The sequence below is a fragment of the Prosopis cineraria genome, unplaced genomic scaffold (assembly GCF_029017545.1).
Source record: "Prosopis cineraria cultivar Desert tree isolate PC_DT_omini unplaced genomic scaffold, ASM2901754v1 PC6, whole genome shotgun sequence".
NCBI lineage: Eukaryota > Viridiplantae > Streptophyta > Magnoliopsida > Fabales > Fabaceae > Prosopis > Prosopis cineraria.
In genome coordinates, this window is record NW_026555337.1 from 22,481,229 (window position 1) to 22,553,317 (window position 72,089).

The following is a 72,089-nucleotide window of genomic DNA, read 5'->3' on the forward strand; positions in this document are numbered from 1 at the left end:
TTATCCTTCTCCTTCTCCTCCTTCTCCTTCTCCTTCTCCTTCTTCTTAATCTCTTGTTTTTTTTATTTTTTATTCATTCTTTTTTTTTCTCTCAATACCATATGATATTTCTTATATTAAGTATGTTTAAGGATAGTATATCCTACTAAAATAGCTTAGGCTATTTAGTTTGATACTTCTTAAGCTTATATATTTATGATCTATCTTTTAATCTTTAGATGTGAAACTTCTTTTATATTCTAATGAGGGTGCCTGGCTAACTTATAAACCATACTCCACTAATATGACCTCCCGATATGGGACTCATAACAAAATATCTTCATCTTTGCAACTTATCATATTTTTTTAACTAAAAACTGAAATTCATTCAAGAGATTGAAAAGAAACACAGTACAAGACCCTAAGACTAGAAAAGAAGAGAGCAATCAACCATCATTCACCTCCTATCCTAAAGTAAGGTGGGGGATGATTAAAGATGTAAAGAGGGCTCTCTGTGAAATGAGCTTCCTTACCAAGGTAGTGAGCATGACTAATAATATTTCTAAAGAGAAAGTTTAAAGACAAAGACCACTCCCTAAGAAGAAAATTACAAGCATTTTGAATAATTTCATGATAGGGATGATTTTCATGGTGACCTATAGTGATGAGGTTGATGGCTTCCACACTGTCTAAGTAGACCTTGGTATTTTAGAAAGCATTAGACCAACATAGTTCTAGTCCTTCAGAAATAGCCAAGACTTTGGTAATGGTAGATGGGCAGCTTCCAAGTTTACAACAAAAAACCATTACCCACTCCCCCTTATCAGTAGTAATGCATCCTGCACAAGTAGCTAAACCATTGAGTTTAGAAGACCTATCAACATCGAGTCTAACAAAGCCTTGTGAGGCCTTATGCTAGGTATAACCACAAATATTGTCAAACTGAGAAGATTTTAGTTTACCTATATACTTCTAATAAGCCATGGCTTTGAGGAAACTTTTGTTGGAATCCGGTTGAATGAGTTCGGCTTGATCATTGAACAGATTTTTGCATCTTACTGTCCAGAGTTCCCAGCATGTATAAGTAAAGACTGTTACCCATGGGAATTTCATTATATTGTTGTTTCCTGGGGAGTTCTTTGAGTTCCACTTGATCTATTCAAGGTATTCATGTTATGAAAACTAGGCCATAACTTTGTTTTCACAATCTATCTCCATGCGTCCTAGGCTAACCTATAGTCATGAATGATATGTATTGCATCCTTCTCTTTTCCACACCTAAAAGGACAGGAATTTGTATCAGCAATACTCCTTTCCTCCCTTAAGCTTGCTCTGTGAAATTTATTTTTTTCCTAATAACTAGATGAAAGCTTTGATCTTTTCTGGGATGTTCTACTTCCATATTTTGTCCTTCCCTGGTGATGTACTTGTAGAAAGAAAATCATAGGCAAAATAGATATTAAAAGAGCCATCAATGGATGGCTTCGAGACATATTTGTCTCTCCCTCTCATCTCACAGGGTGGTCTAGTGTTAGTGATTCAATTCACAATAGAGTAATGAAGCCAGTTCCTCATTTAGTGCGATCCCAAGAGCCATTTGCATGGATGAATTGCTCAATATTAATCTCAAGGTCTAAGGGTTTGTTGTTATTTTGAATGAAGTTCACCAAGGGCATATTCATAGCAGACCAATTATCACACCAGAAATTAGATAACCTTCTAGGAATATAGTGCTTGTCAATACCATCGAGGAAGGTGTCCCAAACTTTATGGATACTTCTCCATGTCACAGAGGATTGTCTTCTCCAACAAACCAAAGGTACGGTGTTGGAGTCACATTTGAATTTAGATTTTAGGAGTTGAACTTGTAGTGCATCATTATCACACACCAAGTTCCAACAAAGTTTTAACATAAAAGCTTTGATTTTGGCTAGATAGATTTTTAACCTCCAATCCACCTTCTTCATGGTGTCTCTTCACCATATCCCATGAGACCAAATGAACTTTTTTTCTCATTTTCCGAACTACCCCAGAGAAAAGATTTGCTAGCTTTCTCAACTTCAGTCAATAACTTATTTGGCAAAAGCATAGTATGCATGTGATAATTAGGTAAGGCTGTAAGAACAGACTTGATGAGAGGAGATCTACCAGCTAAAGTAAGCATTTTACCCTTCCATCCTGACAGCTTCAATTGAACTTTACCCAATATGGGTTTGAAATGGTTGTATGAGGCTCTTGAATGTAGTAGGGTAATCCCAAGATATTTACCCAGATCACCCGATGGCCCTATGCCCATAATCTTGCTTAGATCCATAATATATACTCTGGATATGAGTGCAAAAAAAAAAAAAAAGGAAGGACATTATGATATTTTTGCTGGAACATATTATCTTTCAAGGACCATGATTTCCTGCAAACTTTATTTCTATATCAATTGGGATGATTCATGACCAAATATTTAAACTTTTTAGTCCTTATGGCCAATTTTCCAAGAGACTACACAGAAGAACAAAGACGAATGAGAATAATCAACACAATAAACCAGAGTTTTTGTATTATCATCATGATCACGATTCAATTAAATCCATAAATCTTTTCTTCTACTTTGCTCCTCTTCCATTCTGATTACTTTGCATATATTTAATTAAGAATGTCTTTTGATGTAGTTACATTATCTTTATATTAAAACCAGAGGTACAAGAATTACACTTAGAGACGGACCCACATTCTCCTTTCGGTGCGGCCAATTAACTTTATCGTCATTTTATTAAGTTGTTTTATTGCTGTAAATGATTTTATCATAGCAATAAAATACAATCATAAATATAAATTATTTAAAATTGACAAGGACTATTTTATTCTTGAGAAAGACCCCATATTATATATACATTATATTGTGCGGCTTCCTCTGCGTCATGGGATGTATGAATTGACTTGGACTTGGAAACATTTGAACGTGAGTAGAAAGATGAGATCAGATCCTTTTTCTTCAGTTGCATCCATGAGCCATAAAATATTGAGGAAATTTCCTCAATTGTAAAACCTCAACACTTTCATTTTTGTTACCATAAAATCCTATAAAATGAATAAATTGGTAAGTAGTATTTTTTTTATTATGATGGTCTTCTTTGATAATTTTTTTTGTGAATATTAGAAGAATTTTTGGAATTTCAAAATAATATTCAATAATTTATTTTTTCATTTTACCCCAATTTAATCCAACAATTTAACTCGTTTATTTAATATAACTAAAACTTTTAAATGAGGGCAAAATTTAATAAAATATGTCATATTTTTACAAATTTATTATATTTTTTTGATCTATGTATAAGAACTTTAAAAAGACCAATATAAATATAGGAAATATAACTACTAAATTAAGTACAACAAAAAAAAATGAAAGCTATTAAATTAAAATATGTTTTATCTAAATTTGCAGAAAAATTCTAGTGGGGGCTGGATTGAGTGAAACTAGTAATTCCGTTAATTGTTTCTAAAATCAATGAAAGTTTTTTTAATATAACCTCATCGTATAGGCAATTAAGCAGCTATAAATCTGAACATTTATACTTTAGAGGATTTAATTGATATTTATTTATAATTTTCTGAGTCATTTTCTACAATTTTTGAGATTTTTTTGTTATTCTTTTCAGTCAACCAACAGTCAAAGTTAATACTTGTTAATACTGGATGCAGCATTGCACTGTTTTCAAATTTTAAAGAGCAGTATTGCCCTACAAAAGAAGATTACAATACTATACGCTTTTATGCAAATAGTTAAAGGGGAAAAATATTTTTTGCCACCCTATTTTCTATGTCATTTGATTCAAAATAGAGGTGTTCAGTTAATCCATATCAATCATGTCCTATGCTTTCTCTACTCATTATTGTAATCAAGGAGAGAAAAATAAGTCATGAAAGGGGACAATTCATCTTTTTACCATTGTTCATGTTTTTATTAGTCAAGTGTGAGCTCAAATATTTATGCTACGGAAAAATGACACTGTCAAGGAAATTATGTGGCCTGAAAAAGAGAAAATTACCCATCATTTGGTTTATATTAAAACCCTCTAATTACAAAAGTTTAAGTGAATTTGGTCCTTTTAATTTGTAATAGGAAATATTAAATTTTTTTTATTTATAGGAGCTATAGCCTAAGATTACTAATAATAGCAGAATCCAACTCACGCAAGCTCCCATTTACAAGAGAGCTTATGATAGTGTTTGCAAGTTTTGTTTTTTTTTTTTAATGATGGAATGGAATGGAGTGAGATGGCTAGAAGTTTGATACCATTGTTTGGAAGTAATTTTTAAAATTAGGGAGTAGAATGGCTCAAGGTGGCCTTCCAAACTATCTTTAGCCATCTTAAACCCATTTTTTCTAACCCCTCAAATGATAGAATGGCCTAATATAAATAATATTATTATAAAATAATCCCCCATTCTTCTCACCCTTCTCACTCTTTCACTCCCTCTCACCTTAAAACTGAAAAACATAATTATATCCAATTTAAATATATTAATTTTACAGTTATTCTTAAATAATGATTAAATAAAATTATTTATTCCCTTGATAAAACTCCTAAACAATGGAATGTTCCATTGTGTTCCACTCCATCCCACTCCATCCCATGTCACTCCATCAATGACCATTCATTTCAATTCCAACATATACTTTCAAGCATACCATACATGTCACTAGGCTACTAGGCCATCAGTAGGAAATATTAAAAGTTAACTAGATCAATTGTTGAGAGTTTTAGCAATTGGTAACCATGTTTCTGTTGTTTGATATTAATTTATAACCTACCTTCTCTACTTTTTTACATGCAATATTGTATATTTATCATTGATGTATTTTTTGAGGAACACTCAACACCTAAAGGTGAGTAATTAAAATGTAAAATAATCACATACATCTATGAGATAGTCAAACTACCTTCTCCCACATCATGTTAACAGTGAGCAACATGGACAACCACATAGTAGTTGATTAAAGTGGTTGGTTAAAATAATATTTTTATATTTTCTGTATGGGTAAGAAATAGTATTAGTTTATTAAAGTTTATTTTTAATTTAAGCGATTTAATCAATATTAATTTTCATAAGATTCTTTTCTGTAAAGTTTTGTTCATTTTCTTGTAAATTTAGGGTGATATTGCTCCATTTTCAATACATGAAGGGTAATATTGCCCCACCCTTAATTTCAAGGTGCCCAACACTCTTAAAAAAAGTTTAGAGCGAATTAACACTTTTAACCCTACATCTATTTTAAAGTTAATGATGAATTATAAAATGGTCTAGCCCAATGGCCTAGACCCCTATCAGAGTGCCCAGTAGCCTTGTCTTATACTTAGTGTGAGTATCCAAATGACAGAATATTGTAGATCCTTTTTTTTTAGGATTGAATATGCCATATATTCTCTAACAATTTTTATTATAAATTTTATTTTTCAATTAGATAAAAAAAAGGGTTGAGTTAAAAAATTAGCCCAAGTTAAATTAAGAATGATCAATGATTTATTTTTAGGTACAATAAAATATCAACAAAAAATAATTTATATATTTTTACTTATAATTTCACCCTTGATACTAGCTTTGCTGTTTATAAGATCCAACAAAGGTCTTGAATTTATGGGAATTTTGGTCATGTACTGTTGATATTAAGTTCATCAAATACCACCAAATGGATATGGCATATATGGTAGTAATCTAGGCCACTTAAGGATTATTTTAGAATTTGATTCTTTGATGTGTGTATAGAAAATTTTACTTAGAAGAGGAAAACCCCTTAAATGACACTCAAATTTCTCAAATAATTAGTCTCATGACTGTCAACTGCACAGATAACTTGGGAAACTTAAAAACTAGTTCATCAAACACCATTGTATATTATCTTTGGCAACCATTTGGTTGATGTTTAGGCATAAGAGCTTAAAGAATTAAGTTCAGGTCATAAAAATTTACTTGAAATTTTGACCATTAATTTTATCATAGTAGTAAAGTAGAATTATAAATATGATTTAATTAAAAATGACAAGGAATATTTTATTTTTGAGGAAGACCCTATATTATATTTTGTGCAGCCCCTTCCTCTACGCCAGATGATATATCAATTGACTTAGACTTGAAAATGCATGAACATGAATAGAAAGATGAGATGAGACTTTTTTTGGTTTTGTATTTTGATTAAACAAAGGAGCAAAAAGCCCAAAACAGAACTAAACAAGAATCGTCAGGCAAACTAAGCCCTTCTCATCCCTATACTAACATTCAGAAAGACCCACAGGGGATCATATCATCATACAGTAATCCAATCTCATTGGTTTGAAGGAAACCCCACTCACCATTTGTATCCAGAATCCCACCAATAGGCCTTGTAAAAGGATCCACCTCCCCTAACAGAAGAAGTTTTTCAAAGATGATACTTTTTTTTTAAATTGCATCAATGAATGAGCTGTAAAATACAGAGGAAATTCCCTCAATTATTGAACCTCAACAGTTTACTTTTTAATATAATAAAATCCTATAAAAAATAAATTAAATAAGTACTACTTAGTAATTTAAGAATGAGTAGTACTTATTCTGGTTTATTGTGATGGTCTTTCTTTGATAAAATTTTTCATGAATATTATAAGTCGTTTTGTAATTTTAAAAAAAATTAATAATATTTTTTATTTTACCCTCGTTTAATTCAAAAATTTAATTATTTTAATACAATTAAGAATTTCATCTTCTGTAACTCTTTTTTTTTTGGGCCAAACTTCATCTTTTGTAACTCTAACGCAACTAAATGAGGGGCAAAATTAAAGAAAATTAAAAGACCAATGTGATAAAAAAGAGAAAGTATGACAAGTAAATTAAGTACTAGCAAAAATATGAAAGCTATTTAAATAAAATATTTTTTATTTAAATTAGCACAAAAATTTCTGATACAACCTCATAGTACAAGCAATTAAGTAGCATGCAAATCACAAAATTTATGTTTAAGTTAGAGAATTTAATCAATATTAATTTTTTATAGGATATTTATTTATAATTTTTTGTGTCCTTGTATATAACATTTTGCACTATTTTCAAATATTAAAGGAAGACATCACCTAGAAAAAAAGTTTACAATACGAGACGCTTCTATGGAAATAGTTGAGGAATAAAAATGTCTTTAACAATTATATTTTTTATGTCATTTCATTCAAAAACAGTGGGAATCAGTAAATTCATATCGATGCCTTCTTGTCTTTTCTCCCCTATTGTAGTCATGGAGAGAAAACTAAGTCCTGGTTGGTGACAATTCATCTTTTTACTCTAGTTTATGTTTTTCTTAGTCAAGTGTAAACTCGAATATTTACGTTATGAAAAAATACTAACAACTTGCTGATTTTTAGTGGGGCCAAAAAAGAAATTGAGTCTCATCATTTTTATTCAAACTCATTTATTTCAAAGTCAATTCATCTTAAAAATTCATATCACTCCTTCTGTCCTATTTATAAAGTTTTTGGGACATTTTTCATGTATTTTAAGGAAAGTTGTTATGTTGCTAGATTTGTTTAAAAAAAAATCTGAACATTTCAATTAGTTAAGTGAAGATAATGACTTAATGAGTTTTCTTATTGTTTATGCAAATGATTTCTCTATTTGAAGGGCAAAATTGGAAGATTATTTCATCTTTTTGTTTGATACCTTATTTTTGTTTTTGTAGAACATTTTATGGATAGGATCAGGGTTAGGTCTAGTAGCAGCAGCTAATCTCTCATAACATGGCACACCAAAGTTCGAGTTCCCATTGCAAAAGTTGCTCACATTAGTGATTGATTGTACATAAAATAATATTGTCTCTAATAGAAAGATACCTATGAGTACTCAAAAAGGTTTTGATCCCGAATTAATTAATTAATTAATTAATTAAAGTGGTTAAATAAAAAACCAGCTACACGTTGAGCATCTAATAATGCTAAGGATGCTTCATGGAAAGTGCATAATGTGATTCAATTGTTATTCTTGGTGTTTTTTCAGCCTATATAATGAAAAAAACATTAAGGTTTGTAAATGCAGTAGGTTGTGAGTGATCGTGAAATTTTACCTCCAAGTTCCTTACAAATATAACTGGAGGAATATAATGAAATTTTAGATAATGTTATAGTAGTCTTATTCTTTTATGTGGCTACAAAACTTCAAAGTCTAAGTCAATCCATATTCATAGAGAAAATGGCACAGTAATAAAAGTAGAGGAATAAAAATAATTTACATACATACATATATTAAGCTAAGTCATTTCATTTTGAATTTGAACATTAAGTTTGTGTAAGGAAAATGACATAATAATAGAACTATTGCTTTTCTCAACCCATTACTAAAGCCAACAAGAAAAAGAAGTCATAGAAGGTGACAATTCATCTTTTTAGTCGGTGTTCACATTTTTCTTTGGTCAAACCTGCTAAAGTACTCATCTTTTAAAAAAAAAAACACTAAAGGGGATTTTTTTTTGGGCCGTGAAATATACTCTATGTTAAAAATTGAATAGTTAGTGTATATTATTTTTGTGGAGTTCAACTATTTAAAAATGTGATTTTATAAATGCAGGTAGGTGTTATGCACAAAAATAATCATCATCACCACCACCACCACCATCATCATCATTAATAATAATAATAATAATAAATAAATAAATAAATATTCCAATTGCCATGCATGTGTTGATGTATTTAACAGTTAAAACTACAAACACTTTATTCTATTCATATAATCTAACTAAGCTATCCTAAGATAAATTATATTCATTTCTCCAAAAAAAAAAAGAGAAAGAAAGAAAAAAAAAAGAGACAATGAATTTCTTGATGTTGGATCTTCACATCTTTCTACTTGTGTCTATAGTTATTGAAGTCAGGCAATGTCAACATAGTAAGAAAATTATTAATCAATTCATAAATTCCTTTCACATTTCTTGAATGATGATGAACAACTTATAAATCCATGTCATAAAGAGAACGGTACAACAGTTAATAATAGAGCCTTTATTAAAATTAGAGTGTTCATATTATATTTTTAAGAATTCACATTTATGGTTGTATTTTATTACTAGATAAAAAATAAAAATGATTGCACATTTGAATTAATAAAAATAAATTAAAAGTTATTATTTGTGCATCTATACTGTCGCTTTCTTAGAATAAAAGTTTACAATAATAGGCATGTTAAACCTATAAAACTCATTGATAAGAAATTGCTTATTCATTTACAGCTCATCAATGTTAAGCCACTAATGGTGACAATCTATCTTTTTAGTCTATGCCCTCTTTTCCTTTGCTAAAACATACTCAAGTACATCTTGGAAAAAATGACACTATAATTGGAATTTTGTTGTTGGCTGTGTAGTGGGCTCTATGTTAGCAATTGATTAGTCGATGTATATTATTTTTGTCGAGTTCAAATATTTAAAATACTTATAAATGGAGAAGTAGGTGTTACGTAAACAAATAACCATAATTAAAATAATAATAATAAAAATAATAATAATAATAAAATAATTTTGCAATTTCCATGCATGCGAGCATGTGTTTAACCATGAAAATTGCAAACACTTTATTCCTCTTTTTTTTGTGGATAGTATAAGGAGTAGGCTCCGCTGATAGTAAATATTATCCATCATAAGGTATTGAAAGCAAAAGATAGACCTTTCCCAAGTAAGTTACTACATACACAAGGGTTGAGAATCAAACCCCCAGTCATTTGCTTAAGTAATAGCATGATCTGCCACTCATGCTAACCTTAGTTAGCTACAAAAACTTTATTCTATCATGATCATCTATGATATCCTAAGATAAAATATATGAATTTCTGAAAAAAGAAAGGCAGAAAGAAAAAGAGACAATGAATTTCTCGCCCATCTTTCTACTTGTGTCATAATTTGTGTCAATCACACGTATTAAATGATGATGATGAACAGCTTATAAACTCATAACGTACAGAGAATGGTACAATAGTTAACAATAAATTCTTTGTTAAAATTGGAATGTTCATATTATATTTTTGAGAATTCACATTTATGATTGTATTTTATTACTAGAGAAAACATAAATATGATTATAAAAAATAAAGCATAAATATGATTACACGTAATAATTAATGAAAAATAAATTAAAATGATTATTGATACATCTATAATACCGGCGGCATCTTAAGCCTATAAAAATCATTAATGAGAAATGCTTTGTCCTTTTACAACTCATTAATGTGACCAAAGGGAAAAATATCCGTGATGTACGTTAATACAGTGACATTAATAGATTTGAACTGTCCATATAATTTACATTAAAGAACTCACATGGTTGTATTTTATTGTAAAATGTGTGTGTGTTATTTTACATGTAAATTAACCAAAACTAAATCAAAAGTTATTTCAAACTAATACATATGTTCACTTTTTTTTTGGCCAAATTACTGACTTATTTGTTCACACCGAATGTAGTTATATAAATTTAGTATGCTTGGCATTTTTTCTTGTGTAATTAAAAATGATAAGATTATTGGATCCATGGATCCTTGTGATCGCACTTACTTAGTCTCTCAACTTAATTCCTGGAAGGTTCACAACACTTTAGGTAGCATAAGACCCGCATTAATGCTACAAGGCAACAATAAAGTTTTGAAATTAAATAGTACAATAAAGAAAAAGCTGAAAGAGACCCAGAAAAAGCAACAACGTACGCACGTGCATAATAAAGTTTTGATCCCGCACTAATTAATTAATTAATTAGGTTAAATAATCAAAAAGAAGCTACACGTTGAGCATCTAATAATGCTTAGGATGCTTCGTGGGAGGCACATAGTTCAATTTAATTATTGTTCCACTAAGAAAAGAGAAATTCATCAAATTCATCCAAGCAACACAAATCTACTCACTTAATAAGTGTCCCACTTGAGATTATTAACTATTCAATCATCTTGAATGAATGTCAAAGATTTTGTCATATGATACTTCGAAATCATCAAATCTCAAATTTTTGAATGGTATAGCATATAGAATTGTTCTAAATTTTTAGAGTGAAATGTATCATGATAATTAATTTTAAATGCTGATAAAATTCAATTGTGGTTGAATAAATTTAAGACACTCACCATTCCAAATCCGACTCAAAAAGCCAGTAAAAGCAATATAGGAAGAGTGAATATGGCGCGTGTATGTGTTTTGGATGAGAATTAGTATGGTGAAGGACGCATGGAGCATGGTGAGTTGTTAGACCGCTATTGATAATAAAAATCTATATTATGGGAACATTTGTTTGGAAAATTCGACCTAATGGATTCAAGCAAATGAACCTGAGTCTATAATCTATATCACTAACTAGTTCATTTAAATTTAAATATGCAGTTATTTTGGGCTTATATAATAAAAAAACATTAAGGTTTGTAAGTGCAGTAAGTCGTGTGTGAAATTTTATGAAAAGGACAATAAAATTCCTCATCCAAATTCCTTGCAAATATAACGAGAGGAATATAATAAAATTTTAGAAGATACAATAATAAAAGTAGAGAAATAATTTCAAAGTCTAAGTCAATTCATATGCGCAGAGAAAAAGGCACAATAATAAAAGTAGAGGAATAAAAATAATTTACGCGTGTGTACATATAAATATATATATATTTAAGTCATTGCATTTTGAAATTTGAACATTAATTTTTCGCAAAGAAAACGACATAACAATAGAAGTCTTGCTCTTCTCAACCCATTGCTCAAGCCAACAAGAAAAAGAAGCCATTAATAGTGATAATCTAACTTTTTAGGCGGTGTCCGTTTGGTCAAGCCTCCTCAAGTGCTCATATCTTGAAAAAAATGATACAATAATGGGGATTTTGTTTTTGGTCGTCTACTCAAATACTCATAGATTTGGAAAAAAATGACAAAATAACGTAGATTCTAAGTTAAAAATTGAAAAGTCGGTAAACTATTTTTTTTTCCGAGTTGAAATATTAAAATATGATTTTGTAAATGGAGTAAAGTAAATCTTATTTAAAAAACCATAATAATAATAATAATTACATATACCTTCCTTCTATTTTGAAAACCTATACAAACTTCCCATATAATCAATAATCACAAAACACAAAAGAAAAAAAAATACAAAACACAATCCCCCTTCTACTTTTAAGATTTAATTTCCATCTACTCAAACCGTTAGTTGACCATTGACTCACATTTTTTGGACCAAACTAGCCCTCTATAAACATAAATGTCAAGTAATAATAATTTAAAATATCAAAAAAATTTATGCATATAATTTTTTAAATTTTTTATTCATATTTTATTTTTAGTTATTCCAAATTATATATTTATTAATTTTTTTAAAAAAATAAATACATAAGTTGACTGAGATAATATCTGAAACACACATATCCAAAAAATATTAATAAAATAGGTATTTAATATAATAATTTATTACAGTTTTTTTAAAATTTTTTATTATATATCTATAATTTTTTTAATAGGTGCGAAGTTGGTTAAGCTTGTCTTATTGGGGGGGGGGGGGGAGCATACGAATTCGTAAGCATGCACAAGGGCAGGCTGTTTCCGGTGGCTTGTGTGTGTGTGTGTGTGTGTGTGTGTGTGAAACTAGAAATCGTCATGGCAGGCCATGCCCCCGTTAAATTCTGTATAAGTCCACCAACCTCTGTTTTTTTAAATAACAGTCTCTGTTCCTCACAGGCGATAAACTTACACAGGGAAATCACGCTTTGGAACCAAATAGAAAATATAATCACATTTTATGTTCCAATATCCCAAAATCTCTTACAAAGCTTAGAAAAAAAAGGATATATAAAAGAATCTTATAAAAAAAATTTCCTATTTGATCTTGCAGTTAAATATAAAATGATATGATATAAAATGATTTGGATATCTATAAAATATATCAATTATAATCTCAAAATCAAAACTGTTTCTCCATTCGTATGAAAATAATCAAAGATTTAAAAAAATATTTCATGCTTTTCTTGGGGATTCTAATAATCTATTTGTAATACCCTATATATATATATATGTATATTTATATGAATAGCAAAATATATACACACACACACACATATATATGTTGTTATTCATAGATTGAGAAGTTAAAATATCATTAAAAGAAAATTTGATTTTAATAATTAAAGTAAATTTTCCTTGATAATTAAATCTTAGAATTTTAATTTCTTAGTAGTTTAATTAGGTAGTTGTTAGATAAAGATTCTCAAAATAATTTGAATTTAAATAAAACAAAAATTTTCATCACATTTTCAAAAACGTATTAAAGAAAGAATGAATAAATTAATTAAATAAGACTAGGGTTTAAGATTCAGTAATTTTAAAATACATAAGGCTACATATCTACACAAATATATTCTAAAAAAAATTAATTAACAAAAAGAAAAACTCTGGGCCCTATGTATAATTTTAGCTAGGGGTTAAGTAAGCAGTTTTCTTCAAAATTTACTGGTACATCACCACTCCTCTCGTCAGTATAAGTTGTTCAAAGTTTCGTTGTGTGATCTATATCTTTTACCAAGTAACTCTATTTTACTTTTTTTCTTCGTCATTATTTCCTAAGATTTTTCTTCTTCAATAATCTCCTTAGAGCCATAGTGCAAAACAAAAGCGCTAGGACGCCAAATTCATAACTAGTAAATTTGTTGAGTATTAAGCAATACTTTGACGCAAAAAGATTCCTATGGTCGATTTAGATGTGAGAAGTTTAATTAGATGTATATAAGCTTAATGAAACTTAGATTAAAATTTATAATATTTAAAATAAATTGAAGAGAATAGTCTTATTAACCTTTTGTATCACACACAAGGTGATATGGACGAGACATGAATTCATAGCAGCCACTGACGAATGTTAGTAACGAAGTGGGATCTCTGTTATTGATCTCAGTTGTTGATGTATGAATAGCAAGGTGGTATTATTGATTTTCACCTTTTCCATGCTTTATAGCTTTAATTACTTTTTCTTTGTTTTTATTCTAGTTCATTTGGGAAGCCATCTAAATAATGGTATAAAAATTCTAGCCATCTCTCTTCATTTCATTCTGTCCAAAAAAAAATCCCATACACTATACCTTACGTAGGGAAAAATAATAGAATAAAAAAATTTAAAAACAACAAATTAAAAACATAGTATGAGAGACTAGTTTGATAAAAATTAAACTGATTTGAGGGTTAATTTGTTCTTATTTAACTACATGTACATGTTAAGTCATTAGCATACTTTGCATATTAAATTAATTTGAGACTCAATTTGTTTTTTAAATTTTAAAGAACTAATATGATAATTTAAGAAAATATAACGGGTCAAACTCATAAAAGTTAAACTTGATAGGTGAAATCAACAACTGAATCAAACTTTTAGGACTAAAAGTTTGGTTGTCCCAGAATATTCTTTATCTAATCTAGAGAAATGTTCCACTGGGGAGTTGGATAGAATGAAGCAAGTAAATTTCATTATTTCTAACATCAGCGAGATACAATGTTTGAATCCATTATCATCGCATAAGCAACTGCTAACAAATTAATAAACTAAATTTCGTAGATTGGTACTTGCATTCACTCTTCAAACATAATTTTTAAATAAATAATTAAAATTCACATTCCTCATACATCCAGATAAACACTATGTTTTTATTTTGTTGAGAAATACAAACAAATTTTTAAGATAGCACAAGTATATAGGCAAATTTATTCTCAAAAGTATTCTTTTCAGCTATTTGAATCTTCAAATCTTGATTATTGACCCAATTAATTGGAATCATTTATTCACTAAAAACTATTTTATTTACTAATTATCTAAATAATAACAAATTTATTATTGTATTACCGAATAAACCCTTTAGTTTTATTAACATTTTTCTCTAGTTAGGTCTTCTTAAAAAAAAAATAAATTAAAGATTTGGTCCCCACAATACAATTAAATGCTTTAAGCTCTATTGACAATTGATCATAGCAAAATGATAGCTAAAGTTATTTTTTAGTAATTGTTAATAAACCTTATATTATCTAATTATGATGTAATGAGATTTGGGCGTAATTATCCTTTTTCTTTTGTTAGAATGTAGGCCTTTCTTTGTGCTTTGGTTTTACTATATAAAAAACGTAGTCATGATGAAATCAAGTTGCTTTATATTTGCATATGGTACAATTTAATGATGTCCTGCAAAAAAGTAACTCTTCCTTTTTCTTAGATGCATTTGAATTCATTTTTTTTATATTTTATTAATGATTATATCCAAACAAAATTTTTATTACTTTATGAATGATTGCCTTCATTTCCACACTACTATAAACAATATAAATATAAGACACCATAAAAAATGACGGTCAAACAAAACCACCTCATATATGAGAGACGAGTGACGGTAAGAAAATAAATGACGGGTCTTCAAATAACCGTCATATATTGTCAGACTTTAAATGATGGGTTTTTTAATACCCATCATTTTTTTCAGCCCAATGTTTCATTTACTGGAAGGAAAAAAATAAAAAATAAATTTGAACTTTAAATGAAATACCCGTCATATAAAGTTTAAACAACATATGACGGTTGTACAAACAACCGTCATATATTAGTGCCCGCCGTTTCAGATTCTTAAATTAAAAAAATAAAAAATTTTAAAACTTTAAATGACGTGTGTTTTAAACACCGGTCATTTAAAGTCCGAAACAATATATAATGGGTTTTTTAAAAATCCATCATATATTGGGGGCCAACGTTTCATTTTCTCAAATTAAAAAATAAAAAATTTTTAGCTTTAAAAGACGGTTGTTCATATATTCATGAATAAATGAGGGGTATTAGAATACCCGTCATTTATTTTCATTTTTATTCAGTTTCCAAACTCACTTTTCCATTACCACCCATTCATCGTCGCTATTTTCTATCTTCTCTACTTCTACACAAAATCGATAGAAATCTCTCAATCTGCCTCCATTGTTGCTGTTGACCACCTTAGTCCCTCTCCGACATGAAAGTGCTCCTCCTTTGCCATCCCATGCCTCTCTCATTTGCTTCCTGTTCGTGTTTCATCTTCTCTTATCCAAAGGTACATGGGTTTGTGATTTCTATGGTTTTTCTTCATTTTCTTCCAATATGCTTAGATTTTCTAGATTATGAGATTGATTTATTTAATATTGTGGATTGTTTTATTAGTTGATTTTTATTGTTTAAATTTCTCCTCATTTGTTGCCCATTTTAATATTGTGGGGTATCAAAAATTGCTAATGTTTGATGTTTTATTGACATGAGAATGATTGTAGATGATATGCTTAGCCTTATGATGATTATTAAGATGAAAATTAGTGATCAAAATGGGATATTTATAATGATTGTATTTTTCTATGAATTTTGACTGATTTATTTCAATAATTTTTAATTTAAATTCCATGCATTGTTTGATCAAAATAGTTTCATCATTCAAAACTACATATTGAAATGTACTAGTGTACCAATTTTCATTACAATTGGAGTTCATTTTACTGATGAAAACTGACGTGCGGTTTCTCTAAAAATCATTCCTATTTTATTGATATTTTTACATTTGGTAAAGAATGATTTGTTTTTGGCTTGAGACTGCTAATATAGGATATGTGTAACCTTAGAATGATCAATGAGACAAAAAACATTGATTCAAAATGAGTTTATAGTTTTTTTCTTTTTTCTATGATTTTTGAACGAATTTTATATATAATTTTATAATAATTAGAGTTAATTTGAAAATGCTATTTTGTGAGAATTTTGTTGGTTTTTGATTGTATATGGTTTGAATTAGTTTGTTGAGTGAGATGCCAAGATTAAAAAGAGGATTTTAGCTCGAGAAATAGTTTCTTTATGCCGTTATGCTGCCAAGTTTTTATCGACGGTTGAAAGAGTATGTGAATGCTCATGCATTGTGACACATGATTCATTAATTACTCTATATTATATCTAGAGTAGTCAATTTCTTTATTGATAATCTTTCTATCATTTCTTTCCTCTCCATATTTATTAGTCACTAATCACATTTCCTTGAATGAATTATCTTTTGGATTAAAAAGTTATAGATAAAGAATGGATGTCTTCTAATCGATTAAGTAAAGAATATTTGAATGGTGTGAAAGAGTTTATGAGGTTTTCTCTTGAGCATGTAAAAGACCCTAGAAGAATAGTGTGCCCTTGTGTAAGATGTGGTTTTTTGAAGAAAATCAGTGCATATGAGATGGAAGACCATTTAGTGTGCTGTGGAATTGATGAAAATTATAAGTGTTGGCATAAGCATGGAGAGACTAAAGAGGATGAGTCTTCTGGTAATTGGGAGTATAAAGAAAACTTTGAATCAAATGATCATGACACAGATACTTATAAGGATAACTATCTTGAAGAGATGGCCAATGCAATTGAAAGGGAACTTGAGGATTGTCCTAAAATATTACAGATGTTGAAAAGTAATGTAGATAAGCCCTTGTACGTTGGTTACACTGAATTTACAAAGTTGTCAGCTATGTTAAAATTGTATAACTTGAAAGTGAGCAATGGATGGAGTGATAAGAGCTTTACAGAAAATCTTACACTTATAAAACAACTTCTACCTACAAACAATGAGCTTCCAAGGACTATGTGTGAGGTGAAATAAATGCTACACTCAATTAGCATGAGTTATGAGAAAATACACGCCTGTCTTAATGATTGCATATTATTTAGAAATGAATATGAATCATTAATGGAGTGTCCAAAATGTAATGCCTTGCGCTACAAAGAGAATGGGAAGAGTTCAAAGAAGGCATTATGGTACTCATTATGGTACTTTCCCATTGTACCTAGATTTAGACAAATGTAAAGCAGTACAGAGGATGCAAAAATTTGACATGGCATATGGATGAACAGATCAAAGATGGGAAGCTTTGACATCCAACTAACTCTTCTCAATAGAAACAAATTAATCTCGATTACCCTAACTTTGGAGTAGAAGATAGAAACCTTCGCCTCATATTATGTACTAATAGAATGAATCCACACGGGCTTCAAAGTAACAGTCACAGTACATGACAAGTTATTTTGGTAATTTACAACTTACCTCTATAGTTATGTATGAAGTAAAAATATATGATGCTATCCATTCTAATTTTGGGGCCAAAACAGTTGAGAAATGACAGACATATATTTGGCTCCTTTAATTGAAGATTTAAAATTCTTATGGGAGCATGGTGTTGAGGTATATGATGGACATAGAGAGAAAAGGTTCAATTTAAGAGCATTGTTGTTTAGTACAATCAATGATTTTCCAGCATATGGTAATTTGTCAGGGTATAGTATCAAAGCAAAACTCAAATGTCCTATTTGTGAAGAGGGCACACATTCAGTGAGATTAGAACATGGGATGAAGAATGTCAATCTCAGATGTCATACATGGTTGCATCCTGATCATTATTATCGATGCCTAAAAAAAGCTTTCAATGGAAATTCAGAAGAAAGTAACGCACCCTTGCCACTGATAGGTGAGTAACATTTTAACAAGGTGAAAAATTTGAATATTGAGTTTGGAAAACCTCTTACAAAGCATCTTGGGACATGGGGGTGGAAGAAAAGGTCTATTTTTTTTTTGACCTACCATATTAGCAATCTTTATATGTGAGACATTTTCTTAATGTTATGTACATTGAGAAAAACGTGTGTGACAATTTGATTAGTATATTACTTCATATTCCAGGAAAGACCAAAGATGGCATCAAGGCAAGACTTGATATAATTTCTATAGGGATAAGGGAAGAGTTGGCTCCACAAGAGAAGGGAAGTCGCACATCTCTTCATGTAGTGGCTCATATATTGTCTAGAAAAGAAAAGAAGACTTTTTATGAGTCGCTTGCTACTGTTAAAGTTCCAGAGGGGTACTCTTCAAATATTAAGGGCCTTGTGTCATTGAAAGATTTGAAGTTAAAGGGTTTAAAATCACATGATTGCCATGTGTTGATGGAAAATTTTATTCCAGTGGCTATATGTTCTATTTTACCTGATATGATTCGAGCCATGATTACAAAATTGTGTTTCTTCTTTAAGTCTATACATAGTAAAGTGATTGACTTAACAAAATTTTCAAGATTGCAAAGCCAAATTGTGTTAATCTTATGTGAACTTGAAATGTATTTTTCACCTACATTCTTCGATATAATGGTGCACCTTACTATTCATCTAGTTAGAGAGATACCAATGTGTGGCCCAGTTTTCTTGAGATGGATGTATCCATTTGAGCATTACATGAAGACACTAAAAGGACATATGAAAAATTGGAGTCGACTTGAAGGTTGTATAGTTGAGTGATACATTTGTGAGGAGGCAGTTGAATTTTGTACTGAGTACTTATAAAATGTCAACCATATTAGTCTTCTGACTTCTCGACATGATAGTAGAATTGATGGAGAAGGAATTATGGGCAATAAAGTACTTACAATCTCCAACTTGCAATGGGAACGAGCACATTTATATGTACTACACAACTCTATAGAGGTTGAGGAGTATGTAGAGATGTACATGGTCGAGCTTAAGCGAGATAACCCTAATAGATCAGAGATTTGGTATGCAAACAAGCATAATAAGAGTTTTATAGTTTGGTTGAAACAATACATTCTTGAGAAGTTGACTGCCGATTTTGATTCAGTTTCTGAAAAATTAAAATGGTTGGTAAGAGGTCTAGATAAACAAGTTCTTTCCTTCACTGACTATCTCATTAATGGGTACATATTTTATACTAAAGAGCAAGAAAATTGGAGCACAATGCAAAATAGTGGTATAACTCTTATAGCGCAAGCAATGCATATATCTAGTACTAAAGACAAAAATTTCTTGTACGCAAAAATGTCATAGTTTGGGATAATTGAGCATATTTGGGAGTTAGATTACATCAAATTTCAAGTTCCAATTTTTGGTTGTAAGTGGATTGATCAAAAAAATAGTCTTAAAGTTGATGACTTGGGATTCTTAATGGTGGATCTTAATAGAGAAGGTTATAAAGATGAGCCTTTTATTTTAGCTTCACAAGCTCATCAAGTGTTTTTTATTCCTGATCCGGCTAAAGTAAATTAGTCTATTGTTTTATTTAGCAGTAAAATAAATGAAGATATGAATGATTCTACAGTTGAAGATGATCCCTTTATGGGAATATCATTTGAAAGTTACTCCATTGAAAATGAAGCCTTTTATATGAGAAATGATCACAATGAAGGTATTTGGATTTCAAAGAAAAGAGGTAAAAGCATTTGAGCAAAGAAGGAGAGCAAAGATAAGGAACATACAAGAAAAAGAAAAAGAACAATTTAAACCTATAGGTTACTTGTTTTGTGTGATTTAAAAATTTATTGTTATCTATTATGTGCTACATTTGTTTTGTGATGTGTGATTTACATTAAACCTGTAAATTACTCATTATGGTTTATTTTTTTATATTGTTATTTATTGTTTATTTTGTTTTTCTACTTTTGTAGGTAAATGGCTTCTCAAAGGAGTGTTGGTCTCAGTGGACCTAGTAGTGCTGATCTTAGTATTGAGATGAATGACTAGCAAATTTAGCAAGAAGCAAATCAAATAATGGATTGACATTGATGACTGAGGTGAATAGAAGAAGGGTTGCTGGATAGAGATATGAAGTTGAATGGAATTTCAAAGGTTAATCTATCAAGACCAACAGAAATAAATTCATAAGCTATATAACGGTTGTGCCAAAAGCAAATGTGCTGATTACAATTAGGCACTATAACGATGTTAGTCCAGCTACAAAAAATTATATTTGGGAGCAAGTAGAGGTAAAATACTTTACTCATATTGTTGTAGTTAATTGAAATTACTTAGATTTAATTAATTGTCTTTGTTTATAGTCAGCGTTTGCAATTGATACTAGTCAGATGAAATTTGTCATCTAACAAGCTGGAAAGGTAATGCGGACATTTTGGTATTTCGTGGAAGTGAAATACATTAAAAAATCAGGAGGAAACATTAGTGTTGAGATCCCCGAATTGATAATGCCATTAGTTTCATAAGAATAGTGGGATGATTTTGTTACTCAACATCTCAAGGGACAATTTCAAGTAAGAATAATGAGATGAATTAATTTTTTATTATTTTCGATATGTTTAATTTTATTGATATGATTTATATGTTTTGCACAGGAGTTGAGCCACAAAAAGAAAGAGTTGCATGAGAAAGATCTATACTCTTACAAGAAGGGGCACATAGGATATGCAAGAATTGAGCAATAAATGGTAAGTTAATATTTATACTATATAATTTTGGCTTATTTCAAGGATATATGTACTATACTCACATTTAAATTTACTTAAATTTGTAGATCAAGCAAGAGGCTTCAGGGGCAAGCTCAATTTTATGTCACAAACTCTTCATAGAAGGCTAAACCAATAAAGAAGGAAACATTGTTGATGAATGTGTTCAGGAGCTTACTAACAAGTGTGTAAGTACATTAACTTAACTTTACATTTTTTTATACTCAATCAACTAATTTAACTTTCTTACTATATATTGCACAGGTCGAGATTGAGAAAAGTGGCATGCCTGATGATGATGTCTTCGGCAAGGCATTGGGTAATCCTGAACACCCTGGTCGAGTTAAGGCATATGGCTTTGGTGTCTTGAAAAGACAAATATTCAGGTCATAAAAGAAAGCAAGGTCAACAGAGGATGTGGGTGTAAGGGCTGAGATTGCCACCCTGAAAGAGGAGCTATCTCGGCAATGGGACATGATTGTAGCTTTGCTAAAGGACAAGGAGAGGCAGGAAGCAAAGTTTCATATTAGTCCTAGCGGGAAAGGTAGTTATAATGTCATGCAGCCTATTAAAAATCTCCCTGAGGTAAAACATTATTAATTTATTTCACTTATGTTTTACTATTTCTATTTCCTATAACTTTGATATAGTATATTACTTATTAATATAAGGTGAGAACCTATGTGAGTTGTTAGCAAATAGCTCGAATCGTCATGTGGTTGCTATAGGTCGGGTGTTTAATTTGCCGGGAGACATATGTTAAATAATATGCCACTCCCTACATCCTATGTACGTGTTGCTATTGATGTGCTGAAGGATTTAAACTATCCGGTACCTATTCCCATCGAGGATGTAGGGATTGTTGGAGAGGTGATGGGTAGTTTTGTTAGATGGAAAGCTAGTTAATTTAGGATGCCAAGTCTAAAAAAAAAACTAGCAAAGATGCATAGTTAAAAAAAAAGATGATATCCCGATCTAAGCTCTCCTCGCCAAGCCAACACAGAAATTTGCTCCAGGCATATGCAATAGTTCATAGGTCTAATCCTCTAGCCTTGCAAATACCGTTCAAGGTTAGTATATATGGCAAAAACTGATATGATATGCTTTCGCTTGATGTTGTTGATGAAGTGCTTCAACATGATATGACCAGTCTCACAGTTCTCAGCTTCTACATATGGTAATTTTTTTTCATATATGAATAATTAATATTTTAAATATAAACTAATTCATGTATTTAAAATAGGTGCTTGTATGACAAATTTGTTGTCCCTTTCGATCTACAAATGAAGTTCGTCTTCGTTAGTGTTCATGAAGTGGGTGCACATGTCTTAATTAAAAGTGATAAAATTTTAGAACAAGCAAAGGCATTAAGCAAAAATTTCAAAGCAAGGGCTCGGAAGGGAACATTATTCATAATACCATACTCTCAAGGGTAACGAAATTCTCACTTATCTTAATAATTTTTTTATTTTTAATTTAATGGATTAATTATAATTTTGCAACACTTGTTAATACTATTAGGGACCATTGGATGTTGATCGCTGCTGAACCATTCGACAACACTTTAAAGATATATTATCTCGATTCTCTCAGAGGGGAACCAGGGAGGAGACAAATTTTATTGGAGTTGATTAATATGTAAGTGCATAAAGTATTTTACATATTTATTTAATTATTTAAATTTCATACTAACATATTTTTTACTATTTCATTAGGGCGATTGTGTTATACCGCACTAACACAAAACAATTAATTCCAAGGTCCTTTACAAATTTTGATGCGGCCTACATTTGAAATATAATTAAGGTAATTGAAATCATTTATTAAATTAAAATTTAATGTATTAATACATATTCATCAATTCTTTAATTTTTAGTGTCCAAGACAAAAAAAAAATAGCTTGGATTGTATTGCATCATGAGGTTCATGAAGGACATCATTATCATAACGAGAGCATAATTTTTGAGATGGTATGTCAAAAATATTAGCTTTTAAATTACAAAAATATTTAATGTATTAAACTTATATTAATATATGGTGGATCATTTATATATTGCAGTATTATGATGACTCTTATGTTGAAAAATTTGGGGATGCAGAAATAAATGAGATAATTGAAGAATGGTGTCAATACATTTTTTAAGTGTGGACCTCATACAAAGAAGATCAATAGAACTACTTTGAAGAAGTAGCTAGGAAGTTTTTTTTTTTAATACGTAGTTTATTTTTGGAAATGGTTTACTTTTTGTAATTACATTTGTTTATTGATTAATTTTAAAATTGAATACAATAAATTTCGTTGATATTCAAATCTGGAATAGTTGGCTGCTGCTATTTTGATTTCTTTTTTGCAGGGGGCTGGTATAAAAATAGCTCATGTGTTAAAAAAACTGCATAAAAAATGATGGGTATCTTATTTACCTGTCATTTAAAGTATGGTGCAAATTTTTACCATACTTTAAATGACGGGTAAATAAGATACCTATCATTTAAAGGCAATATAAATGACGGGTAAATTACTTACCTGTAATTTACCCATTATTTATATTCTCATTTCACTTGTCCTTCTGCAAAAAATTTTATTTTAAATGACGGTTTTATAACCATCATTTATTAATGGTCTTTAAATATCAGCCGAATAAATGATGCATATTAATCTTCATTTATGGAATAAAACAATTGTCATTTATTCCCTTTTTTATAGTAATGCCGGTACAGTAACATTCTAACAATCATTAATAAAAAAATCGAGACATAATTCTAACAAACACCAATTTCAACTAAATATTAATTTTCAAATAAGTCATATGAATCATCAATCTTATTAAAATAAATAAATATAATAATAATAATTTATAACTATTGTCCAATATAAACACCAAGCAAGTGTAGCATCATTTTAGAGTTTGATTCCTAGAGGTGTGTATGGTAAGCATCTTTTGGGAGATGACAACTCCTTAAATGGCATTCAAGTTCTTTGAAGGATTAGTCTCATGATTGCTGATCATGGAGATACCTTGAGAAACCAAAATAATAATAATAATAATATACAAAAGAAATTTACTCATTTTTTTCAGTAATTAACTTTTTATAATATTCTGAGATAATAATTAACAATTAGTTGAGCAGAGTAATGACCAATAAAATAATAAATAAAAAATTTTCTTAGGTTATGCATAATGTTTAATCAATTACCAAACAATAATGGAAATTAAAATTGCCTTTGATTTCTTTAGAGGTTAAATAATTTATATATAAAAGTAATTTGATCAAGATATCATTGAAAGCCAACACGTTTTCCCCCAAAATTTTATGTTATACCCACAAACCATCAAGCCCCTTTCCCCACCATCTATCTTGGTCATTCTTCAATTCTTCCAAGAAGGGGGGGGAGAATTTGACAGCATTTTCTTGTATGATTAAAAAATGATATGATAATGTTTGATCCATGGATCCTACTAATCGCACTTGTTTAAAGTCTCAACTTAACTCCTTGAAGGTTCCTAACACTTTAGGTTGCATATGACGCGTATTGCTATTATAAAAGGCAGTAGTGCCAACAAAGATTGGTCCATTTGACAAGGATTTGGCTTATAAATTTAAGGGATCAAATTCAATTGCCGAAGTGAGGATCTTGTTGCTAATTAATTTGCATGCACCTTTGTAAGCGCCTTTTAAGCCTAAAGGTATACCTGGCCCTAGTGAGCCCTGAGTCTCAACTCATCTAACCTTTCATTCATAAAAAAATAATACAGGGTGAGAATAAAGTTTTGAAATTAAAAAAATGCAAAAAACAAAAAGTTGAAAAGAGACCCAGTAAAAGCAACAACGTGCCCCCACAGATTAAGAAAGTTTTGATCCCCAATTAAGTAATTAAAGATTTTAAATCAAGAAGCAACTAATAATGCATAGGAGTTAGGATGCTTTGCGGAAGGCTCATAATGCAATTCAATTATTGTTCTCGATTTTTCCCCCCAAGAAAAGAAAAATTCATCAACCCACCAAATTAAGTTACAGTATATGAACAATAAACCAGAAAAAAGTAAGTTTAGTGATTAGGGTTTTGAAAACCAAATCCAAACAGGCACAATCCCTTTAACAAATTCTTAAGTGCTCCAATAATGCTAGCTAAGTAACAAGTTCAGAAGGACATTAATTTGTATCCCGCCTTCTCTACTTTTTAAAAAGCAATATTAAAAATTAATTGGCTAGATCATATGTTTGAAAATTCTATGGCTTAAAGGACATTTGTGTGCTTTAAACTATTTCTAATGACTTTTTTATTCATCTAATGACTAAAGTCAACTTTTGTTGTTAGTAGGGCAACATTACTTTATTTTCAAAGTACTTACATGAGAATTTTGTTAGTGAGTGATTTAATGTATGTAAGCGCTCTTAGATAAATCCCTGGAACCCAATTCTGAATTAGTTTTGAATAAACAAAAGTTTAGATAATGTCATAATGGTCATTTTTTTGTCTAGGCGGACACATAATGTCAAGGTCTAAGTCAATCCATATGCATCGAGAAAATGATACATTAATAAAAGTAGTGGAATAAAAATAATTTTTATATATTTACGTCTTTTTATTTTGAAAATTAATGTTGCGCAAACAAAACGGCAAAATCATAGAAGTCTAGGCTTTTTTAGTCGGTGTCCGCATTTCTTCTTGAGTCAAACCTACTTAAGTACTCATATCCTGGAGAAAATGACACAATAATGTGGTTTTGTTTTTGGTCCTAAAGTAGATCCTATGTTGGAAATTGAATAGTCTGTGTATATGAATTTTGTTGTGTAAAAATATTTAAAATATGATTTATAAAGGGAGTATAGTAAGTTATGTAAACAATAACCATCATTAAAATAATAATAATAATAATAATAATAATAATAATAATAGATTTTCCAATTCCCATGCATATGTGAATGTATTTAAGAGTGCAAACACTTTGGTTCTATTCTTATCGTCTCAGCTATCCTAAGATAATTTTTTTTTTTAATCTATGCGTGTGTAGAGAAAATGGCACAATAATAGAATCAGATGAATAAAAATGATATATATATATATATATATATAAGTCATTTCACTTTGAAATTTAAACATTAAGTTCGCGTAAAGGAAACGACAAATAATAATAGAAATCTTTCTATTCTCAACCCATTATTGAAACCAACATGGAAAAGAAGTCATTAATGGTGACAAACTATCTTTTTAGTCGGTATCCACATTTTTCTTTGTTCAAGCCTACTCTAGTACCATATCTTGGAAAAAAATGACACAATAATATACTTTAATAAATTTCGCGTATGTTTGTATTTGTGCGTATTGTATGGAAAACAATTAAATCTTTAATAATCTCTATACTTTTAGCGAGATTTAATTGAGATCCTTGTTTATAGTTCAAACTATTAGAATGCAACCTAAAGTTTGTACTGTCATATCATTAATCCCTACCCAATCACTATATAAAAAACTATGAAAATAACTAAATTAGTTTGTTTTCGTTAGTGATATGCAGATTAGCATATAGTTTTTGACATTAATAATTTATTTTTCTGTGACAAACAAAAAAATGAGACCCAAAATGTAGATCTTGTTTGATTTTGTTCCCTTTTTTGTTTTTAAAAACTATCTTGTAAATTAAATTTTAAAAATTATTTTTGAAACCAAAAATTATGTAAACTAGAAAATAATTTGAGTTAAAAAATCGGAAGATAATGGTGGTCACTAATGGGTAACGATAGTAGTTAACTATAACTGATAGTAGCATTCAGCAATCAATTATGATGTGCTGTAAACATAAAAAAGAAAACAAAAACAATTCTAAGATCTTTTATTAAATAAAAAAAAAAAAAGATGAGAACAGTTTTGCAAACATTTAAATCTAAAACACTTATCCAAACCAATTGTTTTTATATTTTTATTTTAAAAGCAGTTTTTAAAGATAGAAATCAAACAAGCCATTAATTTTTTTTTTATATAAATTTATTTGAAGTAGGGAGAGAACAAATCGAAGTGCTCAAGAGTTAAGTCCAAAGGAAAAAGTAGTTGACGCAATCCAAATGGTTCACATATTTTTTTCTTCTTAAATTTTCCAATTATTTTAACAATTTCTTATTCTTATATATCAATATATTATATAAGATATTAAAATAACATTTTCCTTCGATTAATATCTCCCTATCAAATTCATTTTTTATTTCCAATATCAAATGGACATAATCTCCAACAAATTGAAGAATATGCCAATAATGTCTCTTCATTTTCTAACTTCTTTGCAGGCCCCACCATCTTAGATTAATTATAACTAGTGGCCACTGATTGATACAAAAGTAGACGAGGGATATTACTTGAGCCGAGAAATTTCTACCATTAACATCATAATCAACAGTTTTAGTTTAAATGCATATAATTAATCATCCGTCCTATTTAAAAGTTGTGCTTATGAATTCCTAAGCGCGTGTATATATAGTACAACCTTCTCCTCCAACCACTTCATCAATCTAAGAAGCCCTCAACCTATCCAACATGGCAAATCTTTGTTTTCATTTCCCCTTTCTCTTGTTTTCCCTACTTTGTTTTCATTTCACTTTATGCTTCACCAATTTCACTACGTATGATGAATTGGCACTACTTGCTTTGAAGTTTTCTGTTAAGGACCCTTACAATTACTTGGCTAATTGGTCCAACTCTTCTTCCATTTGCAATTGGGTTGGGGTTACGTGTGATGCTTACCATGAGAGAGTAATAGCCTTGAATCTTGGTGAGATGGGTCTCAAGGGAACTTTGCCCTCAAAAATTGGGAATTTGTCTTTCTTGGTTGAACTTGACCTTCATAGTAACAACCTTTATGGTGAGTTGCCAAAAGAGTTGATCCAATTACACAAGCTACAAATTCTCAACTTGAGCTACAATGAATTCAAGGGAGAAATTCCTACTTGGATTGGAAGCTTATCCATGCTTCAACACTTCCATCTCTGTAACAACAGTTTTGGAGGTGTTATTCCTAAAAGCATATCCAATTTGTCAAAGTTAGAGACTTTGAACTGGAATGATAACTTTATTGAAGGATTCATTCCATTTGAGATTGGAAAATTTCAATGTTTGAAGATTTTACGGATTGCGGTAAACAAGCTTTCAGGAAAAATACCTCCAACTATTTCCAACTTATCCTCACTTGAGTTGTTGTCTTTGTCTCACAACTTCTTAACAGGTATGTCTTGCACAATGTGTTATTAGCATTTCTTCTATTTTACAATGACATAAATTTATTTTTCTATTTGGAAATCCTTTTGCTTAATTTTAATGTGGATTTATGTGAGCCTTATTATCAAGCTCAGTTGATCTTCTTTAATTTGTTGTAAAATGTTCACTTATATTTGTTGGAATAAATTCATCAACAAACTTTTGTTAATTATCATTTTACATAACCCTCCTAGCTTCACGAGTATTCAAATTATCAACGTTAGCACATTTTTTGCATTTCATGAAATCAGCTTTGGATCAGTATACACTTCCTACATATTAAAATTAACTTCACCTAAGCAAAATAGTACGTTTGATAATTATTTTACCATTAACTTTTTATGATATATTGGTGATAATCAAATATTCTTATTTCAGAAAGATAAATTGGTCAAATGTTCTTTGAAATCCTCTTTTAGTTAGATAGACAATTTTATATTTTTAAGTTATATATTTTCAGAATTCTTTTTGCAGTTACCTCATGAATTATTACTTATATAATACAACCTACTTTTTATAACATTACAAATTTGTGTCAGAAATTTGCATGTGCTTGTTGTAGGGCATGTCTTAAGCATTCTTTTGTTTGTTGCCAAATCCGATTTTATGAAGAAAATCATGAGAAATTACTATCGAGAATGATGAATCTGATTGTGAAAAAGTTATTAAAAGTTTTAGATCATCATGATGGAGGAAAAATCTTCAAATGATTTCTGTGACTTTTTCCCTGTGCTATAAGCTGCATCGGTATTTATAATTGTGTACTCAATAGGTATGATTATAAATTTGTGTATTCGTGTAAAAAAAAAAAAAAGATCTGAAACAACTCAAATTGTCAATTCGACCGTCAATATCTCATTATTTTTAATGTTATAAAAATCATTGATTTTCTCTTTTTTTTTATTAATAGAATGTCTATTTTTTAGAACTAATTTGAGCTTCCATAGTCTGATTTCTTCTGTATAGCATGTACCCATAATATATTTTAAGGTTTCTATGCTCTTAAAAATTATTATATTGGGCACCAGTTGTTTAAATATATGCATATAACTAACTATTAAATTCTATCTAATTTCTGACCAAGCGCTTTTTTTTTATTTTTTTTTATTTTTATGTCATGTAGGAGGTGCTGTTTGAGTTATTTTTGGTGTGTCCCTTAGGCGCACTGTTCTTTCTTTTGTTTATTTATTTACTAAGCATGACTTTTTTTAGTATGGGGAGGAAGTTATATTTTTTTCATAACATTAAATTATAAAATAACATTAATCTTTTCATTTGTTTTTATGCTCTTCTAACATTTCAATAAATAATTATAGTTTAGACATTGAATAACACGCATTTGATACTTTACTAATAAAATAAGACATTAACTATCATAAGTTCCTCTGTACATGTAATTAGTTTAGTCAGATTCAAATAAATTTACACAAAAGGCCTAAAGATACTGGTCCACAACAAAAATAATAAGGCACCTTCAGGAACAACTAATGTTATATTCCAAGAGATATTTGAGAATATTGAAATAGATTATGGTTATTTTTTGTTTCATACCTTATACAAAATTAATTATGATTATCCCATTCTCATTTATCATTTATTCAATGGGTTGCAAATAAATGCAATCCAACTAAATACTGCACTTAGTGAAAAAATAATAATAATAACACACGAACGTTATTAATTTCAAATGCATAGTATGTAACAACAACAATGCTCTATAGTATAGTTTATTATACAAGAAAGTAACTTTGAAGACATGCATAAACTAATGATGTACAAGCAGGACACAAGTTCAAATAATGAACTAATATTGTCTCACTATTTCCCTCAATTTGGGTGCTGAAAGTGTTTTGACTAATTTTATTCGTCTCAATAATTAATCTACTGTAGCCTCATTTAATCATAGTATATATGATGAAAAATATCTTCCTTTCTTAATATATTTGGCCCTATTATATTGCAAAGACTTGGGACAAAACTCTTCGCATATGAGGATTCGATTGGTCACACTAAACACAGTTCAAACTAATGGATACATATCAAGATACATCAATTTCCTATTTCCTTCTTTTTCCTATTGGGTTCAAGAGCTTTGTCTTCTTTATTGCTTATTTTTATTTTATTATGATATTTTTAGTATACAAGGACTCTAACAAAAAAAAATCAGTCTATTTTAGCAGACCTTGCAGGATTAATTTATTGCAAAAGACAATAGTCAAATTTGAAACTAATAAAAGTATCATAGTTCTATCAAAAATTGTTTACTACAATTTAAGATCAACTATTTTTTGAATTTTCAAAGTTGGTCTCTTTATGCTCATACTTTACGGTCTAATAGCATCTCTTACAATTTTTTCAATGACCACATCCTAGTAGATATTCTCAATATAATTAGTAATTTGGCAAATCTGAACATAATATTAAGTGATAATCAGCTTTGCAATTGCACACCAAAAGCGATTGAAAATTTGATTATGCCTCAAGGGTTCGAACGTCAAGGCAATGACTAATTATTAATTTTGTTGATAACTCTAAACATTATTATTTGATTGTATGATATAATTAGGATAATTAAATCTATTTATTTACGATAGATAAATTAATCAAATTTATTTCTGTGTTGTATTTCTTTGAGCTTTGTTATACCTTATTGTGTCACGAGCTGCTATATAAATGATAAATATTTCACATCATGACATTAAAAAGCTTATTCTAAATATGCATGAGAGAGAGAGAGAGAGAGAGTTTTTTATATATAAAGTAAGAAAATTTATTTCATTTTGAAAGCTTCTTATTTTTTTTAGGAATTATAAAAGTTTTTATTAGCTAATTTTTTTATTATTTACCTTTTTCTCTAAACTTAATTGTTTTTACAAAGACCTCAAAGCAATTTTAATAAAAAATTAATTAGTTGACCCATATAGTTCCATCCAGTTTGTGACTTTTTTTTTTTATAATTTAAATCGTCTTGGCTCAGTTCTTATACTTTCTTTTGTCTTCTCCATTCATCCCTACTTTTCGAAAAGTAACTAAGTCCTCAGTAACTCATCCTATGTGGCACCTATGGTTTGCATTTTTTATACGAAAGACTTAATCCGATCAATAGCAAGAGCGCTATGGGACTGATGATTTTTCTCCCTTCTTTCTTTCCTTGGGCCAACAATTTGTTGTGCTAAAGGAAACCCCCCTACTCTCACCGAAGAAAGAGGTAGTTAACAGTGTTGCATTGCTTAGTTGACAGTCTTATTATTAGTGCCACATTAGATAAAATAAAACGAGAATGATATTCTATTAAAAAATGTAAACTAAATAAATATTGCTAGCCAAAGACAAAATACGAAAGGCAAATTAGACACCGGAACCTATTTGCTTCCTATAATTATTTTGGTCATTTTCTGTAATTATCTACGTCTTTTTTTTTTGATAATTTTTAGGTCATTTTGTATAATGTTTTTAGTCAATTAATGATTAAATTAACAAATATTTAATGGCGTAATGACATTGCTTCACTTTTAAAGTATGGAGGCAACGTTGAGCCCCCTTGATTTGAGGGTGTCCAATGAGTACCTAAAATAATTGAGGGTAAATTAGCACTCTAACTCTTCAAAAAACACAGCACATTGATTAGCACTAAAAACTTGTCAACAACAACTTCTCTCTGTCTCTCTCTTTGCTTCCTTTGTTTGGGATGTTAGATTTTTTTTTTTTAATGAAGGGATGCCATTTTAAATAATGAACAATAGATAATATATGGCTTTGCAGATAATTAATTTTGTGCACAAACAATATATATTTTCAAATAGCATATTATTGTACATTTTTTATTAAACTACATCACTACTCTTGATGTCTAGGCCAAAGTCAATCAGTCAAATTGAAAACTAGCTCTTAGTTTTTATTAAACCGATAAAACTCCATACCCCAGACACAAATAAAGTCACCAAAAGTAGTCAAAGACTAGTAAATCAGTAAACAATCAGTAAAATTAGTAAAATCCTGACCAGTTCCCATAAAAAAAACAGATAAAAATAAAAAATGCATCTTAACTTCTTTTTTTAAAAAAAAGGTGCAACTGTAAATTTTTTGAAACTTAGGGCCAAGAGCTGCGATTTTCTTAAAACCTTCTCAACCCCACATGCGAACCCAGCTTCTTGATTGACTTACCACCTAATTCTTTCAGACGATCAATGTAGGACTTTTACCAATCACTTTTTCTATTATTATCCCTGTCCAGAGGCATCTGAGATTCACTTCTTTTTTTTCTCTTCGATCTTCACTAATTTTTTGGCTACATTCATAAAATCTATTAAATCTAGGTAATATCAAGTGTTTATTTATATTTTTCCTTAGATTCAATCTTCTAAGTTTAGGTTTTATATAATTTGTAAAACTACTTCATGCATTGTCATTTTTTATATATATATATAATAAGTATGGACTCATGAATATTACACATATTTGTACTAACTGTGGTATATTATAAGATTATGTGCTAAACTAAATAGAGGGGAACTTATTACTCATTATTTTCTTTTTAATTTATTTATTTTTATTCTTTTATAAATTCACAGTTTTTCATTTTAATGGCAACTAGTCTAACCACGATTCAATCAATAAACTGTGAATCAGTACCTCAATCAAGTTAATGACTGGTCTAGTTTTTAAAACTTTGCTCTCCTATAACATGGTATAATGAAATATATACAACAACAACAATAATAACCTACAAGTCTTGTATCACTAGGAGGGGTTGCCATTGTACAACTTAACAATGTTATTTTTAAAAGACAAATTAATAAAATATCCTTCAATATTTCAACAGGTATAGTCTTTTAGATGTCATAATTTTACTGAACAATTGTTTAATTAAGGACATTGAATATAGTTAAAAAATTCAGGGTAAGTGCAAAATTTAAATGAAAGTTTATCTTTTTCTTTTTATTTCTTCGACATTTACCTATCTATATATTTATATACTATATATTGTGTAAAATTAAAGGTCAATGCAATGTGTTTGCCTTGTAATTCGTGTTATGATTTGTTAAGATATTTAATCGTATTGAACAGTGTGGTTTCGTTGTTTTGATGTCTGATATTTAATTTTTTTTTTCCAGTGCAAGTTATGGGATGGATTTGTATGTAGTTATTGTAAATTTGATTAGGCATATGTCTAAAATTAAAGCCAAAGGTTCCATTTTGATTTCATGTATTCCTCAATAATCTCATAAAGTTATATTGTATCATTTTAATATATTGTCTGAAACTTTAAAATTACAAAATCATCTCATATAATTGGATTTAATTTTTTTTACATAACCAGATGCAGTGGAAACTTGATTTTTCTTAATTAAAAAAAATTAGATCTTGGTCACATTAATTTACAAGGTGTATGTGATTTAGATATACTCTAGATTAATATTTTGGTACCATCCATCATCTTTTCCTTTGTCTTTTGTAACTTTGATAATTATGAACTTATGCTAACAGCTTTCCGGTCAAAATACAATTAATTATTTGTAATATTAAAGTTGGAACATATTCACTCGAGTGACAGTGCTAATATCTATATCAATGTTAAAATATAAAGTGTTCATTTCAATTGTTCACTTAGGATTATTATCCAGAATCTCAAATGGAAAATATAAAGCTTCATGTCTTATAATTTTATGAAGGTTAAAAAATATACTAGTGCTATGTGTAAAATTAAACTATTTTTTTGGGGTAAAATTGAGCTTTATTTCTATATAATCTTTTTGTTTGGGATTAACTCTTCAGCTTATGTTCATTTAACATGGGACTGATGTGATTAGATTGTTATTAGTTCTGCAAGTAAATAATATAATAAAAAGTAATTGGTTGATGGTGTTAAAAAATATCAAATTTATGGACGAGTGTCAGCAGAAGTGGGAAGTGTTACTACCACGTTGTTTGTATTATACATAATCACACACAGTTATGATAACTCTACTAATTAATTATTACACTATGAATTAACGATATGTTTAATATATGTGATAATTAAGGGTCTGTTTAAGTTTTTCAAAAAGCTATTTGAAGTAGCTTTTTCAACTTTTGCAGTGAGTTTTACTCTTCCCTCTTTGCCTTTTGTCCATTTCTCTCTCCTCACTTTTCACTTCTATGCTTCGTCTTCTTTTGGGATGGGGAGGAATCAAAATCTTGGGAAGATATTAAAACAATTATTTTCTATTCTCCCACTTTTATCATTTTTGCCTGCATTTTATTAAATACACATTAAAATAATTATTGTGATACATTTTATTTTAATATTTAAAAAACGGAGAATACTATAATACATGATATTAATTAATTATAAGCACAAAAATAATTGTGTTATATGAAAAAAACTTTTACATATTTATATATTTAAAGGGCTTATTCCTAATTAAATTGATACATGTGGAGCTCTTTATAATTTAATATTTTATAATTTATCAACTTATTTTATTTTTTAGAATTTAATGTTTAGTAATTTATTAATTTACTTTATATTTTTATAGTTTATAAATAATAGTTAAGTGTATATAGACTCCTTTTGTAAAATTGTAATTTAAAGGTTAATATTTTTTCTTAAAATAAAATTCTTGTCTTTTTCAGTCATTATACAGCTAAAGTTGCTTTGGAATTTTATCATTCAAACAAGTTTTTGTTGGTTAAATTGACTTTTAAGAAAAATGTATCCTAACATAAATTAGTTAATGTCGCTCATTTTTACCCTAAGTTTAGCTATTTGCAGACCTCAATATATTCTAAATTTCTAATTTTAATTTTACAATTTCTAATCCAAACACACCCTAATTATTATTATTATATATCACATCTCCTTGTTTAATTCTATATCTTATATCTTATTTATTTTCCTTTTCCTTTATCAATTTGCAGGAGACATTCCGATAGAGATTGGCCTTCTTCAAAATCTAAAAATTCTATATTTGGGTGCTAATAAGCTTTCTGGCCACATACCATCAAATATCTTCAATATATCAGAGTTGCAAGAAATTGATTTAAGCTGGAATAATTTGTCAGGAAGTATTCACTCTAATATGTGTCATGGACTTCCAAATTTACAAATGCTACATCTTCAGGACAATGAATTATCAGGAGCCCTGCCATCTAATTGGATACAATGCAAAGAGCTCAAAGACTTACAATTAGAATACAACTCTTTGATAGGTATGTGCTATCCCACTATCTCAAATCTTCTACTTTAATTTCATTGCTAATATATTTTAATTGTATTTTAATGATTTTTGATTGGTAAGACAATAAAAATAGAAAAACTTTATTTTCATTTTAATTTAGGAAAGTTTAATTCTCTAGTGCCTATATTTTATTTTTTTAATCAAGCCATCATTGTTTGATCAATTAGGCATGTTAATCCTTGAGGTTAAAATTATTAATGAATGATTGATATCACAAAGCTTTTGAGTATAGAAGTGCAGAATTCCAATTAGGTCTCTTATACGGACATTTTCATTTAATTGCAAAGGACTTTGGTTAAATCAAAAATCAAGTTTATTTACTAAACTACAATTCAAATAAAGGAAGGTATTTTATTAAAAAAGGCGAGTATTTCAGTAATTTTGTTTTATTTTTAATTTATAAAAATTTCTTGGGATTTAAATGAAAATTTTCTAATTTAAAATCTAAGTGAATTCAGGCATTGTTTTTCACTTAATCCAAAACTCGTTTATCTCAACTTTTATTTTCTCTTATTTTCGATTTAGACTTATTACTCCATTGTAATTCAAAAATTTAATACTTTAAATTTCAAATATAATATTTTTAAATAATAGTTTAAAAATAATATATATTTAAATAGTTAAGTATAGATGGTTTTCATTTAGGATTGAAACTATTTTTATAAGTTTTTAAAATTAATTTTAAAATTTAAAATATTTATAAATTTGGATTTTTATTTAAATTTATTTTAAAATTTAAATAAAAATATATTATATTGATTCGATTTGGTAAAACTTATGATATATTATTAGGATAAAACACAAAAAAATCCCTAAACTTTGACGAAATTGTAGATGATCTGTCTCACCTTTAAACTTTTAAAGCTAATCCCCCAACTTTTAATCTTTCTTTTCAAAACCCTTACCGTTAATTAACTATATTATGTTATTAATGGAATTTGTCATGTCAGATTAATGCAATACACATGGCACATAACATGCAAAAGAATATTTTAATTATTTTTTAAGAAAATTTGAGGAGGGCCAAAATTGTAAGTTTTACTTTTAACACAGGCGAATATCTAAAAAAAAAATATACAAAAGCTATTATTGATTGACAAATAATATCTAAATTATAGTTTAATATAAAAGGCTGTTTGTTTAAATTGATGAAGAATAATTAAATTATAACTTTTCTCTTAAATTGTGTTCATCGTGAACAATAAGAATAATGTCTCTCAACTAAAAAAAATGAGAGCATTGTCATGTGTGTCAAAAGTAAAAAGAAAAAAAATACAATTTTAATACTACATAACAGAGTTAAAAATAATAAAAATGATTTATCATATATGGACACTCGCATCATTAAGCCATTTTTCTTGTATCTTTATCATATATTGGTACTACAATTTTTCTTGCTAGTTGTTTTCTCACATTACCATGAACTATAATGCATTTTCTCTTCCTATTATTCCTTTTGCTTATAAATTTTTTTTTGCATGAATTTTTCTTTTCCAACATTTCTTTATGCATAAAGATAAGTCTTTAATATAGGTTGGCCAAAAGAAGTCTTTAGTTATTTTTAATTTTATTGATACATATTAGGACGTCTTGTTATCTAATCTAATAAAAAAAAGCAATGCATTTCCGGTCAAAATATAGTTAATTAATATATTAAAGGGGATTTACATTTACTGAGTGATAATATTAATATAGACATCAGTTTAAAAATATGATGTCCCCATCTCACTTGTTCCCTTTAAATTGTAAACTAGAAATAAAAAATGGAAATTACAAAACTGCAGTTCTCATAGTTTTACCAAAATTTAATTTTAATATGACATTAAATGCTATCATTATATATTGCCATTGTGCATAAATTTTTTTTTCTATAAAATCATTTTTTATGAGATTGATTATTTAGTTCACGTTCATTATATATATAGTAGGACTTAAAACAATGTTCCCTTACAAAAACTTGGAGCATTATATTAGTTTAATGCCCGTGAATGCTTGAGATATCTCTAAAATCCTTTTTTCCCACAATTGTTTTTCATGGGATATCCAAAATAATTTAAAACCCAACTGAAGTTCCCCACATGTGCTTGTGTGTGATGAATGTATATAAGAAATTACATTTGATAACTACTCTTAGAAGCCATAAGTTTTGAAGGATGATTCCTTGAAAATAAAATGTTAATCATTTCAGCGATGATGCACAAAAGAAAAATTGATAATCAAAATCGAGAGAAATGTTATTAGATAATTGATGGTATATAATAATATAAAGCTTATAAATTCCTTGTTGGTGGGTGATCTGTAAATGTATTTGTAAGTAATTTTTGAGCCTTAAGGCTTGTCCTAGCCTAGTGAGCCTCCCAAACCCAACTCACATAAACTTTCTAGAAGCAAATATAAAACTTATACATACAAATATATAAAAATAAAACATTAACAACATATTAACTTGGGAAAGTGACAATAAAATCCCACTAAAATAATAAATGACAATCAGATCTCTCAAAATGCCATAATTCTTTCGAAGTCTCTGGGTACCTTTCTGACACTAATGATTGTAGGTTAGATGAATAATTTGCCACTTGTTTAAAATAAAAATAACAGGTTTGGCTCTATTTTTTTTAATCACAACTTCTGTTTAGCTATGAAAAATTTAATAACTCTATATGATATAAATTTTGGTGGTAATGAAATCTATTTAGCTATTTACGAAGTAAAAGAAAAATAATTTTTTATGGGTAAGTCAGTTGCATATATCCAAAAACACTTTTCTTTTGTGTTGGTGATTTTTTTGAAGATTTGTATTTCCAACTTCGTGCCCTTCTTCAGGGGCATTCAAATTATTAAAGTTAGCTCATTTTGTGCATTGATGAAAACAGTTTTGCAAAAGTTTGCTTCCTTGTCCAAATGAATTTCCCCTGAGAAAATTAATGTTTGGTAATTCTGTAACTGTTATTTTTCAATGGCATATTGATCATAATAAAATTTTTTAAATTTGGTTAAGATAAAATAATCCAATGTTCTTTGTAATCCTCTTTTAGCTAGCTAGACAATTTGTCATTTTAGAGAATTTATAGAATTTCTTTTGTAGTTACATTAAAACCATGTAAAATTGTTCAAACAATTATTGCACAATATATTGCGTATAATTTGCATGTGTTGTTAGATTTGGTAAAAATGATTCACCATCTTTCTTGTTTCTTTATAACATGCGTGGAAAATATTCTCAATAGATATACCTGTGACCAATTCAAATTCTATATCTTTAAGCATTAACTTTTTTTTTTTGTAGGTGATATACCAGAAGGTATTGGAAAACTGGATATGCTTCAAGAGCTATATCTTAATCATAATAATTTACAAGGTAATTTTTTCATCAAATTATAATATTCTGGCTACTGTAGTTTTTCTTTCTTTCTTTAGTTGTTTTCTCAGTATTACAATGAACAACCATGCATTTTCTTTTCCTACTTTTGCTTTTTCAAAATAAATTTGTGTATGAGTGAAATTTTCTTTTCTAACAATTCTTTAAACATGAAAATAAGTCTTTATTAATTTCGGTTGGCCAAAAAAATTTCTTTTCCAATAAATTTAGAAATGCTGGTTAGGATATCTGGTGGAACATTTTGTTTGTTTGGAAGAGACGAAGCTCCACTTGGAGCGAGGAAAAAGGATTTGCAATAAAAATTTGTCCTCTAATCTAATTAAAAAAATGCATTTCTGGTCAAAATACAGTTAATTAATATATTAGAGTTTATATACATTTACTGAGTGATAATATTAATATAAACATTAATATTCAAATATGACGTCTCCATCTCACTTTTTCCCTTTAAATTGTAAAATAGAAATAAAAAAAAATGGAAATACAGAACTGCGGTTCTAATAGTTTTACCAGTTTGAATTTTAATACGACATTAACTGCTGTCATTTTATATTGTCATTGTGCATAAAATTTTGTTTCTATAAAATCATTTTGTATGAGATTAATTAGTTAGTTCACTTTCATTATATATATATATATATATACTGTAGGTGTTAAAGAGATGTTCCCTTACAAAAACTTGGCGGATTAGTTTATTGTTGTGGCATTTTATTAGTAGCTAGAGGACCGTGATACACGCAAATGCCTGAGATATCTCTACAATCCTTTTTACCCACAGTTGTTTTTTATGGGATTTCCAAAATGATTAAAAACCCAAGTGAAGTTCCCCACATGTGTATTAATGTGTGCTTGTATGTGATGAATGTATATATGGAATTACATTTGATAACATCTCTTAGAAGCCCTGAGTTCTGAAGGAATATTCCTTGAATTTCATTTTACGAGACAAAAAAAGTACTACCTCTGTCCCAATTTATGAGACATTTTTAGACAAGATCTTACATATCAAACAAGTTCATTAAATATATTTTACAACCTTAATTTTTTAGGACAAAAATATAAACTTTTAAAAATATCATTCATTTAATACTATATTTGTTAAAGAATATTAAAGAAAGAGAATATATAGGAAGGATAATATTGAAAAAGAACCAGTAATGGAACATTTTTTTTTGTCAAAGTATATTACATTTTAAAATGCCGAATCTTTTAAAAAAGTGTCTTATAACTTAATATAGAAGGAATACTTGAATTAAGTAATTTTTGTGGAGAGTTGCGATTTGCTCTTCTCTCTTTATCCCTTTGTCTATTCCCCTCTTCTCAATTTTAATCTCTCTGCTTCGTCTTCTTGTGCTGTGACTGGAAGGAGTCAATATCATGGGAAGATTTTAAAATAATTATTTTTTTTATTATACTGCTTTTATTATTTTTTGGTGCCTTTTATTCAAAATATATTAAAATAATTATTTTGACATTTATTTTAATATTTATAAAAGGGAAAATATTTTAATTGATGATAATAATTAATTATATGCATGCAAATTAGTTAACATCATTAATTTTTATCCTAACTTCTGTTACTCAATTTATTCTAGCTTCAATTGTGCAATTTCTAATCCAAACACAACCTAAAGTCAATCTTATCAAATACTATTTTGATTGCAAACTTGAGAAACTGAGTCATGACAAGTTAAACTTAAGGGATTGGGTCATAACCAAGGTAAAAGTTGAAGGACCAAATAACTAATTTTTCCAATAAAAAAATTAGATCATGGAAATTTAGAAATTATGATCTTATATACTAAAAATTATGATGTCATATGAGTTTTGTCTTGGAATGAGCTTCATGTTGTGGTCTCTCCCACTCCCACCTTTTTGTTAAACACCTAGTTATCTCTCTCTTTCTAAAAATTCGCACTCCAAAATCAATTTTTTAGTTTAGCAAACTACCAGGTCTTATAGTCACACAGTACACACTCACTTATAAAATAAACTACTGAGCAACTTACTTTTGATACCATATGTTAGGTCATTGTCGTATAATTAGCTATTGGACTGGGACTGACCCATAAACCCAAGGACGATTATTTCCCGAAAAACTACTTTTTTGTTTTTTGTTCTAGAATCATTCCTTTAATTGAAAAGGATAATATTGGGATCTTTTTATTTTTAAAAAAGTAACAAAGTAATTGTATTTTCTTAAAATATATTAAGATGTTGGAAATATCTTTAAGAATAGGTGGGAGTATGTTTTATATTATTACATTAAAGGCTATCACTATAAATTTAGAGGTTTGAGTGAAATTTTTGTCAAATTATTTTAACTAGTGGTGGTTAAAACACACATGTTACAAGTATCTTTTCACTCCAGATAGCCAGCCTTACGGGAGAAAATCTAAGAAAGGTCATTATATAATGATGATGTGGAATTTATTCTGAGTACAAATTTAGGGCAAGTGAAAATTTTCAATTACTTTCTGTAATGTCATTTTATTATACATCCAAATTTGTATAGCAACGTGTGATTTTTCAATAGAATTAGACAATTTGTCCTTTAACTCATGCATGTGTCCCCTATGATATAAATGTCCATCTTCTTTCAGGCCATATACCAAAAGACATCGGAAACTTGACCAAGCTTCAATTGTTATATCTTAATTACAATAACTTGGAAGGTATGGTATATCCAACAAATCATAGCATTGTTATATATGTTTGTTTTATCTGCATCTAAATTACAAGAAATATCCCTAATAAGCCATCTTTCTTGTGTCTTTATCACAAACGTGGGAAACCATATGTTAGGTAATTGTACAATATTTAGTTATCGGACTGGGGCTGACCCATAAGCCCAAGGACAATTATTTCCCAAAAAATTACATTTTTGGTTCTAGAATCATTCATTTAATTAAAAAGGATAATATTGGGATCATTTTGTTTTTAACAAGGTAACAATGTAATAGTATTTTCTCAAAATATATGAAGATGTTGGAAATATCTTTAAGAATAGGTGGGACTATGTTTTACATTATTACATTAAAGGCTATCACTATAAATTTAGTGGTTTGAGTGAAATTTTTTCAAGTTATTTTAACTAGTGGTAGTTAAAACATACATGTTACAAGTATCTTTTCACTCCAGATAGCCAGCCTTACGAGAGATAATCTAAGAAAGGTCATTTATATAATGATGATGTGGAATGCGTCATGAGTACGAGTTTAGGGCAAGTGAAAATTTTCAATTACTTTCTGTAATGTCATTTTATTATTCATCCATATTTGTATGGAAATGTGTGATTTTTCAATAGAAATAGACAATTTGTGCTTTAACTCATGCATGTGTCCCCTCTGACTATAAATGTCCATCTTCTTTCAGGCCATATACCAAAAGACATCGGAAACTTGACCAAGCTTCAATTGTTATATCTTAATGACAATAACTTGAAAGGTATGGTATATCCAACAAATCATAGCATTGTTATGTTTGTTTTATCTGCATCGAAATTGCAAGAAATATCCCTAATAAGCCATCTTTCTTGTGTCTTTACCACATACGTGGGAAATATTCTCAATAGATAAATGTGACCAATTTGAATTCTATATCTTTAAGCGTTATTTTTTTTTTTGTAGGTGATATACCAGAAGGTATTGGAAAATTGGATATGCTTCAAGAGCTATGTCTTGATCATAATAATTTACAAGGTAATTGTTTTTCGTCAAATTATGATATTCTGGCTACTTTAGCTTTTTTCTCTCTTTTTAGTTGTTTTCTCAACACTACCATGAACAAAAATGCATTTTCTTTTCCTATTTTTATTTTTGTTTATAAATTTGTGTATTACTGAAGTTTTCTTTTCTAACAATTCTTTAAAAATAAAAATAAGTACCTAGTTCTTGGCCAAAAAAAATTTCTTTTCCAATAATTTTAGAAATGCTGGTTAGGATGTCTTGTGGAGCATTTTGTTTGTTTGGAACAGATGAAGCTCCATTTAGAGTGACGAAAATGGATTTGCCTTTATGAATTTCCACATTAATCCAAAAATTAATATTTTAAAGTGCATGTGGAATATTTTGGAAAATAGTTTAAAAATATTGCATATTTAAATAGTTGTTTTGGGCCAATACATATTTAAATAGTTAAGTATACATGATTTTCAATTAGGACATGATATTATTTTTAACAGTGCTTAAATTAATTTTAAAACTTTTTAAATTAGAATTTTTATTTAAAATTAATTTCAAAATTAAATACAAATAAGTTTAATTAAGCATAGGGTAAGTTATACTTTAAAAAATTTATGAATTTTGGAGCTTTATAAAAATTTTATAATAGTAAATTAGAATGGTCTCTATAATTTTAGAATTTAAATCTGAAAATTTTTAACTCTATAAAGAAAGGTGCAATTCAAATCATCAGGATTGGAATTTTTGTTTTAATGAATCGCATGGGGATGGGGATGGGGATGGGGATGGGTTGGTAAAGTTTTGTCCGATATATATATATATATATATATTTTAAACTTTTATATGTTTTACTTCAATTTTTATATGATCTGAAAATATTGCTACCCAAGCCCTTATACACTTTTTTACTCTTTCATATTTCTTTATATATTTTATTGAGCTTCCTAGACATTTTTTAAGTCCTTCAATATTTTTTTGTATCTTTTAGTTATGTTTTCATTTTTTGGATAAATAATTATCTATTTCCTTTCTCCAAAAGACATTTTTCATTAGTTTAATTTTTTTATGTATTGTCAATATAACAACATATGTTTCTGATATGATATACATCATATGAAGTATAATAAAATAATTGTGAGGAACCTGTGTGGACCATCATCGTTTAATCTTAAATATTTTTGAATCTATATGAAGCTCAATAAAATATATATTGAAACATTAAAGACTATATATATAACCCAAAAGACCGTTCTTTTCTTTTTGTTAGATAATTACGTGTTGAAAAAAAATAAGTATACTATTACAAAAATTAGTATCCAGCTTGTATGTCATATAGGAAAAATAACTATTTTTTGATTATCTATTTAGTTTTTTTTTTTTGGCTACATGTAGCTTATGATATTATATTAAGTGTGTGTAACATTGAATGCACATAGAACCAAAAAAGGGGGGAAAATTAAAAAAAATTGTGTGCAATTGGCACTGTAGGAGGGGATCAACTTCCACGTGTCATGGGTTATATTTTTATTTTGAACATTTAGACAGTAACCAACAAATTATAAGTATATGACTATTTTTTTTCCTTGTCACATTTTTTGTGAATAACAATTGCAAACATCATATTTTTGTAAGCACATTCCATGAAATATTTTATAAGAAATGGAGGATTTTTTAAATTAAATAAAAACATTATAAACTTGAAAGATGATGCCTTGCGCTGTGCATTGGCCTCAATCATCTCATAAAGTTACATTGTATCATTTTAACACGTTACATGAAACTTTAAAATTACAAAATCTATCTCTGCTTATAAAATCATCTCATATACTTGGGCATAAATTAATTTTTTTATTAAATATCTACATGCATTGGAAACTTTATTTTGCTTAACTAAAAACAGTTCGATCTTGGTCACAATAACTTGCAAGCTATACTGTTAACTGATTTTATTTTGGTGCCATCCATCAATTTTTTTTTGTCTTTTGAAACTTTGGTAAATATGAATAAATGCTAATAGCTATTTGGTCAAAATATAGTTAATTATTTGTAATATTAAAGTTGGAACATATCCATTTTGATAAAAAAATTAATACTTATCACTCCCACAATAGTAATAAATTTGGAGTATTTTGGGTCAAACCCAGAGAAAGATAGTGATATTTGTTATTTATAAAAATAAATAAGAGTTTTGAAAATATTTTAATAACTGATTAAATAACACAAATAAATAAGGAAATGATAAAAGCGAAAAACTAACCCATTAAAAAGTGTCAGTGATTAGGATTCACCTACCAGGATGAATTACTCTAATCTAGTTATTTATTTCCTTTCTTTTATAGCCACAACTATTTCTAAGGCATTGTAATTACTTTCCAGTTTATTAGGATACATTTAATTAGAGTTAGATTTTGCTCCCACTAAACTCTACTCTCTAACTAAACCATAAAGTATGATCTAAGTCACCACCAACTCTTAATTTTTTTTTCTAATTTAATTATTGATGTCTGTCTCTCTAGGTCTTTGTAAGTCTTTCACCTTCTAATTCATTTAGATAAAAGATATAAAAAGAATCTAAAGAGGATGAAAAGATAGAAAGCTCCCAACTCAAAAGAACTCATTTGGACTCTGTGATATGCCTCCTAGCTTTCAGATATGAGATTGGATGACTTTGAGAGGTTTATTTATAATAAATTTGTCCTCCTTAGACTTAGAATCCATCCAGATCACATCTTATCATATCTGATTTGCTGATATCCTATTTAAAATATATTAAAATATTTAATTTCTACTTCTATGTACATGCGTGTGGTCGAGCAACTTTTATAGCATTTGTCTGCAATCGGATGTGTTCAAGAAATTTAGAATCACCATAGTGAGTTATGTCAGCGACCAAAGACAACGTTCATTGGCTTGTCCGCGACCAGAGGTGTCTTTGTGGCCTGATTTCTTGGTCTTTGTCTCTAGGCTTCATATTTTAAGCCCTTTTTCATGCTATTTTGTTTCTTTTCCCTGGAACACATTAATCAGTCAAAATAAGAGCAAAAATCATATATAAATCTACGTAAATACCCACTTATCAAATATCTATATCAATACTAAAATTTAAAGTGTTCATTTCAATTGTTCATTTAGAGTTATAAATGAGAATCTGAAATGGAGAATATAAAACTTCAAGTCTTATAATTTTATGAAGGTTAAAAAATAAAATTCTATAGTAATACCAAATTTAATTTTAATACGATTAAATGCTATCATTATATATTAGTGTTGTGTGTAAAAGTAAACTTTTCTTTTTGGTAAAATTAGACTTTATTTCTCTATAATCTTTTTGTTTGGGATTAACTCTTTAGTTTATGTTCGTTTAACATGGAACATGATATGATTAGCTTATTATTAGTTCTGCAAGTAAATAATATAATAAAAAATAATTGTTTGATGATCTTTAATATATCAAATTTATTGAGGAGCTTCAGCACAAGTGGAAGTGTTACTGTCACATTTTTTTATTATACATAATCACACGTAATTCTGCTAACTCTACTACTTAATTATTACAGTACGAATAATTCAGGATATATTTAATATATATGATAATTAAGTTTTGCATAAAGTTAATTCAGGTAACTTTTAAAATTTTGCAGTAAATTGCGTTTACTCTTCCCTCTTTACCCTTTTGTCTATTTATTTCTCCCCACTATTGACCTCTCTGCTTCGCCATAAGGGAGGAATCAAAACCATGGGAAGATATTAAAATAATTATTTTCTGTTCTGCCTCTTTTATCATTTTTCCATGCATTTTATTGAAGACATATTAAGATAATTATTTTGATACCTTTTATTTTAATATTTAAAAAGGGATAATATTATAATACTTGAAAATAATTAATTATATGCACGCAAATATATGTGTTATATGGAAAAAATATATATTTAACTTTATATATTTAAGGGGTTTATTTCTGATTAAATCAATATATGTGGACTTTTTTATAATTTAATATTTTATATTTTATCAACTTATTTTAGCTTTTTATAATTTAATATTTAGTAATTTATTAATTAAGTTTATATTTTTATAATTTATAAATAATACTTAGTTGTACATAGGCTCTTTTTGTGAAATTATAATTTAAAGTTTAACATTTTTTCTTGAAAATATCAAATCAAAATATAAAATATTTATCATAAACTTAATATCGTTTTTGGTCATTATACACCTAAACTTGCTTTGAAATTTTATCATTCAAACAAGTTTATGTTTGTCAGATTGACTTTTAAAGAAAAAAAAATATCCAAACATAAATTAGTTGATGTGGCTGATTTTTATCCTAAGTTCTGTTTGCAAACCTCAATTTATTCTAACTTTAATTTTACAATTTCTAATCCAAACACACCCTAAGTATTATTATAAATCACATCTCCTTCTTTTATTCTATTTCTTATTTATTTTTATTTTCCTTTTTCTTTATCAAATTGCAGGAGACATTCCAATAGAGATTGGCCATCTTCAAAAGCTAAAAATTCTATATTTGGATACTAATATGCTATCTGGCCACATACCATCAAATATCTTTAATATATCAGAGTTGCAAGAAATTGATTTAAGCTGGAATAATTTGTTAGGAAGTATTCCCTCAAATATATGTCATGGAATTCCAAATTTGCAAATGCTAAATCTTCAAGACAATGAATTATCAGGAGCCCTGCCATCTAATTGGATACAATGCAAAGAGCTCAAAGACTTACAATTAGAACAGAACTCTTTCACAGTTTGTGCTGCCCCACTATTTTAAATCTGCAGCTTTAATTTCTATGCAAATACATTTTAATTGCACATTAATGATTTGGGATTGGTCAACGCTGGAGAAGAAAAATAGAAAATCTATTTTTTTATATTTTCATTTAAATTAAATTATATTTTTATATTTTTATATTCTCAATCTCTCCATCTTACATTCCTTTGTCCTTGTCGTGCAACTCCGTTTTCATTTTGCAGATCATCATTTTTTTTTTTAATACTGTCAGGATTCTCTTTCCGTTGTTGCTTGTTTGGAAAGCCAATTTTTAATTCATTTCATTTAATATAGGACACTTTACGATTGGCTTTGTTTTTGTTCTGCAAGTAATAATCTAAGGAAAAAAAGTAATTTTGTTATGATATTTAATATGTAATATTTATTGAAGAGGTTCAGCACAAGTGAAAAGTGTTACTACCACATTTTTTTCCTTTTCACATGACTTTTTATATGAGTATGTATTTTTATTATGACTATGAAAGCTTGTATAATAAATTTTGGATTTTTCAGGATCATAAAAATGTAAAAATTTTATTTTTTATTTCCAAATATATATTTTTATTTTTATTTTAAATGTAAAAGGTAGTTGACTAATGCATGCCAATTAAGAAAATTAGGTAAGTTAATTATTTGTAAAACATATATGCTAGTTTTCCTAAAATACCTATCATTTTAATCATTTACATTATATTGGAGTATTGTTAGTATAGTTTATAGATTATATAAGAATCTAACTATGAGGGATTAAGGGTGATATGAAAGAATATAATAAATTATGAGAGACAATTGTGGATCAGATAACCAAAAATTGTGTTTGGAATTTGCAAGACTTTGCTCATCATAGTACAAGTATTACTCATTTTACCTCAATATTTTGGGCTGAAAAATAGAGATAAGCATATACCCCCTCCATTAAAACATGCAAGGCATTTTTAATATTTCAAGTTGTAATATATATTTTTCAAAATGCCCAAAATAAATAAATCACTTTATATTTACTTTAAAGTAATGAAACACCCTATTAAATAACAAGTCTGGAAATACAGATATTGAGTACTAATAATTTGTCCGGCCACATACCAAGAGAAATTGGGAGTTTGGAGTTCCAAGAGTTAGATCTCACCGTGAATAATTTACAAGGTACCTTCATCAAAACATAATATCAATATTTTAACTTTTTAAATGAATTTATCAGCATCATTAGAAAAATTTGTCTTTTTTTCTTTTTTGTCCTTCTCAATTGGGTGTTTTAATCATATCACAAGTAGTAATCCGAAGAAAATGGGTGATCTTGTAAATTTAAAAATATGAAGCCATTCACATCACAACCCTCATCATTTTCTTTGTCTTGGTTTCTGTATTCTAATGTTCTTGACAGCAACGTGAAAGCCCTTATTTACATTTATATCTTCACCATCTTTAATTGTTGTGCTCTATAGCCCTCAACTACACATTCATATTTGTGGCTCACATGCACAAGAATTGTGTTGCGAAATTTGCAAAACCTTAGTGTCCATCAAATAGAAGTATTACTCTATGTAATCACATCAATCTTCTTGGCTAAAAAACAAGAGTAGGCATATAATTAATATTGTTCTATTGATTTCATGAAGATTTGCCTCTCCAACTTCACACTCTTTTCTTTTGAATATCTCAATATTTTTTTCTTCTTATTTTGGTCTCAATTCCATGAAGATTTTCCTTTTAATTATCAACATAAAAAGATGAGAGATGTTGAATTAACATATTATGGATTGTCTATGTCTTTGTAGCTCTATCTCAACTTAACATTTTCGTTATCTTCTTTTGTTGACTTCTTTTCTTCCACATCATCACTTTTGTAATACCGCCAGATTTCTCTTTTTTCCATTGCTTATTTGGAATAAAGTCAAATTTTGAGGGGAAATATAAGAAAAATAATTGTTAAACAAATGTGTGACTAATTATTACCATAATTGTTAATTAATTGAGATTAAGAAAGTATTTTTAGCCGCACATAAAAACAAGTTGAAGTTTACTAGTTATCACTTTTGTTGTTCCGTTAAATATGTATGATTTTGAAAAATTATTTTCATCTTAATTAAAAATGTGAATTTTCAATGCGTATTTTGGCTGACAATGTAGGGTTTATTTACATTCCAAAGGCAAATAACCAAAATTTAAAAATACAAGTGACATATTTTGATATATAATTTCTTGTGCTAATAAAGTTTCTAACAGTCTCTAATTGCCAACTCTGCACACCAGAAATTGTTAAAATATAATTTTATTTGAAATGGAGGTAAATACCAAAAGAAAATAAATTTTTGCAACTTCATTAGAGTCCAAGAGCGTTATAATTTTTCTCTCCTTTTTTTTTTTGCATCCTTAAAAGCTATGCTTTGATTCATCACAATAAATTTTGGTTTTTTTAATGGTTATCATGCTCATTGTACAATAACTTAGGTTTACTGTTTTTATTTGATCCAAAGCTATCTGTCACTTTACTGCAATTAGCTCCACTAGTTCATTGCAGCTGTAAATTGACTTCAAAATTGTAAATTGAGGAGGAATAAGAAGTTTTTCATTGTTCACAATAAATTTGATGGGAGTCTTTTTGATATCACATTGCAGGAGACATTCCTAATGAGATTGGTAATCTTAAAAGCCTAAGAATTCTATATTTAGATGACAATCAGTTTTTTGGCCAAATACCGTTAACTATCTTCAATATATCTGAGTTACAAAATATTGATCTAAGTTGGAATAATTTGTGGGGAGGCATTCCTTCAAATATATGTCATGGGCTTTCAAAATTACAAATTTTGTCTCTTGGAAACAACAAATTATTTGGAGCTATGCCATCTAGTTGGATACAATGCAAGCAGCTCAAGGAGTTACAATTAGAAGAAAACACGTTCACAGGTGTGTACCATCCAATACATCAAATCTCTAAATTTAATCAAAGCATATATATTTTGATTGCAATTTTGTGCAATAATATCAATGCAGACCATAGAATGCATTGGAATTCCATATCTCTTATTTTTATCAAAATGAAAATCCTCCATGACAAAATAAAATATATTTATAAAAAATAAAAAAATCTCAGGAGAATATATTAGACCTGTTTTGGCAAAAAATATATAAAGTAACAAGCTTACTTTTATCTTTATGGTTCATTGCTTGGCCGTGAACCACTTGGGCATAAGTTCAAATATCTGGTAGGACAAAAATATATAAAATAAAATAAAAAATTTGATATTTCATTTTAGTAGGTATAAAATTAATTTGTATAATTTTTAAATCTCAATTGTCTAAAAATTATTGCGGCCAATCCGCCCCAGTTCCATCTTCCACTATAATGTATGACAATGATATACTAAATAAAACACCTGTGATAAAAAAAAAACAAAGAAAAAAAACTATCTGCTTGTAGATTGTAGCCTCGCAAATGAACCTCAATAATATACCCGTACAAAATTATTTTCAATATATTTAATTTTTAGTTCTAATTTTTTATTTTCATTTTACTTTATAGTCTAATGGAAAATCAAACTCTTTGATACATATTATTTTCTTTATTTTCTCCACATTACCAAGTAGTGTTAACTAGTTGCACAGGAGAAGCCTTATTCTATCTAGATTCCTGAGCCATGAGCACGGGTCACCCATTTCTCTTCTATAGAATACTCCCTCTAGACCATAATATATGGCATTTTCTAGAAACCTTGCTTGATCCAAATTTAGGGCATTCTATAATATATATATATATATATATATTCAATTATACACTTACTTCATTACATTCCACCTAAGTAATTAATAAGGATGTTTTGAATAAGTCAAATGTTATATTTATTCCACTCAAGCACAAATTAGTAATTGTAAAAATGTGAATTTTTTTTACAATCAATATTTTAACCTTTTTTTTGAAAAATGTAAATCAGTTAACAATGACTTATATTGTGGTCTAGTGGGAGTATATGATTCTAATTTGAACTGCTGAATTTTTGGACAATATCTATCATATTATTGAAGGTGATTACTCCTCTTAGAGGATGCCCTAAAGTAGCCATTGGTTATACTTTTTTTGGATAAACCCATTAATTGGTTATATTTTAATTAACAATTTTCAGTTATATCTGTATATATATATATATAGTCAATCATCTCCACAAAGTTCCACATGCCATCAGTTTTATCTAGCCATTTCATGAAATTCCAGGACCATAAAAGCTATCACCTTGCAGTGTTATGTACCTTCACTTTTATTATACCTTATTAAATTTTAAATTTACAAAATAACTTTCAAATAACATAAAAAGTATTCAAAACCTACAGTTCATTTTTCATTCAATATAACATTTAATTTTTTAACCCCCACAGCAAATGTTATTGTTGTAGGAGATCTACCAGGAGACATTGGAAACTTAACTATGCTTCAAGTGTTAAATCTTGGTTACAATAACTTAAAAGGTACGTTAAATTATAAGTGCTGATCATGTTTCTGTTAATAAGAAATTCTACGCATAAGCAATCATAGTAGTCTTAGTTTTGGTTTCCCTCGGTATCATATTTAAATTTTAATGAGCTTTCTACCTATAAATTAGGAGGAAATAGAAACTTCACTATGCTTCAACATATATATAAACCGAAAGGTAAAATCTAGGTTGATAACATTTGCGAACACCCAACATTAAAGCAAACATCATTGGTATATGAAGTCAGTTACACAAACTTTGTCATTATTTTTATTGTTAACTTCACTAAAACTTCAGTTGCTATTTTGCTTCTAGATTTAATACACATGTAGAAATAAGAAATCTTTGTTAGCTTGACATGTTATGCTTGTCACTAGACAAATCTAGTAGAGATCTATGCTTGCAAAATATTTTTAACATATCAAGTTTGAAAAGTTATGTTATGATCTCATTAACAATTTGTTATCAGGTAGTCTTCCATCAAATTATGGGAATCTCACTAATTTATATAAACTATCTTTAGAAGAAAACATTTTGACTGGAACAATTCCAATAACAATTAGTAGCTTACAAGATCTTCAATATTTGAGTCTTGAAGGCAATAACCTACATGGTGCAATCATTGAAGAGCTTTGTGGAATCCCAAGACTTGCCTATTTATATCTAAGTGGGAACAAGTTTTCTGGATCAATACCATATTGCTTAGGAAATGTTACCTCCTTACGAGAACTTCACATGGACACTAATAAGTTAACTTCAGAGATACCCTCTTCTTTTTGGAATTTGAAGGACATATTGATCATGAACTTGTCTTCCAATAGTTTAGTTGGAAATCTTTCATTCAATATTGGATCCTTAAAAGCTCTTATGTCATTGGACTTGTCAAGAAATCATATTTCAGGCATCATTCCTTCAACCATGGGTGGTTTGCGGACGTTGCAAATTCTTTCCTTAGCACATAACAATTTGCAAGGAAATATTCCTGAATCCTTTGGAAATATTAAAAGTTTAATGAATTTGGACCTTTCCCACAATAATTTATCTGGTGAGATTCCTATATCTTTGGAGTCACTTGTTGATCTAAAATATATCAATCTCTCATTTAACAAACTACGAGGAGGGATTCCAAGTGGAGGTGTTTTTAAAAATTTGACTGCTGAATCTTTCTTGATGAATGAAGCTCTTTGTGGTAAACAAGAACTAAAAGTACCCCCTTGTAGAAAAGGAAAAGGTCACTAGAAAAATCACTTTTATTCAAGTGCACATTACCCATATTTGTGTCAATAATTTTGATTGTTTTTGGCATTCTCCTTTTAAGGCAAAGACAGCCAAATTCAAGGGATCATTTAGAAATGGATTCATCAATTTTAGGAGTGCCAAGGAGGATTTCATATTTTGAAATTCTAGAGGCAACTAATGGATTTGATGAGAGTAACTTTCTTGGAAATGGGAGTCATGGTGATGTGTTCAAAGGAAAGCTTTTGAATGGGATGATGGTTGCGATTAAAGTATTTAATTTTGATTCTGAAAAAATGTCAAGGAGCTTTGAAGTGGAATGCAACACAATGCGTAATGTGCGTCATTATAATTTGGTGAAGATCATAAGTAGTTGTTCCAATGTTGATTTCAAATGTTTGATAATGGAGTTCATGCCCAAAGGGAGCCTTGAAAAATGGTTATATTCTCATAACTATTGTTTGGATTTCCTACAAAGGCTGAATGTAATGATAAATGTAGCATCTGCTTTGGAATATCTCCATCATGGCTTGTCAACACCAATAGTTCATTGTGATTTGAAGCCAAGTAACATTTTGTTAGATGGTGATATGGTTGCTCATGTGAGTGACTTTGGGATTTCCAAACTTTTAGATGAAGGGCAATCTAAAACACATACAGAGACGATACCTACGATTGGATATATTGCACCTGGTAATTATTCTAAACCCAACTTCATCTTGTTCTTTTTGTATTTGTATTTTGAGATTGCTTTCCATTCTTAATTTCTTTTTAGATTACATTGGAATCACCTTAATAAATGATACATATGAAATCTTTCATACTCAATCACTTATTATTTAATATCATAGAAAATTAATATATAAAATATTCATTACTTTTTATGAGCAATACTACAACTGTGTCAACAAAGCATTAGATCTTCCCGATTTAGTGCCTATAGATAAGAAGTTTGATTGATGATTCACATGGCATTGAAGTCATCTATCACATAAATACTTGAAACCATTTCTCTCAAATTCTTCTATGGTATTCTCAAATATATATATATATATTCTAATTTTTATTTGAGGAAGGTTCTTGTATAAAATAATCAACCCAAAGAGATTTCTAATTTTTAATTATTTTTATTGTATGTATATGATATCTGAGAGAGGGATGCAAATCATGTACTATGGCTTGTCTTTTACTCTAGCATGAACACATAAATTCATAGAAAAATCCAATTGCATTTGCGGAAGTTATTTATTTATTTTTTTGCTGGATCTAAAAACAATTCTTTCAAGTATTGCCTTATTGTAATGATGTATAAAAGATAATAGTGTAATGATCACGACATATAAATTATTGGTTTTTGAACCATTTATCTTAATTGACAAATTAAAATGTTTATTTTTAATTTATTCTAGTTTGTAAATTTTGATTGAGAGAGAAATTGATTTATTATGTGCTTGAATCCAATTCTATGCAGAATATGGAGCTACTGGAGTTGTTTCAACAAAAGTAGATGTGTATAGCTATGGAATTATATTAATAGAAGTGTTCACAAGAAAAAAACCAACAGAAGACATGTTTGCCTCAAGATTGAACTTGAAGAGTTGGGTGAGTGATTCAATACCACATGAAATAATTAATGTCATAGATTCCAATTTATTGCAGGGAGATGAACAATATATTGGTGATATATTGACCTCTACATCCTGCATTTTGGAATTGGCATTAAATTGTTGTATTGATTTTCCTGAAATGCGAAGCAATATGACAAATGTTGTAGTATCATTAAACAAGATCAAGAACTTGATTATGCAAAGGCAAAATCGTCGACATCGTTAAATAAGTATTACTCTGTTTTCAATTTATGTTGTATATTTTCCTTTAGAAACATGCTTGGCACATTAGTTGTATGATGAATGCATATTTGTAATAATTGTTATTTGACATGGTTGATGAGCTTTTGTGAGCAATGAAGGAGTGTGTACATTTTTTAAATTTTTTATTTAAGAAACGCAATGTTGTAATGGCAAGTGTTCAACAAAATATCATGCATTTTGATGATTTTTGATAACTTTGCTTGCCAAGGTTGCTAGAATGGGCGGACATGGGGGGCAGAAAATGGTAAGAAAAGTAAATAAATTTTAGTACTATATTTTTAATCTTGTTTGTCATTTTAATTTTGATCCGTGGATAAATTAGTCCATGAATTACCTACCAATAGTTAGGGACTCATTTGGAGAGGATAATACTTTTTGTTATGAAATGAAATTTACTAGTCGCCATCGAACAAAATGTCAATACAATGTTGGTTTGATAATTTATAACCCTAATTTTAAGTATTTTTACACACTAGCTTGCAGGAATATGATGCCAATATGGAATGTGCAAAAGGTTTAGTAGCTTAAAATATGAGCTGCATATTGAATGAGAAATATGAGCTATAATCCCCAAGATTTTGCCCGAGAAATATGAGAACTTTGTCATTTGTAAGATAAATGGAAAATTGATATAATATAATTTAGAGCTCATTTGCTTAAGTTTTTTTTTATAAAAAATAATCACTTATGTCATATTTTAATATGCTTGTTTAAGATTTTAAAAATGATCAGAATCTAAAAAGATCATATGTCTAATTATTTATAGAAACTAATTTGAGTAGCTTCTTAAAATAAGTTATTCTTTAGATCAGAGAGGAAAAAAAAACAGAGCTATTTTCAAGAAATATTTTTTAAGAACAAAACATAATATATGTTTCAACATTCTAGCACTTTTTTCTTTCTCTTCTACATCATCTTCTGTCTTCTCTTCCTCTCAACGTCTGTGGTCTTTTTCTTCATCTCCTCCAGTCTACGTCTATTTGCCCCATTTTGCCGACTCTCCAAGATTGCCCTTACGCACATCTCCTACCTTTTCACTTACTGATGCGTTCCCTCCTCATCATCAAAAATTAGAAGAATCCTTCTGAGTTGCAGTCTAAGGAGCATCAAATCTTCAACCATAACTGCTCAACGAAGATGATTCATATTCCTCATTCTGCCATATTCTTTCTCTAGAGAAACTCCATTCTTGTGGCTGAGATTGCTATGTTTTAAGCAGAGAGCTTTGTTTCAGAGATCTAGTTTGGAATCTTCATTAAGATGTGATTTTGATTAGTTGGTTGAATTGTAAATAGCGTCAAGGAGAGCGGAAGACAATGAGTCATCTCACATCGGTTTCCTCCCGTTCATGTTTGAGGCATGCAGATTCTGCAGGGATGAACCAAAATATGCAACAAAAGAAGAAAGAAAAATGCGGAGCAGAATTTAGTTCAAGGAAGGTGAAGAGCAATGGTCAATATGGATTGTGGAGGTAGGGAATGTCATAAGGTGATGTAGAGACATTAGTAAAGATATAGATATATATATATATATATATAAAGCAAGTAGAGATAGAACGAATGGATGAAAACAAAAAAAGTAAAAGAACAAAGGAACATTGCTTGCGAGGTTGAGATTTAGTCTAAGCATGTGACGGAATGAGAAATGAGATAGCGTTATGAAGTGGTTAACCAGAGAATGACTGTAGATATGTGACTTTGATTTGGAATATTTTGTATATTTGTTAACCTACTGTATGTTCAATTTTTCATTTTTTTGTAAAAAAAAAGGATTGTTTTATTGTAACCAAACGTAAGACAATTTTTGATTTTTTCAAAATCTCCATAAAATAAATAGCTTATTATAAAATCCCTAAACTATCTAAAATCACCAATTTTTTTTAATCTAAGAAACAAGCCCTCAATTTGGAAGCATGCAATGGTTTTTTTTTTAATTTGTAAAGGTGCACATTAAAGCTTTGAATTTTAATTTCTATTGTCTATTTATTAAAATAAAGATTTATAATTTTTTTAATAAATCTATTCATCATCAACTTGGACGGTTCAAATTTAATCCAGATGATCTAATTTAATATTTATAATTTTATAATTTTTATAAACTGACTATCCATATCTACTTTAGACAGTTCATATTTGATGTTAATTTTTTCATAATTTTTATAAATTTTAATTTTGGAAAATAAAATAAAATGATTTTAATTTTAATTTTCCATACAAACAAAACTAGATCTCATGATGTCACTCCAGTCCCTAGATTCTCCTCTGATCCTCATCAATCCTTCATAAAAACTGTGTTTTGAATGTTAACGTACGGAAATTCAAATTTTTCTATCAACAATTTTATTGGTTCCCCCGTCTTGTTTAAAGAATGATTAGAATGGGAGAATGACAGTTAGAGATCTCGTAAGAACATTAATGACAATTACAGACCTTGAATTATTGAAATCCTAATAACATACCATAGTCCTTATTTGCAATAAATTATCTTTCATTGATTGGCTTGAAATTCATAACTAACTTTAATAAATTTCCAACTAACACTACAAATATTCCCAACAATCTTTTGTTGATTTCCCAAGTGATAGCAAAACATCACAAGTGATTAGCTTATGATTCACAACTAACATTCATAAATTTCCAACTAATGTTACAAATAATCTCAAGTGTATTTAGTAGATTTTTCAAATAATTTATCTATATATTAAAAGCAAAAAATCACAAATGATTGGCTTGTGATTCAGAATTAACTCTCATAAATTCTCAACTAAAGTTACAAATAGTCTCTAGTGTATTTACTTGATTTCCTGTGTGGTTTCTCAATATATTGATAGCAAAAGATCAAGATTCACAAATAACTATTGTAAATTTCCAGCTAATGTTACAAATAATCCCAAGTGCATTTAGTAGATTTCTCAATTGACTATTCATTTTTTTTAGTTACAAGTAAGGACCATGGTCTATTATTGAAATTTCAATAACTTAGAATATGTAATTGTTATTAATGGTCATATAGGGTTCTTAATTATGACTTTTCCAATTAGATTTGGGCCACTTAATCAGCCTCCCACCCCATCATGGGACTTTTGGAACCAACAATCAAAGACAAAGCAATGCAGTCACTGGATTGAGAGTGTCATATTTAGTTACTCCCTTTGGATCACAATATAAGTCATTATTAACTAAATTATGTTTCTTAAAAAAATTGGTTAAAATCTTGATTTTCTAAAATTTTTTATATCTTTCCAGTTGTACCATTGAGTGGAATAAATATAACACTTGGCTTTTCAAAACATTCTCATTAATTTCTGAACTAAAAAAAATATAATAAAGTAAGGGTATCATTAAAAAAAAAGAAATACGTATGTGTATGTGTGTGTAACCCACCCAATGCGTTACATTTTGAATCAAGTAGGGCTTCTAAAAAAATGCCCTATTTTGTGGTCTGGAGGAAGTACCTTTTTTCCAATAAAAATATTTTATCTGAATTTTTAATTGGGAAAATTGGTGAAAAGGATCTAGTTGAAGGAGAAATTGTGCCCAATGAGCAAGTTGAATTAAAGGACCAAACTAAATATTTTATTCATTAAACAATTTGAACAAATGATCAAGATGCCCCTCTGTTTAAACTAATGAAATTGAAAAAAAAAAAAAGGCTGCCTATTGAACATATGCACCTTAAGTCAGAAGCCTTATACCTTAAGCTAGAACATGTGCATAAGCTAAAAGCCTTACATCCCAGCCAGAAGCCTTGCACTCTAAGCCAGAAACCTTACACCCATGATTATAAAAATTACAACTTACTTTTCTGGCTTTTGACTTGGAGTGCATAGCTTTTGGCCTAGGTGTAAGGCTTCTGGCTTAGGGTGTATGTGTTGAACATATAGCCTTTTTTTTTTCAATTTCCTTGGTTTATACAAAGAGGCATTTTTGTCGTTTGCTCAAATTGTTTAATGAATAAAATATTTAGTTTGGTCCTTGAATTCAACTTGATCATTTGGGCACAATTTCTCTTTCAACTAGGTCCTTTTACTAGTTTTTCCTTTTTAATTTTATTTTTTCTCTCTAAAGTATTTATGTAATTGTTGATATAGCACACTAGCATATGTAGGATCATATAATTAATTGACTTTACCCAACAAGAAATTGCTCTTTGTTGCTGTCATTTTAAAAAGATATATCTATGTTACACTCTCTTTATTAAAGTATTTTTTCCACATACTAGTATCATGTTTGTACAAATTTATTTAGTTTATACTATTGTGGTTTTTTAGATAGGGATTTGAATAGTAATAAGAGGCAAGTCACCTAATTCATAATTTGGCCGCTAAATGGTTTTTGATAGTGTCAACGATTTAGATTTAAATTTAGCATAATACACCCTTCGTTAAAATATATAGGACATTCTCAGAGAGGTAAAATGTTCAAAAATATATAAGGCATTTTGTATCTTTCAAGGTGTAATAAATGAGGGTTTCCAAAAATTTCCTTAATTAAGGGGTGTAATTGATAAGGTTTTTTAATTAAGACACTATTAAATAAGGTAAACATAAAAAGAGTGTGTAATTTTAAAGATAATTAATTAACTAATTCATGGGAGATGTAATTAAGTTAAAATTACCTTATAATATTGAATGAAAGGAGTGATAAAGAGAGGATTGTCATGCCCTAAAATATGAGAGTGACCAGCACAAGATATGCATATATAACCCATATCCCTTAGCTTTAATTCAATAAACTTTCAAATTAATAATTTGAGCTTGTTAATAATAAGATTAGAAATTCTTACCATGTTTACATTATTTAAAAAAAATCATATACTCCTTTTTAAAAATAAGACATAACCTCTAGAAATTTCTACAACAACAAAATTTATAATAGTTCAATGGCAAGGAGCTCCGCTCCTCAATAACAAATAGTCAAGGTGTATAATAAGTCAAGATTCTATCTATATCAATGAAGAGCACAAGAAACAAACTATAAAAAAAAATTAATTAAGCTCACATTTAGACCAAATGAGATTTTTCTAAAGAAATTCTTCTACATCAGTTCAACGATAAATCTTTCAACAATCAACTATAGATACATGTCTAGCTATTATCTAAAGCCAAAATATTTTTCAATGAATAACATCCCACCAATAACAAGATTTAAAATAATAAAATGAATAAATTACATTGATTATATAAACTAAAGAGACAACGATTTCATATAAAATGTTTAATAAACTTTGGAATCAAAAGATTCAATATAGCCTTACAATAAAATCTTGAACCGTTAAATAATAATATCAAAAATCCTTATTATTTCACCTCAAGAAAAAAAAATAGAATACATAAATACAGTGACATTATGAATTAAAACCAATAGAATACAAAATCATAAAATAATCAAACTCATGTTTCTAGAGACTTATTGATATCAAAATTAGTCGCTTACCCTTAAAATTAAACTAAAGCTAACAGTAACGCAATATAGGTCTACCTCTAGGTTATTTCCTAAGGAATGGTATTAGTCTAATTAATGGTTACTTAATAAAATAAGTCACCCAAGTTGTAGAAATTTGATTACGTACTTATCTAAACTAGTTACCAAATTAACAAATGATTAAAATGCTAGCTAAATTGAGTGAAATGAATGTCCTTTTTTTTACAAAAGTAGAACCCTAAAGATTAGTTGATTTTGGATTCATTATCTTCTCATGATTAGATTAAGCTAAGCTTCCCTTTCCTCTTGACTAAAGCTGCCATGACATAAGAAGACTATCCTAAGCCAATTAACCTAATTAACTAAATTCCTTAAGTCTTATATTAAAGTCCCTATTTTAATTAACCAATTGGTACAAAAATTAGCCAAGTGAATCACTCAAATTCTCCTCTCAGATGCCATGGCCAAAACAATAAAGTGAGCAACCACAGGATTATGTCAAGCAACTCAACAATACAAGCACTAACATCATAAGATTATGCAACATCAACACACATAATTCACTAAATGAAAAACACAAGACTATGTCCTAAACAAGAAGTGGCCAAAATCACCAAGATAGCAAAAGGAAGAAATAAACTAACACAGTCTTCTTCTCTATACATCAAGATCAAATTCAAATTACAATTTACAAGCCAAAATGATCAAACTCTAGACTAAGACATCTAATCATCTAGTAAAAAGAGAAGAGAATAGGAAACAAAAGAAACTTAGCCAATTGAAGCTCTAGATTCATCCTCTATCTTCCCCTCTCTAGGAATCCATAAAGAAACTTAGCCAACCATCTTCATCTTCAAGAACCCTAGGAGAAGCACCTCTTGGCCAAAAGCCATGGAAGTTTGGATGAAGAAATTGAGCTTAGATCCTTGTGAGAATGAAAGGGATGGGATTAGCTTGAATAGATATGAAGAATGTTGTGTGTTTTGTGGAGATTTGGTGGCTAGAAATGAAGGTATGGGTGCTGGAAAAATGAAGAAAGTAGAGAGAAGGTGGAGACAATGAAGAACAAGATGAATTAGAGAGAGAAAAGGGAAGAGATGAGTGAATATGACTTATTAAATCTCAAAAATAAGTGAATGGGATGAGCTCAAGGTGTTCGCATCAACTAAAAACTAAATAAAATAAAAGAAAACAAAATACAAAGAAATTTTGGGGCCTTGTTTGTCACAGCCCAAAAATAGAGGGTGATCGGCACAGGATGTTAACCATCACACATCCCTTATGCCTTGAATCGGATAATCTTTCCATGACTAAGACATAATTACATTTTAGTTTGAATTAGAACATGCATAAACATTTTTGTTATTACTAAAATGCTTCAATCTTTTTGTAAAAATTTTGACAGAACCTCCTCTATAAATAGGATCTCCAGAAAATTCTACAATACAATGTTTCAATCAAAAATATCAAGTTCATTATCAAGATTAGAGCTCCTTTCAGCCAGTAGACAAAATATATAACAAGATAAACAACCTAGCCATAGACTATGTGGAGCACCTAATAGTAAGTTTACAAAATAAAATTTCATAATTAAAACTTTACATCAAGAGAAAGTCTAATCCTTAGCTTCTCCACTCCTAGTCAATCAATGTTCAATGGGTGGTTTAGCGTCAACTATATTATCTGAGACCAAAATTATTTCTAGTGAATAATGTCCCAATAATAAATAATTAAACATGAATAAAAGGAAAGTCAAAAGCAGTTATGTAAATTAAAAATAGAACGATCTCCATGAAGATTTAAATAAATTCAAAATAAAAAGATTCTATATAACTTTAAATGAAATATTTAGCCATTAAATTATCATATCAAATATTATTATCACTTGATTTCAAGGAAGCAAATAAATGAAATGAGTAATTATAAATAGATTACCAATTAAAAACCAATGAGATATGAAATCATTAAATAATCAAATTCATTTTCATAGGGACTTGTTAGAATAATTAACAAATATGGACACAGTCCATGAGGGCTAGTAACCAGACGTAGCCAAAGCCATGAAACAGACGTGAACATACAATCCACGAGGGTAAGTAACCAAACGTGGTCGAAGCCATGAGGCAAACATGGATACATAGTCCACAAATGTAAGTGACCGGATATTGTTGAAGCCACGAAACAAACACAGGTACAAGACCCATGAATAACAAATGTGAGAACAGAGCTCACAAAAATCAAACTAGCTAGTCATTGACCACGGGATGCTAAGGGCTAACGGAACTGCCATTAGCAATCGATGTTCTGTATACAGTCCCATTTAAATTCACTTTCAAATATGCAAGAAAATCATTACTTCAAAGATATAATTTCTCTTGTCAATATCAAACTCGCATGAAACATATATTAACATTAAATTTTTCCAAATATGAAAATTCATAACTAATATCTTATAAACCATTCATCAAATTTCATATTGGATTTAACAAATAAAGGACTAATAGAATTTGTAAAAGCATTTTTCATCAATCTAAAAAGTATAAGTCATAATTTCAACAAATAAACAATTTAAAGCAAAAGAAATATATAAATATTCGTAAATTGTTAAAATAATATTTTGACAAAGAAAATTTTCTAATATATAAATTGATTGGGATCTTATCCACTTATCTGGTAAATCTTACCAACCTCTATAGCTTATTTCTTACCACTTTTATCAAGATCATCTTCCTCTAGACACCCTATATGAACATATTTATATACATATGAAAATTTAAATCAATAAAGATAACCCCAATCAACTACAACACTAAATATTCAAAAATACCAAAATCCATATCTTAAAAGCTTCATGCTACATGGCAACAACAGAGCAAATAAATAAGAGGAGAGGAATCTCTGACTCTTCTGCTCAACAACAACAGTTCTTGAAGTAGAGAAGAAGATGAAACTCATGGCTGAATAAGGAAGAGAAGAACTCATGATTTGTACCACAATACAGTGGTTCATGGCAAACACAAAATAGGAAAGAACAAAGAGATCTCGGCGATGTCATAGTAGCGGTGAACAAAGTTCCTACTCCTATTGATGGTGTGTTGAACGACAGTGGTCAGAGGTGGCAGAAATGGAAGAGAAGGATGTGAAGATCCCAGAGGAATAACGAAGGCATGAAGGGAAAAAAAAAATAGAGTACCTCTCTCTCTCTCACGTTTAGGTTTGACAATTTCTAATCCCAATTCACCCTAAATTTTATTATAGTTCACAACGCCTTTTTTAATCCTATTTCTTATTTATTTTTATTTTCCTTCCTTTAATCAAACTGTAGGAGATATTTCAATAGAGATTCGCCATCTTCAAAATCTAAAGATTCTATATTTGGGTACTAATAAGCTGTCTGGCCGCATACCATCAAATATAATCAATACATAAAAGTTTAAGTAGGCATAATTTGTCAAGAAGTATTCCCTCTAATATATGTCATGGACTTCCAAATTTACAAATTCTACATCCTCAAGATAATAAATTATCAGGAGCCCTGCTATCTAATTGGATACAATGCAAAGAGTTCAAAGAATTACTCTTTCACAGGTTTGTGCGACCCCACTGTGTTAATCTTAACTTTAATTTCTTTGCAAATACATTTTAATTGCACAATAATGATTTGGGATTGGTCGAGGCTGTAGAAGAGAAATAGAAAATCTAGTTTTAATATTTTCATTTAAACTAAATTCTTCTCCAACAAATTAATTGAATTTCTTCTTGAAACCTTTTTGGTTGAATTAGTGAACTCCTTTTCTAGTAATATTACATGTTTGTATAAATGTGTATTTTTTTCTTAATAATTTTTCATACGTTATTATTGCTAGAATTCTGGATGTGAGGCAAAGTTAAAAATGTGTTCATATTTAATATTGAAGATGTCAAGTGTTAATAAATTCTTCTAGTGGTGCCGCCACATGCGAGTGAGGATGGGCGCATGCTCCCCTCACTTGCAAAAATTACAGATAATGAGTATGGAATCTTAAATTGTGCACCCCTCCCTTTCATTTTTTGTACCACATCTTTTTAATATTTCAAACATTAAATTCATTTTGATTTTTTTCTCTAAGCTTGAATCCAAATCTTTCAACCTTTTAGCTCAAAGTCTATTAATATATTAAATATATATAATTGATTTTCAATTATTAAACTAATTTTAAATTTTTTATTTTTTAAAAGATAACTGCACCCTAACCCAGGGTTCTAGTTCTGCCATTGAAATCATCAATAATAACTATTTTTATACATTGCACGAATCAATCTATTTGTACAAATTAAATATCTTAACTGGTATGTCTTAAGAGGTATATGTATTAATTGCACGAATCAATCTATTTGATTATGCTCTGCCTCTCGTCTTTCTTAATTACAATACAAAGTTGCTTCAACCAAATATATATGCTAGGCGGGTTTGTTCATTCTATAATTTCTTCTATAATATGTAGAAATTAATAGTTGATGAACTGAACTTGACTTTTTAAAATTTATGCTTCTAGAAATTATTATTGCTGATTTTTGTGATGTTTGTAGAATCATATGTTACTATGTAAAACTTAAAATATGTAACAATTTAATTATAATTGGTTTAGCCAAAATCTAACCAATAAATTATGACCGACTCAATAATTAGCTTTCAAAAAATTGTTATAATCCTTGTGGCAATTGCTTAAGAAGTCCTCTTTAGGCATATTCTCGTTCATTGGGACTTTTATGGGCTTCACTCTCTATTTGGTTATGTTTGGACATTTTCCCCACTAATAGTTTAGTTTAGTTTAGGTTTTTTTTTTTTTTTTTAATGAGCCGACCAGTAGTTTAGTGATATCATGCTATAGATTCTTTTGCAGGAGGTTAAACAGTCTACATTTTTTCTCACTGTAAATAATAAAAAAAAATTTACTTTTTCCTCCACAAGCCTAATGATTCTATTTCATCCTTTATATATTCAGCAAAGTACCAGAACATGAGGCATTTTAGAATACTAATCATAAACTACTTGTAGATATACAAATTACTTGTAAACTATTCAAACTTTCAAACAATTAACTTAGTTATTTTCAATATTCGTGATTAAAAACAAGAGTAAATGAATTTTCAAATTAAAATAATTTTAATTATTATTTATTTCAACAGTTAATTGTAATAATATTTTGGTATAATAGAATCAATACAACTCGAACATAATAATATAGAGAAGTCATTTTAAGTTTATATATAGATAATTATTATTTAATTTTATAAATATTATCTATGGAAATTAAAATTTCCTAAGATTTTTTTTAAAGAGTATATAAATTGGATCTGTGTCGTAATTTTGAGACAAATGGATCTGTGCTGCCACAGCGAGATAGTGGTTGCGGTGGTATCTTCATGCATGGTCTAACTGATTACATTGAAGCTCATCAATCTCCTGATCAGAGGCATCGATGGAAGTTGTCCCTTCAGAGATGTTGTTGAAGAAACCGGTGTTAGATATTTTATTATATAATATATATTATAATATATTTATATTAAGGGTTAAAGTCCATTTTTACCCATGTACATTCCTTCAATGAGTGCTAGGTACCCTACACTATTAAGTTAGGCATTTTTTCCCCTAAACTATTTTTCAAAGGAGCAAAAATCCCCCTCCATTAATATATCACCAACAGAGGGAGGATTTTTATTCCTCTAAAAAATGATTTCGGGGGAAAAATGGCCCATTTATTAATATAGGGTGTCCTGTACTTCTTGAAGGAAAGTATGAGGGCAAAAATGTACTTTAACTTAAAAGTAAGTATATGTGACTACTTCAGTTTAAGCAATGACTACTTTTCTTCTGGTAATGACCAAAATGAAACAAGCAATTATAACTTTCCCTTTGCAAAAAAAAAAAAAATGGTGTGCATTTCATCAGCTGGATTTGGTCAAAATGTAGTTTTGATCAAAATAATGTGAGACTATTATTATTACTTACTTTTTTCATGCACCATTTTACAAGTCAATTTTTTAATTAATAATTAATTTGTGTGCGAGAAAAAAAAATTACTCATACACTATATCCACTTTATGGGACTAACAAATTTGTCCATACAAACTTCAGGAATCATTTATAAAAGTACAAACTATAAAGACCAAGAAAAAGATGTTAGATTTCTTTAGTGATAAATGTGTATTTTTTGTTTTCCTAACATTGAAGATCTCTAAATAGTGCCAAGAATAGCTTCACATAATACTCAAGGGTTTCAAGGTGGCAAATCATATCTTGATGAGTTTCATGGAGTCCCTTAGGGTGTGGGTGGGGCAGCGTGCGTGAGTGTGTGTACCTGCATGCATGCAGGCAAGCAACTGGCATAGGATGTGAGTCATATCACACATCCCTTAAACCTAGGAGAATTTTTTTTCATTTCTAAAATGTATCTACATTTATAATGAAACTTTCATACTCTTGGTAATATTCATTATGACATAGGCTTTAATATTTTTGCAAAAATTTTGACAGAACCTCTCTTGTAAATAAAACCTCACAAAATTTTACAATACAAAGTTTCAAACAAAATATCATATCGATCAGGAGTTAAGCCCCTTCCAACTAGTAGACAGAATATATAACAAAATCAAGGACCTAGCTATAGACTATGTGGAGCACCAAGGGATAAATTTACAAAATAAAATTTCATAATTCAAACTTTACATCAAAAGAAAGATTCATCTTTAACTCCTCCAATTCCGATTAGTACTAGACCCCTCAATGTTTTGTAGGAGGTTCAATGTCAGCTACACTATTTGAGACCAAAATTATTTTTAGTAAATAACGTCCTAATAATAAAGTCATAAGAATACAAATGGATATGCTCAGATAATTATAAACAAATAAAAAGAGCCACTAAATTCAAGAATTTAAATATACTGATAAAATTCACAAATATTGAACTATTAAATTCTAAATAAATAAATAATTTATCACCTACCTATAAGAAATAAAAATTAAATAATTAAATAGGGATAGAGATATTTACTAATTAAAAAAATGAAGTTTATTGTAATAACTCAAAAACTATTTTGGGTAAAATTTTCAAGGCAAACTGATGGCTAAGTAGTAAATATCCTTGTTATTAAAATTTGAGGTCTGAGGTTCAAATCTTTCAGGTGCAAGAGTAGGATTATTTTTTTACACCAAAAAGGAAAGAGAGAGAGAAAAAATCCAAAAACCACCACCTCTGCTCCTTGATTTCAGTGTGTCTACAGCATCCCTTGTCTTTTGATCGCCTCCTCCATTCTAGTTGGCCGTCGGCGAGGGTTTCGCCGAGAGTTTGTTACTGCAAAGAAGTCGTTCAAAGTCAATCTACTTACTCCTTGTTTAGGCTTCATGTCGATCCCTTCTCCCCCTGCATTTTCAAATTCTTCAAAGCTTGCGAGACTGTTTCCTTCTTCCTCCATCGTCCTGATCTTCAGCCATAAAGAATGCAACTAAATCTTCCTTCTTCTTCTTCTGGTTGTGCACTGCCATAGGGTGTTGTTGTGAGTTTTCTTCTTCATCTTCCCGTTTCCATCTTACCTTCTCTGCATGCATCGCTCATATATCTCCCTCTTTCTCCTTGTTCGTGCAGCCAGCATTCTTTCCATCTTCCTCCACTATTGCATGGCGGGAAATTTTCCCCTCTTTTGCCGTGGATGTACTTGGGTTAAGGAGCTTCAACTTCTTCTCTTCATTTCTTTACTACTTTGCTGGTGAGTCAAGCTGCATATCTCTTCTCCTATTTTGTGTATGTGCATTTTTGTGATTTAGCTAAAAGTGGGTTTCTGATTTTTTCTCTTTAAATTTGCAACTATTATGTGTGTTAGAAAGGAGTAAATGAGGACAATCAAATCAAAGTTTGAGTTTAAGGACATGATTTTTGGTGGATAAGTTTGCTCATGCTAGTTACCGGAAGGAGGAGGAATTAAGTTTAATTTTCTTTATAGTCCACTTGATTTTCTGTTACGGAATTGGAATTGGATATGCTAATTGAGTTCAATATCGATATTGTAATTCGTGGGAGATGAGGTTAAAGGGGAAGAGGCTTCATATTAGTCTAAGAAATTGATGTATTAGTATGAGAATTGATGCACGATAGGTGTTTGATAAAACATTTATTAGAAGAAATTTTACTTAATCTTGTATATTTTTGAAATATCATTGATTCCAATGAGTAGCCTGTTTAGTTGGGTGTTATTTCTCTATAAACTTAAATTGAAGATTGAAAATGAAATTTGATGTAAGATTAGTAGGAAATTATTTGAATTTTTGGGAGTGGATGGTTATTGACAAATTATTTGATAAGAGATTGTCAATGTTACAAAGCTTTACTGTAGAGTTTGGAAATGAGGTATATTGGGTATTTTGTCAAAGATGAAGAGGAGATGATATTTTAATGGAGTAATTAGCTATGGTTATTCATGAACTTTTATGTGCTAAGAATCTATTCTAAGGTTTTAAACCCGTTATGGCTCATTATTGGTGGTAATGATGTTGGAGAGAAACTACTAAATTGGTTGAAAGTCTTTTAAAATCTTACTATATTTTATAGGATATTTGGAAGGGGCTAGAGAAATTTGCATGGGGTGGTAAGAGGTGAATTTTGAATCTTAAGAATACTTCAGGTAAGTGAATAGCATCTCAACTGATTTATCAATAAAAATATTGTTTTATTGAATTTTATATTTTCATATGGATTATTTTAATAATAATTATGTTGATTAATGGATACTTGGTTAATTAAATTACTTCTTTTTTAAGTTATAAGATGGTAGTGAAGAACATTTACATCTTGATATATGAATGTTTTACTACTTATGATATGTACTTTCAAAAGATTGATAAAAATCATTTTTACTATCTTTGGCAATGTTTGATTACTCAATAAATGCAGCATGAACATTAACTATGAAATTTTATTTTGTCAAGTATTGAAACTTAAAACTATTCATGCGAGTTTGATTTCGAGAATGGAAATTATGTTTTCACGGTGGCGATTTTCTCGTATATTTGAAAATAACTTTGGAGGGGACATTATACAGAACACTAGTCACTAACGACAGTTCATTAGCCTAGGCGCCTTGGTTAATGACTAACTAGTTTGCTTTCATAAGATTTATTCTCATGTTTGTAATTTATGAGTCTCGTGCCAGCTTTGATTTTGTGGCTTTGAGCTGCATTTGGTTACTATTACCCTCCTAGATTGTGTGTCCATATTTATTTTCATGGCACAAGCCATGTTTGGTTATTTGCCCCCATAGACTGTGTGTTCATGTTTATTAATTGTTTTGATAAATTCCCCAAAAATATGTGAATTTTTAATTAATTGGTGATTTCATACATAATGTTTTTTAATTTAGTAAATATTTTTATTTTATTTATTTGATTATTCATTTTTAACTTGTCAAGATCAAATTTTAAATCTGCTTTGTCATTACAGATTTAAATGTATTTGTTATTGATGTTGTATAGAACTTTTATTCCAAGTTTACAAATTTGTTTACATTGAATTACTTCCTCATTTAACTTATATAACTATTGTATTTAATTCATTTTGGTTCTACAAAATGTCATAGTTGGGACATTATTCATTGAAAAATTATTTTCATCTTGAATAGCATAGTTGATGCTATATGCATGCCATCCATTAAGGGACTTTTTTACTAGATGTGTGGAGATCTGTTGTGTAAATATTTCCTATTGATGTAAATGTCATGTCCCACAAATTAAACATGACCGGCACGAGATGTATGTACACATCCCTTAAGCCTTAATTAAAAAAAAATCTCAAATCTAATATCTCAATTTATATGAAATACAATTTGGAAATTATTGTAATATTTTCATTTTCACAAAAGACTTCCTAAACCTTCAATAGAAATTTCAGCAAAACCTTCTTTATAATTAGAACCTCCCGAAATTTCTACAACAACCACATATAGCCCAAATCATAAATGCAAAACTCTACTCCTCCCCAACAGACAGACAGATAGATTATAGATAACAATCCTTCCTGTAATTAACATAGAGCAACTAATCATAAATTCAAAATATAATATATAATTAAGAATTACATCAAAAGTAATGTATCCTCAAAAAATCTTCTAATCAATCTAGCAATGTGCCCTTAAAAGTCAACAAAAGGTGCAGCATCAATTACATTGTCTGGGAACAAATAAATTCTTTTCATTAAATAATATCCCAATCATTACATTTTCCAAAATCAAAACGAATAACTATAACATTTAAATAAATTAAAGAAAAATAATTCAATGTAAACAAATTTTGTAGACTTGGAATAAAAATTCCATGTGACTTCAACATCAGTAAACTTTAAAATTATAATGATAAGGTAGCTTTAACATTGAATCTTGAGAAGTCAAAATGATTAAATAAATAAACAAGAATAACAATATTTACTAATTGAAAACCATTAAATATAAAATCACTAGTTAATTGAAAATTTAAATTTTTGAAAACTTATCAGATCACTTCACAAATGTGGACACACGATCTATGAGGGTAAATAACCAAATGTGGCTTATGCCACAAAGCAAATATGAACACACAGTCTATAAGGGTAAGTAACCAAATGTAGCTTGAGCTATGAGACAAATGTTGACGCACAATCTACGAGAGTAATGCTAACCAAACATAGCTTGAAGCCACGAAAACATACACGAGTATGAGACCCATGAATAACAAAGTGAGAACAAAGCTTATAAAAATCAAACTAGCTATTCATTTATCATGGCGCACCAAGGGCTAACAGAACTACCGTTAGCAACCAGTGTTTTGTATAAAATTTCCTTCAAATCCATTTTCAAACAAGCGAAAAAATTATCACTATCAAAATATAATTTTCATTCTAAAAGTCAAACTTGTATGAATAGCTTTGAACATTTAAAACCTCATCAAAATAAAATTTTGCAACTAATGTCCATGTTTGACATTTGTTGAGTAACCCAAAAATAACTGGAGTTGATAAAAATATTCTAATCAATTTTGAAAGCATTCTTCATAAGGAAAAACACATGTACATGCCATAATTCAAATATCTTTCATATCTCTTTATAATTTTTCAAGATAAAAATAATTTAATTAATGATCTATAAAAATATTTTTAAAAAAAATTATTGATAAATTAATTGGGACGCTATCCACTTACCTGATGGTTCCTAAATCCAAAGATATAATCCTTCCAGATTTCTCTTCTTCTAGATGCCCTATAAAATATAATAAGGTTTTAAAAGGCTTTCTACAAGTTTGATGGTCTCCCTTCCAAAATTAACACCACCAAAATCAATTTAAATGATTCAAAATTTTCCATACATCATAATTTCTACCATAGTTTCTCTATGATTTTTTAACCATAACTAATTATTTAATTGAGATTTAATTCTCTATTAGACCTTTGAACAAATACATGGTGTGCATTAGTTTCCAATTCTTCCTATTTAAACTTTTAACCTCCCATTGCTAGCCC

At 29.0% G+C, this 72,089-nt stretch overlaps 1 protein-coding gene and 1 pseudogene across 1 annotated transcript; both read left to right on the forward strand.

The window, feature by feature from the left end:
- The first annotated feature begins 19,508 nt into the window (after positions 1 to 19,508).
- Positions 19,509 to 42,676, forward strand: LOC129314002 (LRR receptor-like serine/threonine-protein kinase GSO1). The gene is made up of 9 exons (XM_054957384.1): positions 19,509 to 19,658; positions 21,515 to 21,598; positions 21,647 to 21,835; positions 22,067 to 22,120; positions 27,897 to 28,464; positions 35,397 to 35,687; positions 39,006 to 39,077; positions 41,702 to 41,773; positions 42,474 to 42,676. Exons 1-9 carry the CDS (start codon positions 19,509 to 19,511, stop codon positions 42,674 to 42,676), a joined length of 1,683 nt encoding a protein of 560 aa, XP_054813359.1.
- A 7,738-nt stretch (positions 42,677 to 50,414) lies between these two features.
- LOC129314004 (receptor kinase-like protein Xa21) lies at positions 50,415 to 55,109 on the forward strand (annotated as a pseudogene).
- Positions 55,110 to 72,089: the final 16,980 nt, after the last annotated feature.

Bases quoted from the DNA above. Each gene is read 5' to 3' on its own strand.
- LOC129314002 (XM_054957384.1), top strand. From the start codon at position 19,509: ATGGTCGAGCTTAAGCGAGATAACCCTAATAGATCAGAGATTTGGTAT. The intron at 21,599-21,646 runs GCATATGGCTTT...AGGTCATAAAAG, and splicing joins AACACCCTGGTCGAGTTAAG to AAAGCAAGGTCAACAGAGGA. The intron at 39,078-41,701 runs GTAATTTTTTCA...ATCTTCTTTCAG, and splicing joins TAATCATAATAATTTACAAG to GCCATATACCAAAAGACATC.